Raw genomic sequence first — 72,089 nt, 5'->3', positions numbered from 1 at the left:
TATGTGTTTATTTAGAAAATTTATATATATATTTTTAGAAAAAAGTTTTAGTAGACATACAACTTTGAAAGGGGGATATATGGTTCAAGTAGGCTTTTAACAAAATGGAATGTTTACTTTAAATTTTATCATGTAACTTAATTGAGTTATTAAAACATGGTACTGAATGGTCCTTTTTGGTTTTTAAATTGTACTTAGACACATTGGTTTTATGTATGGTTTTATTTGATGAAGTCTATGATTATTTTGTGATGAAAACAGCAGTTAACCATTTTGTTGGCATTCATTTTCTTGGGATTAAAGCCTTCTTTGCCTAGCTGCATCTTTTTGGACTGGTGTATTTTTTTATTTATTGTTTTTTTGACACCTGGTCGTTTATTGTGGATTATCAGCCTTAGTTATGTTCTCACTGTTGTGGGACAGAGATCAAGATGAAATGTATAATATTTAAGTATGTGAGAAAGAATACTGCTTACTTGAAGAAATAAAGATAATAAAATCAAAGCCTGAGTTCAGTTATGTTTGATTCCTATGTAAAAAAACAAAAAGTGCTTTCAGTTGAATAACTTTTACATTAAGAAAATAGGAAGTCCAATGGGTTAAGTGGTCCTGGCTTCAGCGTACAACAACAGAGAATCAATGTGTTGTGTGCCTAGTGAAATGTCTATCTTGACAGTGTTGATGCAAGTTTGTTAAAATAGGTAAAAGCTAGTTTCTTTATTCGTTTATATGATTATTGCCCCATATCCTCACTTTATAAAACAATGATCTAGGACAAAGCCTTCCAACTCAAGGAAAAAAGGCCACTTATTTTCTCTGACTGTTTCAGTTATGTCATGTCCTCAGGTCATGAAGCACCATTATTTTATTGTGCAAAAATATACCAATATATGAACAATTTTATAGTGCTACTATTGTAAACAAAGCTACAAATATGTTTCCTGAATTCATAATTTTATGTTTTTTATTGGATGGGTGGATGGATGGATGGATGGATGGATGGATGGATGGATGGATGGATGGATGGATGGCTTTGCATACTGTTTTGAATTGAAGTAAAGATGTACTCAGTATGGCAAACACTAAAAACGTGTTCATTGTCTTAGCAATCATTCTGTCCCATTTTTCTTTTCCCTTGATGTTACCAGACATGCTTTAGTCGTTTGATAGGCATAAAGAAAATTCATTTACACATTAATGGATTTTAATAAAATGCAAGTCACCTCCTTTTATGTGATAAAAGCCTTGAAACAATGGTATCTGCCACTACCTTTCTTCATTTGTAAAATTCAGTATCTCATTAATAAAATTCTCTCAAGCAGAACGAATTGTTTAGTTAAATATGAGCAGATTAATGTATTATATTCAGTAACTGGTTAGATCAATTATATAAATACAAGGAAGGCATTTGGGAGTCAGTTTGAAAGTTATTGCATTTTGGATGAATAGAAAAATAGTTATTTACAATATCGGATACATTTACTCAAACACAGTAATTACAGATATATTCAGTGGGTTTTTTTTACTTATTTTGTACATTAGAGGATGCTAGTGCTGCCTTAAAACTCTTGATTTGTGCTGTGATAATTTTTGCATCTGAAACTGTTATATCTGGATATCCTTTGGCGAGAATAAAGGCTGCTGCTGTTGTTTTAGGACCTGAATTAATATTGGTTACCCAGCAGCATTAACTTTGATTGCCTTGTGTGCTGTTGCTGTCTGCATTAAACATTGTGTCTTCCAAGCTCTGTTGTGTTGAAGTGCCATGTCACAAATGTGCCTTGAATTCCTGCTACCAGACTGAACTAGAGAAACAGTCCCGTAACATCCGGGCAGTAGCATTTCTACTTAATTTATGTACCAGAGTGTGCTAGTGCTGATTTGGAGTCCTGCTTTGTAGTGTGATCATTTTTGCATCTGGAACTGGTCTATCTGGCTTCCCCCTGGTGAGAGCCAAGGCTACTACCATTATTTTCAGGCCTAAATTACTAATGTTTACAGTGTTAAATTTAAGTGGCCTTTGACTTTTGTTGTCTGCTTTAAACTAACTTGGTGTCTTCCAGGCTCCATTCTGTTAAGCTGTGGCATGACAAACTTGCTTTGAACTCTTGTTACTGGATTTTACTTGGGAAACAGACTTGCACCATCTGGGAAGCACTGTGCTTGGCATAGCAGGTTTGCAGAGTATATAATACAGTAATGTAGTACTCACCACCATAACAAACACTCTCCTTGCTAATTGTCCTAATCCTCTGACACCCCCCCCCAGTTGCTAGTCATCTTACTCCAATTATCTTATTCTGTGGGTCATACACCATAGAGCTCACCTGAACTTGACTGCCATGATAGCAGTTTGTGGCACTGTTTGCTAACAAATTTGGATTTAGCATACCTGCTGTTGTTATACTTGACTGTATTGGGGTTAGTACACCATAGTACTGTCTGCTCCTGGCTGCGCTTGGTTTTGTGCATGCAGTTTGCAGCACTATCTGTCCATTTGTGATACTGGATTTAGCAGGGCTGCTATTGTTGTACTCAGCCGTGTGTTTCCGAAATGAGATTTATTTGTTTTAGTCCTTTGTTATATTGTATCTTTGCTTTGATAGTACCAAGTGTGTCATTTCTTAATTATTTTGCCACTTTGTATCTGTACCTATTGTAGTTAAATGCTTCTTTGGCACAAACTTTGCTGTGTTACTTCTACTTTTATGAACTCTATCTAATACTGTAGTACTTGAGCCTGATGTAGATACCTTGGTTTATGTATTGTAGCATCTGTGTCTTTTGTATCAAACATTGCTTGTAACATTTTGCATATTGTATTAACCACCTCTTGGACTCTTGAAATCAGTTGTTATCTAGGGATCTTGGAGTATTCTGTATCCATGCCAGCTGTTCAGTCACTCACTAATAATTTGTTAATTCATAGAACAATGCCCAAGAATATTGTGTTCTGATACCTATGCCTACTGTAGAGGCACTCATACTGTACTGAACATCTTAAGGATTACTGCATTCTGGCAGCCATGTCAGCTGTTCGGTCCTTATAAAACAATAGTTGATTGAACAATTCTGAGTTCTGTTGTATTGTGTTGCATTATACTGTACTGTATTGTGCTGTATTAGACTGTGCTGCACTGTATTATACTGATTTCTACTGTTTTTGTCATCCCTTTATACAGTGCTATTTTTGCAAACAAAAAGGTGGTGGTATGCATTCGTTGCGTTTTGGATCAAATTTGAGGTGCTGTGAAGGACTGAAGGTATACAGAGGCTGAAAGTCCAAGCACTACATGTTTTGTTTATTTGGTGAAACATAAAACGTTATATCCTTTATTCATCATGAGGTTCCAAATATCTCAATATATCACATCCCCCCTCCCAGACAGAGGGCCAGATTCATGAAGGCTTGCACGGAGTCTAAGAGTAGAGTAAGACACCATGCAGCCAACATGTCCGCTGAGCGATCCAGGAACAGCTGGTAGGGGCGTGCAACAGAGCTCTCAAAACTAGTCCTACACGGACAGGGCTTGGATATGCAAATTACCTCAATTGCAGGCAAAAGCTATGCAAATGAGGTAAATTTGCGATCCAGGAAACCCAAACCTGTCCGAGTAGGAGTAGTGTTATTTGCAGAAATGTACTCAGTTGACAACTGAGTATGGTTCTGCAAATAGCAAAACGGAGCTGTGACAGCTCCAAAAAAAGGATGCATCTACTGGAGGAAGCATGCCACTGGCCAAAAATATGGCCATTGGCAATGTTAAGTGATGCAAAATAAAAATAAAATAACTTTTTTTTTTTTCATCCCGTTCTCCGGGGTTTAAGCATAGCGCAGCGCCATGCAAATGCCCTGTGCCCTAAAAAGTAGAAAATCAATAATTAAGATCCACAAATGTTGATTTTATTGCTAATATGAATTTACAATGCAAGTGAATGGCAGGCTGACGACAACATGGCCACCGAGTAGAGGTTGCTAAGGGGGGAAGCTCAGTCTAAGAGATGTAACCAAGCATTAGTAGGCAAGCCTATGCAAAGGAGGGTTAGGATAGTGAATCACAAGTTTACATAGCAAATGAGCACAGTCAGTGGAGTGTAGGAGTAGGATAAGGGGAGTAACAGAGTAGAAGATAGGTGACATCACGAGTGGGGTATGTATAAAAGAAGTGAAGCTCACTGGAGCAGAGTGGCATGTGTCAGCTGTCATTTACACATCATTGAAAAAGGTGTGTCAACAGGTAGGCTAAGTAAAGGCAAGAAATTGAAGGTGTATGCCGTGGATAACACTAAAGTTTCTTGCTGAGCGGGTATGCATACATGTGCACGCCTGTAAACCCGAGTAAGACAGTGTGCGCGTGTGTAAGCATGAGTGCATGCATTTAAGCGGAGTAAGCATGTATGAGGCTGTTTAAAGAGTTGTAAGCTCATTTGCCCTGGTGTGCGCATGTTTTAACAAGAATAAGCAAGTTTTAGTCCGTGTAAGCATGTGTGCGCACATGTGAGCTGCTGTGAGCGTGTTTGCGTTTGTGTGCGCGGTGCTTCCCCCCAAGGAAACAGAAAGGAAAAAGGAAGCACAGCAAATAGTAGGAAGCTACCAGGGAGTACTAGCAGAGCTAGCAAGTGAAAACAATCAGAATCAGGCAATTGCACAGGCAATACACTAGCCCATCCCAGCCCAGCACTTAAAACTCTGCAAACAGCAGTCCATTATGTTTCTCACAAGAGACACTGCAACACTGCAACACTGCAGTAAGCTAATAGAAGTGAAAACTGAAAAAGCTTTACTGAGACAAAGAAATGTTAGGGGCTGCCATTGCTGTTATAAGGCGACATATGCAGCATTCTGAGGGTGGTTACAATGCGAATGCTGCTGGACAACCCACAGTGTGGAGATGGAGAAGAGTGTACAGGCCCAGGGTAACCTACCAGGGGCTACATGAGCTGGAGATAGTGGAGCGCTATGGAGTGGACAGAGACCTCTTGCAGCAAATTGTTGAGCTGTGCAGGCCACACCTCACACACAGAACCAAAAGAGGGGAACCCATCCCACTGGAAACCAAGGTATGTGTTGGCCTAAGAATATTAGCAGCAGGTACCTTCCAGAGATCAACTGGTGATATGATGGGGATATCACAGACATCAGCATCCAGGGTAATGCACCAGTTCCTGGATGCCATGTCAACACATGTCAGTGATCATGTATATTTCCCCAATTCCCATGAGGTATTGGCCAGCAATATGCATCTCTTCCAGCAAATAGCGGAATACCCTGAGGTAGTGGGTGCAATAGACTGCATGCACATATGCATCAAAGCACCAGCCGCGAGCGGGGTAGGGTCTACTTCAACCACAAGGGCTTCCCCTCCATCAACTGCCAGGTCATGTGTGATGCCCAGAGCATAATACTGAATGTGTGTGCTGGCTGCCCTGGAAGCTACCATGATTTCCATATATGGCATCTGACACAGCTGTACCAGACATTTTCCAATGGGGACATCCCACATGGTCACCTAGTGGGGGATGCTGGCTATGCATTGGAGCCGAGGCTGATGACACCCATCAGAAACGCACACACACCTGAACAGGAATGCCATAATGAGGCACATGCACAAACACAAAATGTAATTGAGCGTGTATTTGGGCTGCTCAAGTCACAGTTCTGGTGCCTGGACACATCTGATGGAGCCTTGCAGTACTCATCAACTACATGTACCCAAATTGTCATGGTATGGGCTATGCTACATAATATGATCCTGCAAAAACAGCTGCAGCAGGACCAGCATAGGCCTGGGCCAAACAATCCCCCACCATTTCCAAGGCCATCATAGGCAGAGCGTGACTCGGAGGAGGAACAACCTGAGCCTGCCCCAGTAGGCAAAAGGAGGCGTGCCCAGTATGCTTTGGCCTTGGCAAAGAGGCAACACATAGCACATACACTGGCTCAGTAGGAACTCTGGAAATGATACCTTTCTCTGACTCGCACATATAGTAAAAGGGATGCCTAAGTTGACACTACCTGCTTTCAAACATGTATAGGGAGTGTAGTATGTGCATCTGACATAGGCAGCCCTGCAGCACCACCTGAGGCATGATTGCCATGTGTTAAGCAATATAAAGCAGTGCTAAACAGCATTTACCACCATGTAGTATATGCAAACAAAATCGCACACACCAACTAGCACAACTGTGGTCAATGTTGAGTAATATTGGGCAACGTCCACCAATGTTGGTGAATATTGAGCAATGTCGTACAAGCCTTGTCTAAGTAGGGCATAGCTGAACAAAAGCCAACATGCTCATATTTGCTCTACTGGCCCTTAAGTAGTCTGGTCTACTCAGAATGAAAATATAAAGCAGTGATGGGCCTCGAACCCAGGATACTGTGCATGATAGTTATAGTACTGAACCACTAAACCATGACAGTATTGCAGTGGTCAGCCTGTATGAAGAACTGTTGATAAGTCTATGCAAAGTATCTCATGGAAACCCTGCAGGCACAGCATAAGCCCTATCGAGTTATGACACAAAGGTGAGTCCTGCAGTAAGAATAAAACCTGACTTCCAACACACACAGTATAAATGTTAATATTGATCATGTTCACACATATCAACAAATGTAGTGGACCTCAGATAGCAACATACTGAAAGGTCACACTGGGCATGCTCACACACTTGAATAAATGAGACAAATATCAGGCAACAAAACACAGAAAGCCTGAACTGGGCATGCTCACACACTTAAGCCATGTCTGAGTACAGCAGTGGGCCACACATATCTGGCAGTTGCATGTGTTAACCCAGGAACCTCTCACTATCCAGCAATCTGCCCTGTGCACACAGTTATATGACAACAGACACATATATAATATAGTGGAACCCTGTCATAATCAAATATGTTCTGCAGATACCTAAGTTGTTCATAGAAACTGGGAAAGCAAAGACGATAAAAACCTGCAAACAGTATCAGCAATAAACATTGTGCATCCCGAACATTATCATAGGTTCAGAGGTCGATACTAGGCTATCTGCCCTAGGGCATGTACAAGCCTAGCCAGAGTGTGTTTGGCTTTCACAACCCTGTCAGATTACTACACTGTGCCTGTGAATAGTAGGTCACGCAAGATAGCCCATGTACGTTTAGGCTAGTGTGCCTCTGTCTAGCAGGGATCCAGAAGATATCCCAGGGGTAAACATATGATCACCCATCCAGTTGTCAAGATGTCTCCTGTAGGTGGTCAGTGGGTGGCTCTGCCTATGTGAAACCAGGATTACAATCCGGAGTGAGTGGAGCCTCTGAGATAACAATCTGTCCCTCCAGCATGTCCTATTAACATCTGTGCTGAGGTATATGTCCCTGGAGTGTGTAGCTCCAAGCGAGTTGGATATACTGAGGTGGAGCATGTCCAGTAATTCTGGGTTGGGTATTTCCGTAAACAACAGGCACACATCATATCCGAGTAGGCGGTAAGCGACTGAGTAGAGCTGGAGATACTGTATCCAAACTGTGCAGGGCATCCATGTGAGTCCCCAGATCTGCTTGCTGAGGAACTTTTGTGGCCATTACAGTTGCTGCAGGTGTCGGGTAAGGTACATCCCAAATGTGGCATTGTAACCAAGCATGGTTGTGATGAGTATAGGGGCACAATGACCTCACTCGATCTAGATGTGAAACCATATGAGATAAGGTGGGCTATATAGAAGGTCTGTCTAACCACTTTGGCAACGTGATTGTCAAAAGGCGACAGTACGAACAAGTCGTGTCCCCAAACCCCTAACAACTCCTACCGTATGTAATGGATTACTACTTATGTGGTAATGTGTGGGGATGACTATGCAACTAATGGCATTTAGCTGTAGGCCATGGCTCAGACATCAGTCATCCATCTCTGTGAGACCCTGTTTGAGTATGCAAGTGCCAGCTGGAGAGTTGATTATGGCACCCAGTTTGCAGTCATCTGCGAACATGGTCAGCCATATTCCCCCTGTGTTAGCCTGTACATCAGACAAATATATACTGAACAAGAGAGGTCCCAGGACTAAGCCTTGTGGGATACCACTTGTAACTGGTGTATAGTCAGACATGGCTCCTGCAATTCTGACCATGTGGGTGCTATCCCTGATCCAGGTAGCAATCCATCGTGTGAGATATGTGTCCATATCAACGCTGGTGAGCCTATGCATAATGGCCGAGTGGGGTATTGTGTTGAAGTGTTTTGCAAGGTTCAGGTAGGCTGTGTGGACAACCGTCCCTACGTCAATGGACCTGGTAACTGTTTAAAGAATACAAACAGGTTCAAGAGGCAAGATCTGCCCACAACAACGCTGAAATGTGTAGGACACAGTGTCTGTAGGTTCCCGATGTTTATGTGTATGAGTCCCATGACAATATGCTCCATAGCTTTGCAGAACAGGCTAGTTAGGCTTATAGGGCGATATTGTCTGTGGTCCATTGTGGCACCAACTCTGTGGAGTGGGACCACTGTCGCTGTACACCATTTCTTGGGTACATATCCTGTAGTAACTCCGATATTGAACAGTGACATAATGTGAGGGTTACGTCTGTCATGAAGCTCATGTAAGATGCAGGCCGGGACACCATCTGGTCCCATTGATGCTGTGTTGTCCCCTTTGGGGAGGGCAGCACTCACCTGTTAATTTGTGATGTCAGGGAGGTTACACTCTGTTGGGATGGATAGTTGCTCCTTAGGGGGATGGAGGGGGACATCTGCACTGAACCTGTTTGCCAGGATGTTGGCAATGTCAGTGGGTTCAGGGTATGTTTAATCTGTATGCAGTAACTCACAGCATATCAGTGAGTGTCCACCCAGGTTCCTGACATAACTGAAGAAGGCCTTGTGATTGTCCTACGTGTCTGGTGCAATTGTCCGTTAGAAGCAGCCCTTAGATAAATTCATGAGTGATTGTAGCTGTCTGCTAGTACAGATCACAGATGCCTTCCCTGTCTGGGATTGTGCTCTATAATGTAGTAGTTTCCTCCTGTTGTTGTATAGCTTATTAATGGCTGGGGTCTACCAGACAGGTCCCCTGCCATTGGAGGAATGAATCCTGTTGTTATTTGGGATAGCACAATCCATGCAGTCCACTAGGTGTCCATAGAATGTGTACGTAAATGATTCAGCTGTCTGAGCTGTATTTACCACTGTCCCAGGGTCTCTGAAGGATACCACCTTGCTTTGGTGAAGTGAGACATTGGCTTATGAGAAGTTCACCAAGATTACCCAGGATGGGTGTGGGGACAGGATATGCATGTCCAGTGAAATAAATGTATGTTCTGACCTTGCCAATGAGGGGTATATCACTGGTGTGGAACACAGAGTCCCCATGTTGAGGATGATCAGGTCCAATATGTTTTCCCCTCTTGTGGGTGTGGTGACCGGTTGTGCCATAGCATATGAGTTTACAAATAGTTGCAACTGTTGGGCGAGGGTGTTGGGGTGTCAACCGATGTCATACACACATGTGTACCCATGTTAGTACATATCTGTAGTAGAATGCATACTGGCCATCGAAAGATACTATGAGATGTTAACAATGTGTACAACAGGGTATGTCACACATCCCATGTGTCCACTATGCATGTGCATGCAGACAGTGCGCACACACCATGTTCACAGATGTACACCTGCTAATCTGCACTGCACACATTACACATGTACTGTCCACTCACTAACACATGCTGGCAACACTTTACACTTCAGCCAAGTGGCACATGGGTGGACAATACATACTCAGACCTAACACTGGTGTAAACAATGCTACATTGACAATCAGAGCTTTCATGCACAATGCCTGCTCAGATATATCTACAAGGATATCATTACACTTTCCTGTTCACAACTTGCTAATATTGCTACACTGCTATAATGTCACCCTGTGCATCAGCACCATGTTAGCCTGTTCCTGCATCAATGTTACAGATGACAGGAGGTGGCACAGGTGTCATCATATGCACAGGGTGTGTTGTTGGTTTGCCAGTGCCCAACATTGACCCATCCAATCAACATGTCTGTGTGTGTGTGTGTGTGTGTGTGTGTGTGTGTGTGTGTGTGTGTGTGTGTGTGTGTGTGTGTGTGTGCGTGTATGTGTGTCTGTGTGTGTGTGTGTGTGTGTGTGTGTGTGTGTGTGTGTGTGTGTGTGTGTGTGTGTATGTGTGTGTGTGTGTGAGAGGGACAACAGTACAGCATGGGCCAATGTTGATGTAATGTGTGTGTATATGTGTGAGCCCTAGTTGTTTGGTTAATGTGTGTGTGTCTGCATGCACACAGCTCCACCATGTGGCTGAAATATATGGGAGGTTGTGGGACAGCCACAGACTGTACCTGCTAGGCTGTACAGATCACTGTCTCCGGCCACGGACAGAGTACCTGTGCCTGGCAGGAGTGCTACGGACAGTATCGAGTACCAACCCTGACTGGGTACTATCATCAGAGGCAGAGGTATGATGACTGGACCCATGTTCCTGCTGGGACTGGCCAGAGCCACGTGCACGTGGTGTACTAGGACAGTCAATGGACAGGCCAGCCCCAGCATTGCTGGGGCTGGTACTGCCACTATGGGAGTGGCTGTGATCTGTGGGCTGTCCGCAATGACTGCCAGCTGTTGCTGTTGCTGGCATCATCCGCGTCGACGTCTCAACCGTCCCGCACAGTCCTGGCTCATGGAAAACACATTGTGGAGGGCATCTAATGTCTCCCCCCAACATCTATCAATGACCTCGGTGTAATTCCGGATGGCACCGGCAAGGTCATGGATGCTGTCATTGATAGCGGTGTAATGGGCCCTCTGCACCCTTAGTCCCTGTCTGGTGTACTGTTCCATACGTGCCTGTGCCTGCATTACAGCCCGAAACATACTGGAGGTTGTAAGACCTGTAAGGGCATGTCTGCCAGGGGCAATACGACCAGCCTATGTGGTACCATTCCAGGAATCTGGCTATGGCTGCTGTGAGGGGATGCAAGTGCCATGGGTACCACACTCTCCTGTTCAATGCCAACCGTATGCTGTCCCTCGGCTAAGGCCATTGGTGATGAGGGATGTATTGGCAGTATGAGTGTATGCATAGATGGGGTTAAACGCTGTGTACTGTCGATTGGCGGACCGACGACAGACCCTGTCAAACCTTCCTGTGCCAGAATACATGCCTCATCTTCTCCACTATTTGTGGCAGCGACTTCAGGGTCCCTGCTGCTTTCAGCCACCCCAAACTCAGCACCTGTGAGAGGAAGACAGGAAACACACTTTACAATCTGTACATGATGTTAGCACACATGCACACATGCACACATGAACACATGAACACATGAATACATGCACACATGAACACATGCACACATGCACACATAAACACATGAACACATGAACACATGCACACATGTGCACATGCACACATGAACACATGAACACATGCACACATGAACACATGCACACATGCACACAAATACACTCCTCACTACAGCACACACACACACACACACACACACACACACACACACACACACACACACACACACACACACACACACACACACACACACACAAACCAGCAATCCAACACATACTCAATAGTGGGTGAAGGTGGGTGACAGTATCACAAGGCAAACAGTCACCTCACACATGTCAACATGCAGAATATGTGTTGCTCAAGACCATGCAGTGCAAGTGTAGACAGCCCTATTTAATGACAGTATACATGGCTTTGATACATGTGTGTAGTTGTTCAGTGATTGGCTACACGCTGGAACACAATGTGTACATGGACACAACATTTCTGTGCAAGTATTATCAGCTCTGCAATGTCCGGTGCACCATCACTCACAGGTATACATACCATGGCTGCACGTGTTATCTGTGTGACACATAGATTTCCATGTCTGATTACAATGTCTGTGTCCATAGCAGATAATAATGGGCACAGGTGTAGCACATGCATGCTATGTACACACACAGGATGAGTGGTGCATGTAGATGTGAAGGAATCCCAATGCTCAACATGGCCATTGTATAGTGGTTATGGTGAGTGTGGGACATATTGCAGATATGTCGGTGCCAGCCATGACATGGCATGCTACACGACTGCAACATTAAACACCACACATCCCAATGTGTGTCATGTGACCTATAAACCCAATAGCATTCCAGGACATATATGTGACACTTTGTGCAGATGGCGACTGCTGTGCATATTGTGTATATTGGCATATGTAAGCACACACACAAATGCTATGCACATTGTGTATAGGTGCATATGTTTGCACACACACAACATTGAGGTGCAAACAATGACTGTTATGTGTAGTACTGTGGTCACTGTAACTGGATGGGGTGTAGTACCATGTGCCATCATCATCATGCATCTTGTGGTCACTCATGGCTACTAATGTGTGACAGACCACCGCCTAGCATGCTGTATCTGAACTGCAGTGCCGTGGCTACATTCACAATTACACAGCCACTTTGTACATGGGTGTGTGAGGTGCCCAATAGGGAGCATTGCCTAACATCACTGTGTTATGTGTTGAAGAGTGTTGCACAGCCCCATGACAGGCCTCTACCCCTGAGGTACATCATGTGTGTGTGGATGACATGTGGGATACTGAAGTGTGACCTTACAGCGGGTGTGTGGTAACGCCATATGTAGCATGTTTTTGTGTACTGCGTATGATAAACGTGTTATGTTGTGTACAGCTGTTGCAACTATGCCTATCCAATGTGCAGTACGGTGTTGCCACAACTGTGTCTGATGCTCTGCGTATTGCATGTCATTGAGGCAGCTACTGACATTACTGAGCTGTGCAACGTCTTACAGTAAACATGCACGGCATGCATTATGTGTAGGTGTGTTACGTGTACATGGCCTACACCTCACCTATAACATGCACATTTCATTACCAACATTGCAGTTATACCACACTCACCAGCATGGATCATCTGCCCTGCTGTCACACTAGAGGGACCTATGAGAATATGAGAGAGTTTGTCAGTGGCCACAGCTGTGGCATTGCTACTGTGGGTATACTAAACTACAGTAGAACAACAGTCAACAGTCACAGGTGTACAGATAATATTCCAAATATCAGTACTGCACAACACTAGGCAGCATAACTGCTAAATACACAGTACACATCTCACGTAGACATAATATAACAATACAGTTAACTGTAGTCTACAGATAGGGCATGTTACCTGCTCGCTCCATGTGAACATGCTGGGTGGCTCCGGCCTCCATGACAACACATGTCAGTGGGAGTTGCTGCTGTTGTCCAGGAGCCACCATGCTTAGGAGCAGCTCCTCCACTCTGGAGAGGGGGGGATGAATGACCACCCCACCACCTGTGGCAAGCTGTTGTCTTTGGATATCAAACGCATTCCGCCGGACATGCCTAATTAAATCACTGCAGTGATGGTGTACCTGCTCATATGTCTGGTTATGCATGCCTATGTCATTTACCCGACGAACAAGATCCTGCCACAGTGCAGTCCGCTCCTGCTGGTGCTGGCTGCTTCTGGAAAACAGCATTGTGTAGTGCTCCACCAGGCTTTGCTGAATATCTTCTTCCTCCGCTGCTGTGTAAGACGGGTTACGTTGGTGGGCCATCTGGCTGAAAGAGATATGAAAAATATGTGTGAGTGAGTCCTTTGGCACAATTTACACCTTTAACCACAGATATCACTTTACTGACATATATACCATCCATTTGTCTGTCAGAGGATACACACGTTCAATACCACTTATTGGTTCTCAGGCCACAACTGACTAACAGTGCCTGGCACACTCTATATATCAAACCACTATACAATAGTACCCGGCACACTGTTTGTGACACAATGCACAACCTCACCACAGGGGTAAATATCATGCCAATACACGAACAGAGATGTCATCCATTGCAATGTATGTAAAGTACAGTTACAGAAGTACCAGTCAACCACCCTAGTCATTGATGCCATAGCCCTGGCTAACATATGTGCACAGTTGTTACTATAGGTGGCATACTGCTGTAACAGAGTATATATGTTGCTAGATACACATGTATACCCTGTAACACATATATGATTGCTGCCATGGTACAGGCATAATTACACACACATCAGACAAACATACAACACACCACTGTATGCCAACACAGATGATCTTTACCTGTGTACCATACAGTACTGTGTGCCACTACTTACAAACCCTTATGCCTGAGTTATGTCCTCTGTTCAGACTACAGGAAACACATAAGACAGTGTTTCCAAGCAATGTGAACACACACCATACTGTGCTGTTTAGGCCTACTGCTTCAGGTAGTACTACAGTTCATATGGGAGTTGGATTCACCAGCAATACCACTCAGTAAGCATACATGTATTGCTTTAGCCTACAATGAGACACCACAGTCATCAACAAGGAACTACGTCACATCATATGCCATACTAATATGTGTATATATATATATATATATATATATATATATATATATATATATATATATATATATATGTATGTATATATACATATATATATATATATATATACATATATATATATATATACATATATATACACATACATGTACACATCCATTGCTGTACACATAAATGTACATATAGGCACATGTACAGTCCACCTTTCATGGTGGGGATATCACTTATGCGACAGTTGTGGGATGTACAGTTATGTGATTATATTGTACAGTGTTGTGCAGAATGCATTTTGGTGTCCTCAGCCCATGTAGTTTAGCAGGCCTCACTGGCTGTAACACAGCAGATCTGACAAATCATTCCCACAGTGTTTGACCACCACATGACATATGTCAGCACTGCATGCTGTTTTCTATGCCACACACTATGACCTACATAGATACATGCACATAACGACCTTCAACGACAGATATCTGTCCACCCTTCACTAACAGTTGAAGTATGTCCCTTGCCTTATGCACATGTGCAGATACAGATAGATATGTACTGCTGCCACACATGGATGATTTGCAGTGTGTAGAGTACTCTTCAGGAACATCTGCTACATGCAAGCACATACATATGAGTTACATACCTTACCTTTGTATTTCCCTGCTCCATCTGTTGTTACAGTTTTGTTGTTTTTTTTTTGTTTGTTTGTTTGTTTTTATTGTTTGTTTTGGGTTTTCTCCCTCTGTTTCTGTTTCTGTCTCCGTTGTCTCTGTCTCTCTCTCTCGCTCTCACTCTCTATCTCCCTGTACCTGCAATGATATTATTTCATGTGTGGACAGCAGGTACAGCCTGCTTTTCTAGATATCTGCACATGTGCATGTGACAGCCTCTGCACCAATTGCTGCCCACCATTCAGTAACTGCATGCAGCCTACTGTGTGGTGATTGCAGTGCTCACTGTGATTGCAGCCCACTGCTATAAAATGCTAGGTTAGGTAGGCATAGCCCTTTCAGCTTTCCAAGGTGGGGCCCATGTTTGTTTGTTCTGGACAATGTTGCATCAGTCAGAAGGTTGGTATATGTCTCTTATCTGAAGCTAGGGTTGTAGCCAGTGATATGCATGTTGTACTCAAACCTGAATGTTGCTGCTTCCAGTACACACCTCTCAGTGTAGACATGTACTCACCCCTCCAAATGCTAACACAGGATACATGGGAGTATGTACTTTCTTTCTGAATTAGACAATTAACTGCCATACAAATGTGGTTATTGCACTGTATTTCTGTGGCACATGCAGTGTTTGTGAACTGCTATACTGTAATTATTACGTTACTCACTTCTGAACAGTTTGTGGTTTGTTTGTGTTGACATTAGCACAGGCTGCTCAAGACAACTGGACATATTTCAGTACTGAGTATGCCTACCTACACCCTTGTTTTTGCCTGAATACACAGGTGTGTTGTACCTTTGGGTAGGGGTGCAAAACTGCAAAGAGCATTTTTTATTATCATGTGATGTTTATCTTGCTGAACATACAGGGTTGCTGTGTACCTGTTAGTCTGTCAAGGCAAGTAGTCTGTCTGCGTAGCTCCCACCTGTGGACATATCCAGATGGTAGCTAGAGGTTAGCCTATTATACTTTGTCTGTGCACTACACCAGTCTTTTCAGCACTGGCACATTGGCATTGTCACAGTTGGTTGCTAGCAGTACATGGCTACATCCTGTGATATTTCTGTGTTGTACTCCTACATAACGGCATGCTTGTGGAACTCCTTCCAAAGCTATTTGCAGAGTGTGTAACAGCAGTAATGCTGATATGCCTGTGAGTTTCTGCCTCTGCCAGGCCTGAGATACTCTCAGATATATATTTGAATGGCCTCAGTGAAAGGTACATATAAGTGAGATACACCTGCAATATATTACAGACATATTGCAGTTGAGACTTTCTTGGGAATCAGAGCATATGTATAACTACACCTTTTCTGACATGGAAGCAGTGTCTACTCTCACCTATTGACATTATTCATTATGTGTGATTCCACACTTCTCTGCCTAAAGTTAGTACTTTTCAGAGTGATTCAGTGGGGCACAGCTAACATTTGTTTACAAATCAGGGACATCCCTGTAAAGCAGTCACAGTTGGGGAGTCTGGCCTCTACCCTATTCAACTTTGCCAGTGTTTATCCTGGTCTGATACTGAGTGGTGTTTGTAAGGTGCTACTGTAACATTATTCCCTGCTGGGATGGCTGGTTCTCTTTTCACAGTCATGTAATGCAATTCCACAACAACTGCTGGTAAAGACCCACAGAACAGGATTTGTGTTATGCCATTCCTAATTTCCATTAACATTCCCTCATTGTAATGCATGATATATTTATTTCAGCACCAAGTTATTTGCATATCTGCTGTGGCTAAGTGGTAATTCATGCAGTCTGTTGTGTCAATGGTCTGGGGTTCGAGACTGGCAGAGGTTTTTTCTTTTGCTGCTGAGCAGAACAAGGGCCCTGACATAGAGTGACTAAGGCACTTTTAAGCAGTTGTAAGTAGGTTTGCGTGGGTTTGCGTGAAGCTTAGCGATGCTTATCTAAGTGCACACATGCGCACACTTGCTTAAACCTGCTTACTACCGCTTAAAATTGCTTACTCCCGCTAACCCCCGTGCTAATTTCTTTTAAAGAAAAGAAAATGGGGAGATAGGAAAGTGGTGAAAAAGGGGACACAAAGAGGGACAGACAGCAGGTAAACAAGCTCGGGATGTGCAGGACGGGTGTAGGGAAGGTCCATAGCTGCCCATTTCTTTACCAGCAAAAGCCGTGCATATGCAATAAACTTGGAGTGAAATTTAAAACCTTCCACCCCTGGGAGAGGGGTGAGGACAACAAAGTATGTTGTACTGCCAATTATAATTATCAGTTTACATGTGCAGTGGACATGTGTGCGAAATGGGCAGCTATGTATGGGGCGTAATTTTCTTGTGGGTACAGTGTGCCCTTTTCTTTTTTCAGGTTCGAGTGGAAAGTGAGGTAGAGGAAGTAGGTATGTTCGGGGAGGTAGGTTGGGGAGGTAAACAGACAAGACAGACACGACGCATACAGGGGTGGTGTATGACACATCGGGTAGGTGAACACAATTGATGGGGATGCATGTTTGGAAATTGCAAACCCATGAGCCCACAGATGGTAACAGTGGAACTGAGATCCCCACCCATGGGCAGTCACCAGTGCACCTTCACAGCCCCAAGGGTGGCTGTGCTGGGGGCTGCGTAGGATGGGCAGGCTCACCCGTGAGATGCGCCACTCTTACCTCAAGCTGCCATAGGGGATCAGCGACTGAACGCTGGATCTCCCTACGCACCACAGCCCGGACCCTTCGAACGGTGACAGGTGGCCCTTTTCCACCCATGCTTGCATGGGGGGATGAGCCCCATCCCCTGCAGCACTTCCACCCAAAGGTGGCGCAGGACCAACGGAGGAGAGGAGCCCAGGCTGGGCACGGGACCTGCTGGTGCCAGGTGCACTCGCCAGCTGAGGAGGGACAGGTGGGTCCGCTGGGACCAGCCTTCCCATACGTTCTGTGATTAGGTGTGTTTAATTACCACATAAACAGCAGCATTCCAGATTAGTGGTAACAGCATGCAGTAATATTCCCATTAACCCAACACACCAAGGTTCCAACAGTTGAACAGCAAGCATAACACATGCATATATTGAACGACAATGGATATTCCAACAGCATGCAGGGATGTTTGGTAGCAACAGGCCACCATGACTGTGGTGTTTGAACAGGGCACATGGATCAACGTGAATGCAAATATTTATAGAACAATAGGACATATGTCCCAACAAATATTTAAGATTACACATACCCACTGAGGTGTGGAATTGCATGGTTTATGCACATACAGTAGGGTGTAGAAAAAAACCTCAATTAACATCTTATAATTACTTTTAGTCTACACTACATTCCTAGTGACTGCAGGTGTATATCCCCTACATTTATTATTGCACTTGCCACCATGCATTAGGTTGTGTAATGGGTTTGGCTAGTTCAATATATACCTGACCTATATCTGACATACTAATTGTCCAAGATGCAGATGTTACTGCTACATATTTCTTGATTGCATTTATATTTCTTTATCTACATATCTGGATGTTTTCACATGACATTTTCACTTCAATTTGTACAGAACCCTGCATTTCTTGAAGCACACTCACATTTCTGGGAAACAAATTAACATGCTACTCGTGTGCCAGATTTACTTATGCATGCCAGCCAGTAACTAACTGTTGAGGACTGTATATATGCTTCACAGCTACTAGCACTTCCATCACCCACTTTAGATGGGACTGCACAACTCTGGGTTGCCAGCACTTTTTAAAACAGTACTATTTGTATAATGCAAGGGTACAACAACATTTCAAACTAAGTGACACAGACACACTCCAGGTTTTAGACCTTTGTTAATGAGATTACATACTTTTCCACAGGCTCACTCCTTTATTTGTTATAACAGTGCATATGGAAGACATATTCAAGACATATTATACCTTTATTAATAGGATGAAACACTCTTTTTCAGTCTCACTCACTTATTTTATATGACAGTACCTGCAGACATATTATTCCGGACATATTTTACCTTTCTTAATGGGTTACTACACTCTTTTTCTGGCTCTCTGACTTTTTTATCTGACAGTACATGCAGAGGACTTATTCAGGCCATTTTATGGCTGTATTATTGGACTATAACACTTTATTTCATGCTCTCTCCCCTATTTTATAGAACAATACATGCAGAATAATCACTAACCTGCCTGGTGGTGCAGCCTTAGCAGCCTATCTGCATAGGCTTGCTGATTCACAGCACAGTCACCTGCAGCTATAAAGTAAATGAAGGGATATTGAGACATACCTATCCGTTATACAGAATCAATTATAAATTCTTACATACTGCATTCTATGGCTACCTATTCAGTTGTGGGGCATCTTGCATTCCACGGGCCTCCTGTATCCATTGGTTCAGGTGGTCCTGCTTCCATCTCTTCAGGTTTGCATGGTGGTGATGGACCTGCTCACCAGTCCAAGGAATGCCTGCAACACTGGTGAGGTCATGAGCTAACCGGTTCCAAGCCTCTGCCTTGTACTCTGTCCCTTGGAACTGGCCCTGCAGGAGTCTTGGCTCATGATGGTGGACAAGGAGCCAAACCATGTATTTCGACTCCTCGATGCCCCAACGTTGTGCTTGGAAGTGTGTACCTTCTCCAGCACCAGCCATTCTAACTGCAGATGTGAGCTACAATCAGTTATGGTGAGTATTCCCACCTATGGGGCTTAAATATGCCGCATTTCCCGTACTTTTTTATGACTGGCCATTTTTGGAAATTCTCAGCTGACTGCAGACCTGCTTAGTAATGGTTAATCTACCATTTCTATGTATATGTATGTTAACAGTGGCTGTTTCTCCTAAGCTGTCATGGCTTAGTGGTTCTGTACTTTGATTATGATGCACAGAGTCCCGGGTTCGAACCTTGTCATTCATTTTATTTTAATACTGTCCAGACAGGCTAGGGGGTGTGGCTGCATTTAAGCAACTTTGCTCTACATTGCTCCATAGTGCCCTATGGTGCCCTGGTTGGCGCAGCGCGCACGTCCGAGCAAACACATTGTGCTGGTTAAAGCGCTATTTCGCTATGGGCACCTCTATTGCGCTAGGTAAAGTGCTCTTAAACCTTGGGCAACTCTATTGCACTGGGTAAAGTGCTATTAAACTATGGGCAACTCTATTGCATTGGGTAAAGCGCTGCTTAACTGCGGGCAATTATATATCAGGATCCTTTAAAAATATATATTTGTTCACTGATACATTGGCCATTTCACTGCTTTTTACTAATATTTTAATCATATATGTCAGGTATTATTTCATATACTGATTTAAAGAATAAATAAGAAGGGGAGTGGTGGGACTCGAACCGTGAATGCCTCCTCTTTGTGCGAACGCTCTACCATTGTGCTATTGCTATTTGGTGTGATTTGCATAAACATTCTTTCTTATGCTCTTCCATGTCAGAATTGCTAACTACAGCTAAGCAATGGCCACACCTGCGCACACACGCGCAAATACGGGCAGCTATTTCAGCAATTTAAAAAAAAATAAAATTAATGTTTTACTTTTTAGAACTATGATGGGGGTTTACAATGTCAGGGAGTGTGGTGTTGGGTGCAAGGACATTTGAGCGGACTCGCTCTTGTGTGTTTTCATTTTACTTTTCCAACCCTTGCAGGGGCGTGGACATTTAGACTGCTCAGCAGTTGGACATGCCCCCTGCTTTCCTACACGGTCCACGTAAGACTTACGGTTGAGTCTGTGTGGCCTCATGAATATTCATGGTACGCTGATGTCATACCGTTCAACTGCGGCCTCCGAGTAAGATTTATTAAGTCTTACACAGAGGATTAGTGAATCCGGGGGAGAGTCTCACCAATCTTTTCCTGGCACATCTCCAAAACATTACTCAGAAAGCCTTAACAGCCACTGAAACATGGCTTTGTAACTCACAACTCATGGTCATCCCCCTCCCCCCAAACAATGCTTCTTTTTTTTCCAAATCCTCTTTCATGAATAAATAAATAAATAAAATTCTCTCTTTTAATAATAGAACAATTGAAGTCACTTCTCACAGCAAATTATTAAGGATGATAGTGGACAATAATCTTAAATTTTACCTGTATTATCTCTGAATCAAAGCACAACACATTTTTTCCTTGTCTGACTATGCTCCACTTATCAATGTGACCGGCTCATCCACCCAGTAAACACATACCCCCCAGATTCAGCAAGCCCTGCACGGTGTGCAGGAACAGTGCAGGAGCTCCAGCAGGCAATATGTCTGCTGTGCGATCCAGGTATATGCTGCAGGATATGCACGAGCACTCCTGCACTATTCCTGCATGGACACAGGTGAAAACCATGCAAATTAGGTGAATTTGCATACCAGGGAGCTGGCAGGTGGCCGTGCAGGACTAGTGTAATCTGTAGAAATGTACTTGGTTAGTAACCGAGTACATTTCTGCAAACTACAAAACGGAGCCATGACAGCTCCAAATAAAGGGTGTATATAATGTGTAAAGCATGCCAAAGGCCAAATATATGGCCACTGGCATGGAACACAGTTAAAAAAAATAAATAAATAACTTTTATTTTTTTAGCTGATTTCGGCTGTTTAAGCATAGGGCACCGGCACGCAAATGCGATCGGGCGAAAAATAAAAAAAAATAACCTGAAATAAGCATTCTAACCAAAATCACTATTTTGCCATTATACTCAATGGCAGGCAGAAGACAACATGGCCAGTGAATAGTGGTTGCTAAGGGGGGAAGCTCAGTGTGGGACCTCTAACTATGCATCAGCAGGCAATCCTATGCAAATGAGGGGAATGATACTGAATCCCAGATTTCCCCTCAATGCTAGTCAGCACCCAACAGTGTAAGTGCAGGAATAGCTTGGTGCAAGCCTAAGAGTTAGCTGCCATCACAGGGGGGTGTCAGGCATACTGTAAGGAGATTGGAGCCCCGTGGCTCGGGTTTGCCCTCAGCTTAGCAAAGCTAAGCAAGGGGATGTGTCTGAGGTTGCCTAGCACTCTTTACATTGCCTAAGCGGGTGTTTTAAAGGAAAAAAAAATGTAAACCAGGAAATAATAGCTCTGTGCACATTTGAGCACTGTGTTTGCACAGCGCATCCCTGGGCTTAAAAAGGAAGCCAATGGGAAGGGAAAACAGTAGTAGGAAGGTAATCAAGGAGAACTAGCATAGCTGGCAGATGAAATGTATCACAATCAGCCAATTACACAGGCAGCAGACCAGCCCAGCCCAGAACACCTTTCCCTCTGTTTTTTCCCACATACTCTACACCACTGGTGTATACAAGCAGGGAAATTTTAACAAACAAAAACAACAAAATGATAGGGGCTGCAGTAGCTATCATACATCAACATGTGGAAGAGGCTGAGGGTGGTGAGGATGAGAACGCTGTTGACTAACCCACAGTGAGGAGACAGAGATGAGTGTACAGACCCAGAGTAACCTACCAGAGGCTACATGAGCTGGAAATAGTGGAGTGCTATAGGGTGAACAGGAACCTCCTATGGCAAATTGTTGAGCTATGCTGGCCACCCCGACACACAGAACTAACAGAGGGGGACCCATCTCAGTGGATACCAAGATATGTGTAGGCCTAAGAATACTAGCTACAGGTACCTTCCAAAGGTCAACTGGGGATATCATGGGGATCTCGCAGGCATCAGCATCCAGGGTACTCCACCAGTTCCTGGATGCCATTTCAGCACATGCCGATAAGCACTTATATTTCCCCAACACTCGTGAGATGTTGGCCAGCAATATGCATCTCTTCCACCAAATAGCAGAATACCCAGAGGTAGTGGGTGCTATAGACTGCACGCACATATGCATCAAAGCACCACCCAGTGAGCGGGGTAGGGTCAACATCAACCACAAGGGCTTCCCTTCCATCAGCTGCCAGGTTGTGTATGATGCCCCAGGTATTATAATGAATGTGTGCGCTGGCTGCCCTGGAAGCTATCATGATTCCCACATCTGGCATCTGATGCAGCTATACCAGAGATTTGCCATTGGGGACATCCCTTACGGTCACCTAGTGGGGGATGCTGGTTATGCACTGGAGCCATGGCTGATGACACCCATCAGAAATGCACACACACCCGAACAAGAACTCCATAATGAGGCACACGCACTGACCAGAATTATAATTGAGTGTGTGTTTGGGCTGCGCACGTCAAGGTTCCGGTGCCTGGACACATCCGGTGGAGCCTTGCAGTACTCACCAGCTACATGTACTCAGATTGATCATCGTATGTGCCATGCTACACAATATGATCCTGTGGAAATAGCTGCAGCAGGAACAGCATGAGGCAGGGCCACACAGCCCCCAACATTGCCAAGGCCTGCACAGGCACAGAGTGACTTGGAGGAGGAACAACCTGTGCCTGCCCCAGTAGGCAGAAGGAGGCATGCCCAGTATACCCTGGTCTTGGCAAAGAGGCAATGCATAGCACATGCACTGACACAGGAGGGACCCAGGGAATGACACCTCTCTCTGACTTGCACATACAGTAAAAGAGATGCCAAACATGACACTACCTGTGCTCAACCATGTATTGGGAGTGTACTATGGTCATCTGACACAGGCAGCCATCCAGCACCATCCTCAGTACTGGTGCACCCACAAGGTAAGTCACTCTTCTTACCAATTGCCGAATGGAGTAGTATGTGTTGTTACTTGTATCTATGGTATGGATGTGAGCATGCAAGGGAATTGGGTGCCTGATTGGGATGCCAGCAGATAGTAGACACCTATAGTGGCAGCATGAGATTTTTAACAAATACTGGTATCACTATAGTAGCCAGTACCACACATGGTGACAAAACCCACTGCAGAAAATGTGCTGGGCCACATGTGTGCCCATATGACACACACATGCCATTCAGGGAGGTTCACATAACCAACAACAGTCTCAGCCAGCAGGACTGGTGTTGACAAACACAAACAAAGGCTGTGCTAAGGCCTCTGAATGATGGCTATGGGTAACCTCCCCCCAGGCCTACACAGATAGACTACATCAGGTCAGGTAGTGGGATGTTAGTTCTGAAGGGTAAGAAGTCAGAAACTGATATGTAGGTCAATCAAACCTAAGACCTGTAGCACACTGATATACCTCTAATCAGCATGATAGGTTACAATACAGAATGCAATGGAGTATCTGACATACCAGTGCAGTCATAGCAAATGTGTACAAGAGCCAGGTGTGCCCCCCCAATCCTATGTAGAAATGTAGTAACAGTCAGATGTGCCCCTCCCCCAATTCTATGTGGAAATGTAGTAGCAGTGAGGTGTGCCCCCAATCCTATGTAGAAATGTAGAAACAGTCAGGTGTGCCTCCCCCCCAATCCTATGTAGAAATGTAGTAACAGTCAGGTGTGCCCCCCCAATCCTATGTAGAAATGTAGTAACAGTCAGGTGTGCCCCTCACAATCCTATGTAGACATGTATAAACAGTTAGGTGTGCCCCCCAATCCTATGTATAAATGTAGAAACAGTCAGGTGTGCCCCCCCAATCCTATGTAGAAATGTAGTAACAGTCTGCTGTGATCCCCCAATCTGATGTAGACACATTTGTAACTGTCAGTTGTGCCCCCCAATCCTATATAGAAATGTAGAAACAGTCAGGCATGTCTCCCCAATCCTATGTAGAAATGTAGAAACAGTCAGGTGTGCCTCCCCAATCCTATGTAGAACTATAGTAACAGTCAGGTGTGCCCCCCCCCTCCAATCCGATGTAGACATGTAGTAACATGTATGTGTAGGTACAATCAGTGGTGGCTGATGACTTCAAATCAAAGGGGAGCTGCAGGAGACAGCTGAATGGGTGGGGCCAACAAAAAGAGGTGTGGCTAACTAGAAAGGTGTGGAGCTATGCTAAAAAACGCAAAAACTGGGACTTTAATTAAATACGCTGCCCAGGGTGCCAAACCATCATTATGAGAGTCCAATCAAGACAAACTGAAGTGTAGAAGAAAAAATATATATTTCAATGCATTCACTGCATGACAGCTTACTTAATATCTAGATGGAAAGAAAAAGGTTGTGAGGCATGAAAAAATAAATTACTTTTTAAATACATTACTGGAATGCCAGGCAAAACCAAGTATAAAAAACAAGTAGCACTCAACTCAAACCACTTCTCCTTGCACTGCAGTTCTAATTATAATTTATATTCAGCTTTATAAAAGTACTAAGTAACATGCTGAAAGTGTGATACCTCAACTTATAAAAATGTTTCTTATCCAAAAAATACCTGCTGCCTAACAACAACTATCTACTTGTTTCATGGGGAAAACATGATCAAAGTACAAAATGAGCAGCAAATTAGAAACAAGCTCAAGATAAATTGCTTAAAGGATTACTGCACAGGTTATGGACCACACATGATAGATTGGCATTCTGTTTAGTTTACGGGTAAAGCCTGCAAATGTAATGAGGTTCTGAAAATACTGTAATCCTGTCCTTTATTACAAATACTGTCATATGCATTTCAATACCTAAGGCTTATACGCTATCTAGTTATGTACATATTCTCTGCATGGCAACAACAAAAAGGCGTTCAATGTTGGTAATTTATAACAGTGTGCTTATTAAAGCTTACTTGCATCTTACAATCTCAGACAAGCTTAAATGATGCTCATTAAAGCATTGCTACTTAAACACACACCAACAGGTATTGCAACAACATGCATTTTCTGAATAAGAAGAAGCATAAATCAACAGTATAAAAATATGACAGAAAACCAGAACACTCTGCAAAATCAAGGACAGATGAAAAGCCACTGTAGTACTTGTGCCTACCTTGGATAGGGGATGACTTACACTGCATAACTGCTCCTTGCCTTGCTTGGACACATCCATAGTCACTACATGGGGGAGTGGGGTACAACAAGTATGTTACAATTTGAAATGTCTCTAGCTGAAACCCAACCAACAAGGACCTCCGAAGTTGAAACGCAAACAAACACCAGTCACAACCAAAGTGACACATAGCTCGCAACACCAGTGTGCCACCCAACAACAGCCCCTAAGGCAAGACAATGTACCTAACACTTTAGTCATAGGTGACTCTATAGTCAGGCACACTGATGTCCCACTCACCAGGCTGAACAAGGAGAAAATTACAGTCAGCTGCCTGTTGGGTGCCAGGATATGGAATTGAGTGTACTTGCAAAAAGTTTTATGTGGGAGAGACGAAAAGAACATTGGCTTGTAGGATTAAGGAACATGTCAGGGATATTTTGAAAAATAAGGAAACTAGTCCTTTGGCAGCGCATTTCCAAAAGTATCATGGGGGTAAGGTGGAGAATTTGAAAGTTTCAGTGTTAGATAGTATTGAGAATATAAAGTATTTAAATGATAAATCCATAAAACAAATATTAAGGAAAAAGGAATTATATTTTATATTAAAATTTAATACGCTCAAACCTAATGGTTTGAATAATGACTGTTCATGGAAAAGTTTGTTGTAATTAGTGTTTGTTAAAAATACAGTATTTTATGCATTTTATTTGTTCTATCTTTTTAAAAAAATGTATCAAATGGTTGATTGAATAATTGGAAATAATTAATGTGTGATAGTAGATGTTTAAAAGGGAGGCTAATTGTTCAGTTCAGTGAACTATCTACTCTGTAAAGGCTATTTGCCGAGGCGCTAGAGAAGAGAACAGCAGTGTGTTTCTTGTGTTACTGGATGCATTACATCTTTTTGGATTAAAAGCTTTCTACTAAGTTGCAACGGAGTTTTCCTTTGTGTGGTATAATAACAAGTGTTCGTAGAATTTCGTGGTTTTTGGAATTATGGCCAGTGACTCCTTTGCAGCATTACCACGTATGTTTAGAGAAACGGTAATGGACAATACACAAAAATCAATTGAAAGTTTTTTTACTGTTTCAAATACTGCAAGTAATTCTATAAATACGGGTGCAGTACAAGGAAGAGAAGATGTACAAAATGGGGAGACAGTGTCTGGGCTGTATAATAAATGGCAGCAGGATCGGAAGCTGTGGCAACAGAACCCATTTGCACGTGTGGGTAAGAAAAAAGAAACTGTGTTGGCTCCGGAGGTCCGGGACTCTTATATACAAATTGAAAAATTGTTATTCAAAGAAACATCAGTGTTTCTAAATTTACAAAGCTTGCAGCAGTATGAAGAACTAGATATTACCCCAAGGGGTTTACGAAGTATAAAAAATCCGTCGACACCCTTTGATGTTACTAATCCAGAAGACAAGCAGTTCTGTGACAGATGGATAGTGGCAGCTCATAGATGCAGTACAGAATGGGTTAGAATTTTGATAGAAAGAGACACATTAAAGAAGCAGAAATTAAGAGAAGAAATTAGAACATTGTGTATCAATATTTCCAACAAAATTAAGCAAGATGAGCTACAGCAGTTTTTATTGAAAACTAATGAACAGCTAAATGAGTATGAAACAGAACTGATTGATCGCAAGAAAAGTAAATTACATAGAGATCTACGTGACTACGAGAACAAGAGAGCGTTTTTGATATCAGCCAATCAGAAGACCCGACGGCAACGTGTGCATTTTGAACAGAAGGAGCTGCAAAGGGAAGGAGAAGGATATGCTTCTGCGGAGAGCGGGCTGTCGCAAACGGAAGCAGAAACGGACAATGAAGAGTATCCAGCGCCCCAAACCTGAAATCAGAAGTGAATGAATACGTTTCAAGAGAATCGTTTCAATCGGAAACGGAGTTGGAATGGACAGGGTTATAATGGGGAAGGGTATGGGAAACAGCGTTCGAATTACAACAACCATAACAACAAAAAAAGGAGATGGGATGGACAATGGGACTAGAACTGTTTGTGAGTATGATAACTATGAATATGTAGTAAATTTATCTGGATGTGATCTGTCAGAGTGTGCATTAAATGTCTTGAATAAAGGCCTGAAATTTGTACCCACGGTTCTACCTAGGGTACATATGCTAAAAGCAGACATATTTCATTTTACTCGCAAACTACATTTAATGGAGATGTTCCATTGGTCAAACAATGATTTTCCCGTAGAAGTTAATCAAAAAACTAATACTATAACTGCATTAGTTAATAGTGAGGAAGAGTTTTTTTCATGTAATTCAGAAGTGGATACAGATGAATATAGGCAATTGGATACAAGCTTAATTCCTATAGCTAGTACCTTCATGCCACCTCAAAGTAATGAATGCATTAGATATTTTCAGAAATCACTGACACATAATGTAGAAATGGAATGTGATAGATTTAGATGCAAGGATAAAAAAACATGCAAGTACAATCTTACTAAGATGGAATGGGACTGTTTGAACGCTTTAAGCAGAGATGATAAGATAATATTCAAACCTTCTGATAAAGGAGGGAAATTGGTTATATTAAATGTAAATCAGTATTTAGAAATGTGTTATGAGCACTTGAGAGATGACAATATATATGAACAAATAGATATGACACAATATAATGAGGCACAAAAAAAGTATGAATATATTATTGACAAAGGCTATAGATTACATTATTTTTCCTATAAGGATGTAAAAGACAGGTTCAATATTAATACTCCGAGAATGCCATGTTTCTATTGTATTCCAAAAATACACAAAAATGTCTTTCCACCACCAGGACGTCCTATAGTGTCAGCGACAAATGGGTACTTGGAAAACATTTCAAAGTTTTTACATCTGTATTTGATGCCTGTTGTTTGTAAATTACCATCTTACATTAAGGATGTCTTTGATTTTATATCAAAGATAAAGGATATATGTTGGAAGGCAGAAATGTATTTTGTAGTAATAGATGTAGTGAGCCTGTATACTAACATTAGGCATGAGGATGGAAAGATGGTTATTAAGCATTTTATGGGTAATGAAAAGGCGGTGGATTATGTATTGGAATTGTTTGATATATGTTTAACCAACAATATGTTTGAATTCAATGGTTCCATGTATAAACAGAAGCAGGGCACTGCTATGGGGGCAGCCTTTGCCCCTAGCTATGCAAATGTATTTATGGGATTTTTTGAAAACAAACACATATATACTAATGCATTTTTCAAGAAATATGTACATACATATTATCGTTATATTGATGATTTAGTATTCATTTGTGAAGGGGGGGCAACAAGAACTTGATAATTTTTTAACTGAAATACAGGATAATGTAATGAATATCAAGTTTGATGGGCTACAAAAGGGCCAAAAAGTGCAATATTTGGACATTTCAATAATAGATAATGAAGGGCAAAAATTAGAATATCAAATACATAGGAAATTTCAAGGCAGTGGTTCCATATTACATGGCAGCAGCCATCATCCTTTGCATATTATGAAAGCTATGCCCTATACAGAGTTGAATAGGGTAAATAGATTGTGTAGTAATTTTAATACCAAAGAAAAGGAATTTATATTAAGTTGCAATAAATTTAAAGAAAGGGGCTATGATCAACATAATATAAAGCAAAGTTTGGATAAAGTTAAAAAAAGCGGAAAGTATTATGTTGAGGGATGTGGAATACATCACAAGATAGTAAAGAGAATGTATATTTTGTTTCCACATATTCCATAGCCTCAAATAGTGTTAAACAGCATGTTTTAAATAGTTGGAAGTTATTACAAAAAGAAATAGATTATTTAATAAATAAGAATATAGTTTTTTCTTACAAGAGGGAAGAAATATACAAGATTTCTTGGTACATAGCAGGTTTAAAATGGCGTGTCTGCCAATGTTGTCACAAGTTATGGAACAGGGAACAAAAACATGTGGGAAATGTACCATTTGCAAGTTTATTGTAAAACAATTTTACCAGATTAATGACATTACATTTGAAACTAAGGGAATATATAATTGTAACTCTATGGCGGTAATATATGGAATTGAGTGTACTTGCAAAAAGTTTTATGTGGGAGAGACGAAAAGAACATTGGCTTGTAGGATTAAGGAACATGTCAGGGATATTTTGAAAAATAAGGAAACTAGTCCTTTGGCAGCGCATTTCCAAAAGTATCATGGGGGTAAGGTGGAGAATTTGAAAGTTTCAGTGTTAGATAGTATTGAGAATACAAAATATTTAAATGATAAGTCCATAAAACAAATATTAAGGAAAAAGGAATTATATTTTATATTAAAATTTAATACGCTCAAACCTAATGGTTTGAATAATGACTGTTCATGGAAAAGTTTGTTGTAATTAGTGTTTGTTAAAAATACAGTATTTTATGCATTTTATTTTTTCTTCTTTTTTAAAAAAAATGAATCAAATGGTTGATTGAATAATTGGAAGTAATTAATGTATGATAGTAGATGTTTAAAAGGGAGGCTAATTGTTCAGTGAACTATCTACTCTGTAAAGGCTATTTGCCGAGGCGCTAGAGAAGAGAACAGCAGTGTGTTTCTTGTGTTACTGGATGCATTACATCTTTTTGGATTAAAAGCTTTCTACTAAGTTGCAACGGAGTTTTCCTTTGTGTGGTATAATAACAAGTGTTCGTAGAATTTCGTGGTTTTTGGAATTATGGCCAGTGACTCCTTTGCAACATTACCACGTATGTTTAGAGAAACGGTAATGGACAATACACAAAAATCAATTGAAAGTTTTTTTACTGTTTCAAATACTGCAAGTAATTCTATAAATACGGGTGCAGTACAAGGAAGAGAAGATGTACAAAATGGGGAGACAGTGTCTGGGCTGTATAATAAATGGCAGCAGGATCGGAAGCTGTGGCAACAGAACCCATTTGCACGTGTGGGTAAGAAAAAAGAAACTGTGTTGGCTCCGGAGGTCCGGGACTCTTATATACAAATTGAAAAATTGTTATTCAAAGAAACATCAGTGTTTCTAAATTTACAAAGCTTGCAGCGGTATGAAGAACTAGATATTACCCCAAGGGGTTTACGAAGTATAAAAAATCCGTCTACACCCTTTGATGTTACTAATCCAGAAGACAAGCAGTTCTGTGACAGATGGATAGCGGCAGCTCATAGATGCAGTACAGAATGGGTTAGAATTTTGATAGAAAGAGACACATTAAAGAAGCAGAAATTAAGAGAAGAAATTAGAACATTGTGTATCAATATTTCCAACAAAATTAAGCAAGATGAGCTACAGCAGTTTTTATTGAAAACTAATGAACAGCTAAATGAGTATGAAACAGAACTGATTGATCGCAAGAAAAGTAAATTACATAGAGATCTACGTGACTACGAGAACAAGAGAGCGTTTTTGATATCAGCCAATCAGAAGACCCGACGGCAACGTATGCATTTTGAACAGAAGGAGCTGCAAAGGGAAGGAGAAGGATATGCTTCTGCGGAGAGCGGCCTGTCGCAAACGGAAGCAGAAACGGACAATGAAGAGTATCCAGCGCTCCCCAAACCTGGAAATCAGAAGGGAATGAATACGTTTCAAGAGAATCGTTTCAATCGGAAACGGAGTTGGAATGGACAGGGTTATAATGGGGAAGGGTATGGGAAACAGCGTTCGAATTACAACAACCATAACAACAAAAAAAGGAGATGGGATGGACAATGGGACTAGAACTGTTTGTGAGTATGATAACTATGAATATGTAGTAAATTTATCTGGATGTGATCTGTCAGAGTGTGCATTAAATGTCTTGAATAAAGGCCTGAAATTTGTACCCACGGTTCTACCTAGGGTACATATGTTAAAAGCAGACATATTTCATTTTACTCGCAAACTACATTTAATGGAGATGTTCCATTGGTCAAACAATGATTTTCCCGTAGAAGTTAATCAAAAAACTAATAATATAACTGCATTAGTTAATAGTGAGGAAGAGTTTTTTTCATGTAATTCAGAAGTGGATACAGATGAATATAGGCAATTGGATACGAGCTTAATTCCTATAGCTAGTACCTTCATGCCACCTCAAAGTAATGAATGCATTAGATATTTTCAGAAATCACTGACACATAATGTAGAAATGGAATGTGATAGATTTAGATGCAAGGATAAAAAAACATGCAAGTACAATCTTACTAAGATGGAATGGGACTGTTTGAACGCTTTAAGCAGAGATGATAAGATAATATTCAAACCTTCTGATAAAGGAGGGAAATTGGTTATATTAAATGTAAATCAGTATTTAGAAATGTGTTATGAGCACTTGAGAGATGACAATATATATGAACAAATAGATATGACACAATATAATGAGGCACAAAAAAGTATGAATATATTATTGACAAAGGCTATAGATTACATTATTTTTCCTATAAGGATGTAAAAGACAGGTTCAATATTAATACTCCGAGAATGCCATGTTTCTATTGTATTCCAAAAATACACAAAAATGTCTTTCCACCACCAGGACGTCCTATAGTGTCAGCGACAAATGGGTACTTGGAAAACATTTCAAAGTTTTTACATCTGTATTTGATGCCTGTTGTTTGTAAATTACCATCTTACAATAAGGATGTCTTTGATTTTATATCAAAGATAAAGGATATATGTTGGAAGGCAGAAATGTATTTTGTAGTAATAGATGTAGTGAGCCTGTATACTAACATTAGGCATGAGGATGGAAAGATGGTTATTAAGCATTTTATGGGTAATGAAAAGCGGTGGATTATGTATTGGAATTGTTTGATATATGTTTAACCAACAATATGTTTGAATTCAATGGTTCCATGTATAAACAGAAGCAGGGCACTGCTATGGGGGCAGCCTTTGCCCCTAGCTATGCAAATGTATTTATGGGATTTTTTGAAAACAAACACATATATACTAATGCATTTTTCAAGAAATATGTACATACATATTATCGTTATATTGATGATTTAGTATTCATTTGTGAAGGGGGGGCAACAAGAACTTGATAATTTTTTAACTGAAATACAGGATAATGTAATGAATATCAAGTTTGATGGGCTACAAAAGGGCCAAAAAGTGCAATATTTGGACATTTCAATAATAGATAATGAAGGGCAAAAATTAGAATATCAAATACATAGGAAATTTCAAGGCAGTGGTTCCATATTACATGGCAGCAGCCATCATCCTTTGCATATTATGAAAGCTATGCCCTATACAGAGTTGAATAGGGTAAATAGATTGTGTAGTAATTTTAATACCAAAGAAAAGGAATTTATATTAAGTTGCAATAAATTTAAAGAAAGGGGCTATGATCAACATAATATAAAGCAAAGTTTGGATAAAGTTAAAAAAAGCGGAAAGTATTATGTTGAGGGGATGTGGAATACATCACAAGATAGTAAAGAGAATGTATATTTTGTTTCCACATATTCCATAGCCTCAAATAGTGTTAAACAGCATGTTTTAAATAGTTGGAAGTTATTACAAAAAGAAATAGATTATTTAATAAATAAGAATATAGTTTTTTCTTACAAGAGGGGAAGAAATATACAAGATTTCTTGGTACATAGCAGGTTTAAAATGGCGTGTCTGCCAATGTTGTCACAAGTTATGGAACAGGGAACAAAAACATGTGGGAAATGTACCATTTGCAAGTTTATTGTAAAACAATTTTACCAGATTAATGACATTACATTTGAAACTAAGGGAATATATAATTGTAACTCTATGGCGGTAATATATGGAATTGAGTGTACTTGCAAAAAGTTTTATGTGGGAGAGACGAAAAGAACATTGGCTTGTAGGATTAAGGAACATGTCAGGGATATTTTGAAAAATAAGGAAACTAGTCCTTTGGCAGCGCATTTCCAAAAGTATCATGGGGGTAAGGTGGAGAATTTGAAGGTTTCAGTGTTGGATGGTATTGAGAATATAAAGTATTTAAATGATAAATCCATAAAACAAATATTAAGGAAAAAGGAATTATATTTTATATTAAAATTTAATACGCTCAAACCTAATGGCTTGAACAATGATTGTTCATGGAAACGTTTGTTGTAATTAGTGTTTGTTAAAAATACAGTATTTTATGCATTTTATTTTTTCTTCTTTTTTAAAAAAAATGAATCAAATGGTTGATTGAATAATTGGAAGTAATTAATGTATGATAGTAGATGTTTAAAAGGGAGGCTAATTGTTCAGTTCAGTGAACTATCTACTCTGTAAAGGCTATTTGCCGAGGCGCTAGAGAAGAGAACAGCAGTGTGTTTCTTGTGTTACTGGATGCATTACATCTTTTTGGATTAAAAGCTTTCTACTAAGTTGCAACGGAGTTTTCCTTTGTGTGCTATAATAACAACTATCTACTTGTTTCATGGGGAAAACATGATCAAAGTACAAAATGAGCAGCAAATTAGAAACAAGCTCAAGATAAATTGCTTAAAGGATTACTGCACAGGTTATGGACCACACATGATAGATTGGCATTCTGTTTAGTTTACGGGTAAAGCCTGCAAATGTAATGAGGTTCTGAAAATACTGTAATCCTGTCCTTTATTACAAATACTGTCATATGCATTTCAATACCTAAGGCTTATACGCTATCTAGTTATGTACATATTCTCTGCATGGCAACAACAAAAAGGCGTTCAATGTTGGTAATTCTTTAACAGTGTGCTTATTAAAGCTTACTTGCATCTTACAATCTCAGACAAGCAAAAATGATGCTCATTAAAGCATTACTACTTAAACACACACCAACAGGTATTGCAACAACATGCATTTTCTGAATAAGAAGAAGCATAAATCAACAGTATAAAAATATGACAGAAAACCAGAACACTCTGCAAAATCAAGGACAGATGAAAAGCCACTGTAGTACTTGTGCCTACCTTGGATAGGGGATGACTTACACTGCATAACTGCTCCTTGCCTTGCTTGGACACATCCATAGTCACTACATGGGGGAGTGGGGTACAACAAGTATGTTACAATTTGAAATGTCTCTAGCTGAAACCCAACCAACAAGGACCTCCGAAGTTGAAACGCAAACAAACACCAGTCACAACCAAAGTGACACATAGCTCGCAACACCAGTGTGCCACCCAACAGCAGCCCCTAAGGCAAGACAATGTACCTAACACTTTAGTCATAGGTGACTCTATAGTCAGGCACACTGATGTCCCACTCACCAGGCTGAACAAGGAGAAAATTACAGTCAGCTGCCTGTTGGGTGCCAGGATCTGCCACATAACGCATGGACTCAAGTCACTCCACAACAAGTACAAATATGACTCTGTCACTGTCCATGCTGGAGTGAATGACTTGAGATGTACCTCCCTGGACTACATGAAAAGAGACATGGAAGAGCTCTCGGATCATGTGGCCCAGGCAGGTATGACCCTAGCCCTGAGTAACATCCTGCCTTCCCCCAGAATGATACCACAGTATAAGGACAAAATGACTTCAACAATTGGCTAAGCTTCTGGTGTCATTCAAAGGGGATCCAGTGTCTGTCTGCCTGGGAAGACATGATTGACAAACCACGATGCTTTGCCAGAGATGGTCTGCACCTGTCACCCCTGGGATTCAGGTTACTGGCTAAAGCTCTTGCCACCCCTATAGTGCCTTTTTTAGGCAAGGTTCATAGGACAAAACCAACACTATAACAAATACAAGCATGCAAAATCTGAAGGTAATGCTACTCAGTGCTAGAAGTCTTAACCTCAAAATGCACACTCTCGAGGCACTCCTAAAAATAGAGAACATCGATATCTGTGCAGTAACTGAGACCTGGTTCAAGGCTCCAGAGAGAACCCCTGCAATACTAGGCTACAACTCTTACCACACATTTCGGCCACAAAACCAAGACTGAAACACTAAAGATGGAGGAGTGTCCATATTCACCAAGGATATTCACACCTGCAGGCTAGTTGCCCAACACAATGCATCTGAAATTCTCCAGGTGCAACTAACACTAGGTAAGACTGCAATCCAAATTGCAGCTTGCTACAAATCCCCCACCATGCTCCAAGACTTTCACTACAACTTTCTAAACATACTGTAAAATATTATGATACAATCAAACATCCTAACACTGGGTGATTTCAACTACCCTGCCATTAACTGGGAAAACTACTCGGGTACCAACTCCTTTTCCCAACGGTTCTTGGAATTCATAAATTCCAATGCCCTGGATCAACTAATCCATTGTCCCACCAGGGGCTCCAATATCCTAGACCTAATCATTACCAACGTGGGAGATAGATGCTCACCACCAGTGGTCACCCCCTCATTGGTCAGGTCTGATCATAAGCAAATCACCCTTGACATCTACATCCCACCCCCACCCCCCAGTAAAGAAACCTCCTTAAAAAACTTCTACGAAGCCAACTTCATGCTACTGAAGTCAGAAGTGACAAACTTTATGACACCCATGCAGACGGGATCTAAAAGTTCAACTGCAGAATCTTACAATAAGGCACTGTACGAGCACATCCACTCGTGCATGAATCGTGCCATCCCAAATAGAACCAAGATGCTCTCATCCAAAAAAAAGGAAGCCAATCTGGTGGTCCCCTGCTATAAACAAACTATACAACAGAAGGAAGAAACTGTTGCAGAAAAGAGGAAAATCCCAGGATGCAAAAAACTCCCTCACCAACCTCAGTAATAAGCTGAGATCCCTCATAAAATCCTTAAAAGCTAGTTACGAAAATACAATTGCCAAAGATTCCAAAGACAACCACAAGGCATTCTATAGTTATGTCAAGAATCTAAATGGCAATGCTCAGATCTGCTCTGAGCTTCAACAGAATGGCATCAAATATACTGATCCCACTGATATTGCCAATATCCTGGCAGATTGATTTAGTGCCAACTTCACCCCCCCTCTCACCCCCTAAAGGACCCATCTCAATACCAAAAGATTGCCAAATTCCGGTAATCATGACCACACAGGTAGACACCGCACTCTCCAAAGCTAAGAATACAGCATCCATGGGACCAGATGACATCCCAGGCTGTGTACTACATGAACTACAAAATGAACTGGCACCTCACCTAAGTGTTATGTTTAATCATAGCCTCACCTCAGGCTTCATGCCCACTGAGTGGCACACAGCTACAGTTATCCCACTCCACAAGGGGGGATCCACCTTGGATCCCAGGAACTACTGTCCCATCAGTCTGACAAGCCTGATCTGCAAGGGCATGGAACGCACTATCATGGAACTTATAATCAAAGACACTGGCAACCTTCAAACACTGGATCCAACCCAGTTTGGGTTTGTGAAGGGCCGATCTTGTCTCCTGAACCTGACTGACTTCTTTGAATCAGACTCCAGAGCTGTGGACAAGGGTAAGGGGGTCCACACAGCCTATATGGACCTTGCCAAGGCCTTTGACACCATCCCCCACTCTGGAATCATAGATAAACTTACTAAGCTAATCCCTACATCACTCGATGGTTTGCCAACTGGCGTACTGACAGAACTCAGACTGTAAAAGTAGCCGACTCCAAATCCAGCTCCAGACAACTGACAAGTAGAGTACCTCAGGGTTCAGACGTGGGACCACTCTTGTTTGACATCTACTTCTCTGAAGTACAGGCCAACACTAAGGGACTCTGTCTAACAAAGTCTGCGGATGACTGCAAACTGGGAGCCATTATTGAATCCCCAAATGATGTGGATATTCTACAAAAGGGCCTTGCAGAAGCAGATGTCTGGTTCCAGAGCCATGGGTTCAAGCTTAATACCAAGAAATGTATAGTTATCCCGTTTGGAAAAAAAACATTTACCCATGAATTACCACATAGGTGGCAGTACACTAAACATCGAAAATATGATGAAAGACTTAGGGAGACAGGTGGACAGTGGTCTCACTTTCCATAACCACATCACCACAACAGTCAGAAAATCCTTCTATGTGGCACACCTCATCAGTAAGGGCTTTTCATCCAGAAAAAAGGAGGTCATTGTCCCACTGTACTCATCCCTCATTAGACGATTTATAGAGTATAATGCCCCGTTTGGTATGTACCTCACAAAACATCTGCAACAGCTGGAAAGGCCACAGAAACACCTCACTAAAAGAATCACAGGCCTAAAGCAGATGCCATATGCTGAACATCTAAAAAAACTCCAGCTATACTCTGTGGCGTATCGTCTACTCAGAGGCAATCTCTGCTTAACATACAAGCCATGTCAAACCCTGAGCTGTTGGACATGCTCCACTTAAAGAAATCCCAATCCTTCAGAGTCACACACTCCGGGGATCTAAACCTTGTCATCACAATGAACAAAACATGCTGGAGGGATAGGTTCCTGACCCAGAGACTCCCCATACTCTGGAATAGACTGCCCATACCTGTCAAGCAGAGTGCCTCATTGGCCCTCTTCAAAATGAACCTTGATGATTGGATGGGAGATAGGAAATTCACCCCGGGGATCACATCAGTTGCCCTGCTACACAGGGGTCCAAAGAAGTTAATATTGTTGGAAGAAATATCCAGGGAATTGTTATGGCTAGGCTTGTATAGGCCCTAGGGCCGATAGCCTAGTACCAACCTATGAACCTATGAACCTATGATGCTGATATCCCTGACACATGTAGCATACTTCTCAACCTCAGAGCAAGAAATCTGTACAAAGTCATAAATAGAAGTGGGACAAATGCCCAAAAATAAGGACAATTTTAAATATTGCTCTTATAAACTTAGAAAGATAATAGAATAGTAGGTCTTGCATTAGTATGAATTTTCTGAAGGGTATGAAATCTGAAACTCAAATGTCTGTCATTATTTTCTAGCTTCACTCTTTAATGATTTGCCACTAATTTGCTAGAAAACCACAATTTTATGAAAAACTGACCAAAAATGTAATTCAAAAATATAAAATACCACACAACACAGCTGGGAACCTGTCAAAGAAGGGACACTTTTTAATATTAGTACAGTTAACTTGAGCAGCTGACAAAATAAGAATCTACATGCATTTCTGAAATTAAAAGTAATCTATAACTCTGATCATTAAAATGACTTATTAATTGTAAACCCTCCACGATTTCTTCCAAATTTGCCATTTTGTGGAGGGATTATTAGGGGGAGAGCAACACTTTAAGACAAAATCGGGGACAGTTGAGAGGTTTGGATGTACCCAATTCTATAAAGCGATTTATTTGCAGATACCTCTCGACCTCTTAATGCAGAAAATCTGGACAAGGCCAAATATATTGGGGGAACATACAAACAGTACTAAAAATTGCTCTTGTATAAACTTAGACAGTTGATATAATAACAGGTCTTACTTTAGCAATCATTTGTCTGAAGGGTATGAAGTCTGAAACTCAATGTCTGTCATTATTTAGTGACTTCATTCCTAAATGATTTTCCAAAAAACCACAAATTTTATGAGGAACAAACCAAAAATAAGCAAAAAAAAATCTATTCATTCTGTGAAAATCTGGAATGTTGAGAGGTATAGTTCAGCCAGGGCTGTCTCTGAGTTTGTCGCCCTTCCCCCTCACAAAATCATGGTCGAATGGGTCCTCCCCCCTGCAGCCATTCCTATGTCTCATTACTTGGCTATTTCACCCCATTTACCATATACACTGTAATGTGCATATTGCTTTACTTCTACAATGATTTGGATTTCATTTAAAAGTTTTATTTTATATTTTATAGCACAAACACCATCTGCTAAACAAAGCAATGCAGTCTCACAATGAAAATAGAGTTAGCATTAAAACCTCTCTGCCCTTGAAACTCAAATTCATTGAAACAGCATTGAAACCCACATTCATAGAAAATACATCTGGCCAGTGACAGATACAGATTAACTTTGGGCGGTTTTCAAATCATAGGCCCCTTGCATACAAAACATACATCTTGTTGATTGTATTAAATTATATTGTATAATACAGTACAGTTGTTAGAGGGCATTTTAAATGTATTGTTTTGAACATTTTTCCAGTAAACAATGAAACAAAATGCATGCACCAATAATGACAAAACTGCCCAATTCAGAACATTTCCATCAAAATGTCTACTCAGACTTCTGTAATCCATCAGTCATCTAAATAATTCCACATTAAAGAGATCTGCAACTAACGAAGAGGTTGTTGCTAGCAAACAACTTTATATTTCATTGTTTCATCTACAAGTAAAGTGCCTGTTGCCCTTGATGAATACATCGCCTATGTTATACTAAAAAAATGATAAGCTAGTAATATTGCAATAGGGACTGGAAGGCAAACTGATAACAGGTTCATATTTACTAGGTATCTTCACCAAAGAGGACATTCTCAGGACTGCAGCATACACCCCCTTTAAAAGTATAACATGGAAAAGTATCAGCAATGCATCTACATACTGTGGGAGTAGAACCCAAAGCCTTCTGCATCAAAAGCAAGTACACTACCTGTTGCACTATTAACAAAGCAAGCAGACTCAGCATAAGCAGCACTAAACGTGTCTTCCCCTGAAGCTCTCAGCTCCTTGTAGAAACAATTCGATACTCAGCTGTATCTCTCAGTTTTGCAGCACAGGTAATCTGGAAAAGCCAACATTTATTGTTGGGGAACAAAAGCCCAAAAAACAAGGACACATTTTAAACATTGCTTGTATAATCTTGGAAAGTTGCTAGAATAAAATGCTGTGTTACCGCCATGTATTTCAATGCCAAGTCTTAAACCCAGGACACTGTGCACTACAGTCAGACCAACATATCACAATGCAAATTTGCTGTTTCTGCAAAGATAGGAAGACTGAAACTTAAATGGCTATCATTTAGTGAATTCAGCTCTCAACCTCTTAGCACAAAACACCTGGATAAAGTGAATAATGGGTAAATACAGCCCCTAAACATATTCAGTGAATTCAGTTCTCACTATAGCTCTCAATCTCAGTACAAAAAACCTGGACAAAACAATTAATGGGGGAATACAGCCCCAAAAATAGGGACAAATTTCAAATATTAATCTTATAAACTTAGAAAATTGCTAGAACAAAAGGTTTTGTGTTACATGAACCTTCTGAAGAATATGAAGTCTTAATTTCACGTCTATCTTTCCAGAAAACAACAGATTTTATGAGGAACAGAACAGAACAAAAATATGAGGCAAAAATATGAAACTTTTTCACAAGTGGTGGTAGGTAGGGAATTCAGGCTCTTGCTATCTTCATGCAAGGTACAGGGCTTGAGCCTGCTTCTAGCCACCAGGTATATTTACATGGGGCATTTTACACACAGACACACACACACACACACACACACACACACACACACACACACACCAAAAGCAGCTTCATATGGACTTAGTAACACACACACACACACACACACACACACACACACACACACACACACACACACACACACACACACACACACACACACACACACACACACACACACACACACACACACACCAAAAGCAGCTCCATATGGACTTAGTAACACACACGCACACACACACACACACACACACACACACACGCACACACCAAAAGCAGCTCCATATGGACTTACTAACCTGAACTTCAAAATAAAAGCAAACAACTTGGTCCCGGTATGGTCCTGGGTAAACTCTGCTGCTTCTGCTTGCCTCATAAACAACGTGGTTCCCAGTAAACTCTGCACACACTTGAAAATACCGGAATGCTGTTCATCCGTCACATAAACAACTTGGGTCCCCTGTAAACTCTCCTTTCTGCTTCAGACAGCTTGCTTTGGTCCCCTGAGAGCATCGGTCCTGGGTAAACTCTGCTTCAGCTTGCCTCTATGGTCCCACGAGGGCAGCAGGCTTACAGTTATCCAGCCTGCAGATGTTGCAGTCCTATCCCCTTACAGTCTATGCAGTTGTAACCACATAGAATTCTGGGGCATCTGCAGTCTGATGCCTTGTTTCCCATTCTGGACTGCTGTTTAACTAGTCCAAGCTTGGGAAATGGACACTCCCTCTAAACTTTAAATGGACACTCCCTCTATTTTTTTTTCTTTTTACAGCAGTGAGCAGTCTGAGTTAAATGGTCTGGACACTTTAAATTAGTGGTCCGGTCATTTTCACAGCAGTCTGAGTATTTTCTTTCTTTTTACAGCTGGGAGGGCTGCAATCCTGCAGTCCAGTATCATGAGCCATCACTGGGTATAATACCAGTGAAGCACAGATGACCTGAGGTGGCCAAGGTAGCAGAATAGATTGTAGCATTTGTACAATATGCAGGTATGTGTGTGTTAGGTTGGTGTGTGCTTCATATTTTGTGAGAGTGGTCAGTATGTATGTATGGTGAGGTTTGACCAGGTGGCCATTGCCCATTACTGCCAATGACAGGGTTAAGTCCTCACAACTGCAGTGCCAAACACAGTGCTCCCCAATATAACACATTCTAGCAGTAAGCCATTGTAAATGTATGGAGGTAATATGTGTCACCATCTGAAAGATGGACATGGCATGACTGTTGGGTCAGATATACAAGCAGTACACAGGGAAAAGTACCCCAGACAGACAGTGTATAATGTGTAACCATGAAATGGACACACCCTTGGATTTGTATATACAGGTGTGCATCACATTATTTGGTCTTGTAGTAGGGAATACCGATGTCATCTGGCCAAATACTCGCAGATCACAAAGGTCATAGGAATGATGTATTGGGAAGCAGCTGATGTCCCTGCACAAGCCAGCATAAGTGGAATGTCCCATGCATATCTGCGAGTCAAATGCAAGTAGTGTCCATAGCACATATGCACCCAGCTCACCCAACCACCACCCACAGGTACTTTTCCGGTATTATCCCTGCTGTCAGGAATGGGTACAATATGACCCCCCACCTGTGTATGGCAATAGCGAAATAATGCAGCATGCAGTGCAGGTGTTCCATGCAGGTGTGTCCCTAGCTGCACCCTGCCAGCATCCACACCACCTGATCAATACTGATAGAAAGCATTGGCATGAACACCTAGCACACCTACCCTGTCACCCCAGGGGAATATACTGTATGGCAGTGTGGTACTGTAGGACTGACAGACTGCAACGGCCTGCTACAGCTGGCCTACATCACTACCAAATGGCCTCCAGTCCTCTGCCAATAGCCTGCGTCTCACCCGTACTGCCAATTTATGTTATGTCATGGACACCCAAATAACAACATAACACAGTCTACAGAACCCATATGCAAGGCCATGTGGACAAACCACAGTAACATCTCCACCATGTCCCACTGCATGAACTGTGGACCAACACCAATACACTGCTGTGATGAGGTGATAACTATAGGGAAAGTATCAGAGAATGTTTTCATAATGTATGGAAGAGGATAGAATAATAGAGGAGGAGTGGGAGCATGGGCAGCATGGAATGTGTGAAGTCAGAAACACAGCCATGTGCACATACTATCCCTGGCTCCAAACACAAAAATGGGTGGCTACAAACCTGCCCATACACCACTATAGGGGTAATGTCCTAACTTATGACCCTTGCCTCTGGGTAACCTGTGTGAATCTGTACAGCTGTGAGGTATTGCCACAGCAAGATACGGCCATACTGTCACGTCGATGAATGTACAAGTATGGATCCTCTGCCACCATTGTACCAAGGTGCTGAACCAGTTACACAGTCCCAGCAGCAAGTGTCTGCAGCTCCCCCTCCAGAATGGCATTAGTTTGCAGGAATATGTAGGCATTTGACCACAATACTGGACACAGCTGCATTCACCCTGTGTTCCCTAGGTCATCACTGTGAGCAAAAATGTCTACCTGACAGTACTTGAGGACATAAAACATCACAGTATATAACACCACACATGTCTGCATATCTCTGCTAACACCAGTACCATGTAGCAGAAGCAGCACATACACAATTACCTACAGTACCCACTATCTCTTGCCCAGTTTGACCCCATATTGCCAACTGATCTACAGATATCCTGCAGAAACAGTTTGCTAGCTATAGGTGCAGAACACAAAAGTCTGCGCTGGAATACAATTTACTTGGAATGGATCCACACATGCAATACAGAAGGGCATACTGGGCATGCTCCCACACTTAAACAAATGAAGCCCATGTCTGGCAACAACAGTGGACCATACATATCAGTTAGTTGCAGATGTTAGTGCATAGACTCCTCAGTATGCACCAGTCATGCTTTGCACACACATTGGAGAGGAATACACACATATATCCAAGGACAACACACTATAATATGGCAAATGTACACATACATAGAAGTGTGGAAGAGAGTGACAGTGACAAAGAACCTTCCATCATGAGCCCTGTCCCACCCAGCACACAGCCAAATGGCTACAACCACATGATGTGTAAATGTCACTCATCGTAGAAATTAGCCACTGGTATCCCTCAATATTATAGACTCTGTGGTGCTAGTGCTAACTGTGCAACATGACTGTACAAGGCAGTAGTCATCTAGCAGTTGTATACACATACCTGAGGAATATACACCTGTGTGTGCCTGAGTGTGGTGTGTCTACCTCTAGATGAATGGGTTATGGCCCATGCACACACACTGCCCTCCCATAGCCCTAGTATGGCAAGCCTGTTGATGTTAGTCAGTGTGAATTACACTCAGTAATAGCCCAGTAATCTCTGGGGCACGACTTATAACTGTGTAATGCTGTAGTGTGATATACTAGTTAGGTAGGAGTTCTAATCCTAGATGTGGCAACTGTGTATCTGTGTATTTGTGTAGGGCGCAATGCTTTTTAGGCTAGTCACACTCACTACAATTCAAATGTCCTACTTAGGTAAGCCTGTTGATGTCATTCACTTTGAAATATACCTTTGGGGAACGAGTAGCCCAGTAATCTCTGTGGTGCATCCTATAACCATGTAATGCTGTAGTGTGATAAACTACTTAGGTAGGAGTTCTAATCCCAGACATAGTAACTGTGTGTGTGTGTGTGTTTGTCTGTGTAGGGAGCAAAGCTTTGTAGGCTAGTCACACCCACTACAATGCAAATGCCCTACCTTGGAAAGCCTGCTGATGTCATTCACTTTGAAATACACTTTTGGGGAAAAATAGCCCAGAAATCTCTGTGGCGCATCTTATAACTTTGAAATGCTGTAGTGTGATAAACTAGTTAGGTAGGAGTTCTAATCCCCGACATGGCAATTGTGTGTGTGTCTGTGTAGAGAGCAATGCTTTTTAGGCTAGTCACACTCACTACAATTCAAATGCCCTACTTTGGCAAGCCTGCTGATGTCATTCACTTTGAAATAAACCTTTGGGGAAAGAATAGCCCAGTAAACTCTGTGGCATGTCCTATAACTGCGTAATTCTGTAGTGTGATAAACTAGTTAGGTAGGAGTTCTAGTCCCAGACATAGCAACTGTGTGTGTGTGTGTGCGTGTGTGTGCGTGTGTGTGCGTGTCTGTGTGTGTGTGTGCATGTGTGTGTGTGTGTGTGTGTGTGTGTGTGTGTGTGTGTGCATGTGTGTGTGTGTCTGTGTTTGTCATTCATATTCTGTCTGGAGGTGGCTGTAAGTGTGTAACAACTGGACTCATTCTGGAGCGAGTTTTGCAAATTTCTTATATGGTGGTCCTATTAGATGTCACAATATCCACCTTACAAGGATAACAGATTTCAAATAGCCGAGAGGCTGGGGTGCCAATCCATACCCCTACATGTGACATCAAGGCCTGGCAAACAAAGTAAACAACCCTTGTACTACCCAGAGAACACTCTCGACCCATATCTCATACACAAAAACACTTGCCTAGGCAGCAACCACTATGTTGGTAGTAGCCTGCATATTACCCACAGATAGTAACCATGGTGCAATTGCAGTGGACTACAGAGGGCATGGCACCCTGTCCCATCACTACAATAGGCACATAATTGCAGACAGTGAGCCTTCACTATGTTCCCCACTGGACGCCTGCAACAACTGTGGTGCCATCAACTGTGACCCACAAAGGACATGCCATGCCTTAAACACATGCCCTGTATGGACAGATGCCACTGACACCAAAGAATACCTGTATCATGCTATCAATGTAGGTGCAGGGTCAAACTGGTTTCCATTACCAGTTCCCACCACATGAGGCCAGGACTGGCACATCTGATGATAACAATCTGTGTACACAACATGGGCCAGACACCCCAGGTACAGTTCCACATGCCACTGAACATGCATGTGGGAAATGTGCACATCTGAGACACCGTCCATGTCATGGAGTATAGAACACATACATGGCAAGCATTGCACAGCACTGGCCTCACACAATAGTAACACAGGTGACTGGATGGTGAATACATTACCCACCTGTGTGGGCCAATCCAGACACTACACCCCTGAGCCACACTGCAGACCATTGTCATGTGGCCTGATGCCAAGGTCTACCCTTCACCTAGCCTTGTATAGCCTTTTGGTACAGTCAACCACTACACACCCGTGAAGCAATGCACCCATTCATGTCAGTACTGGCACCCTGTGTCTGTGTGTAGAGTATGATGCTTTTGACCACATTCACACTCACTAGAACTCCCATTGGCCTACTGAAGCATGCTGTCTGATATCAGACACTTTCACATACCCTTTGCCCATATAACATCCTGATACCCCTGTGGTGCATGTGATACCTGTGCATTACTGTATTGTGGCAAACTAGCTAGTTAGGAAGTCTATTCCTGACCCTGCCAAGTGTGTCAATGTGTGTGAGTCCCTGAGAGAGTGTGGCTGCGTTTACGTTGACACCTGTTCATGTGGACAGGCATGTGTACTACACCTACCTTATCACTACTATATCACTGTTGCAGATGTCACTCACCATCAGATATACCTTTGGAGAGTTCACCAACATGTAAGTGATGTGGCGCATGCAATAACTGCATAGACATGTGATAGCAATACATAGTCAGGGGTTTGATATCCTGTAATGGAAGGTGTGTGACACAAACATGCTTAGGTTTTACTCTCCCACCCTGTCCCTGACTTACTTTGTCTCTGTTTGTCTCTCTCACACCCTATCTGGTGGATGTGGAGAGGTACACCTGCCTTGCTTGGGCTGCAGCTTGTGTTGTGTAAGTGATGCTCATGATCAGCTGATGGCCTCTGCACAAATTGCAGTCCCCCTCTAGCTGATTGCATGTGGAACAGCTGTGGTAACATTCCCATAGCCAATTGCATGGAAAGACACTCTAATATCTAGGAACATCATGTTGGTGTTGGGCCTTTTCATTCACTATGAGCAGGACTACATTTGGTGTTTGGCAAACAGCATCACAGATGGTATTAGGATTTACCTCTAACAACATACACTGTGGAAACTGGACAACAGACAGAAGAGGAGTGTGTCAGACATGACTACAGAATGTAAGTGTTCCTCTTCTGCATTTGGAGTAATGTTGGTTTAACAGAGTGTGTGTAGATATGGCTGATCTACATGATTTAATACCTGTCATGACAATGTTATGTGTTTGAGGAAACTCCCATCTGTAGGGTTATCTGCAGACTGGGCAGTGTGTGGATGCTTTTGTTTCTTTTGTTACTCACAGAACACCTATCTGAGAACTGTAGAAGCATAGTATGAGGATTGCAGTCAGTACATGATGACAGCTATGAGAGTTACTGACTTCGTATCCCTCATAGGACATATGTCACAACAAACCCTGGTACGACAGTAAATGTAAGAGGTTATCACAGCAACATGCCAATATTGGGCCAGTGTTTGTAGCTCCAGCCACAAGTCTGTCGACCTTTGTACATATGTCATGCAGTAGGAGGTGCATATGTTCTGTACACCATTATTTATTGACATCATACCTGATGACAAGCCAGTCAGATATCAGACTGCTAGACATGTTATGTATAGTAAGGGTTGTTTCTGAGGACATAACTTGAGCATTCTGTGGTTGTGTGTACAGTACTGAGGTCTGTGTACTTATGGTGATTGTCGACAGTATGTGTATTGTGCATACATACCTTGGGCTGTGCACAGACTGTGGTAGATACCATTGTTCTTGGCCCTGTTCTATCTGATGTTACATGCTGCTCCAGTGTATGGCACCCTATTGTCTCACATGTCTGTAGGGCCAGACACACACACACGTGTCCCATACCACAGGCAGCCATTGGACCACACAGTGCCATGACCCAGTGTATGTAGGGTCAGTGTGTAAGTGTCACATATGAGGATGGTGTTTAACAGACAGTCCATATAGTGTCATATTAAGCTTGTGTACCATATGTGGTTGTGCTCACATTGGTTGTGAGTATGCACTTTCTCACAGGTGTCTTTAAATCTGTGCTGTGACATGCATGTAGAGCCTGCTATAATTGCAGGTACACGTGTATTCACACATACAAAATGTAGTCCAGTGTTCTGGCAGTCTGGCTGTAGTTTGCACAGTGCTGTGTGACATGCCTAGCAGCCTAGTATAATTACCCAGTGCGCTATGTCCAGTTATTTGCAAGACATACTGCTGCCATAACTGCTGTGTATTTCTGACAAATCAGTGGGATTCTGTAAAGATGTATGTCAATAACTACTGGGTAGTATGTAGCCATGTGACCTCTGCACCACCAGGTAATATGTGTCAGGACATATTGGCATGTGTGAATGTATAAACTGTGTGGGCATATGTAGTCCAGTGTTTACATGATATACCCATGTACATGGTTATAAACATCCACGTTGTGAGGCGTAGTCCACATGTCTCTTATGAAAGGGATTTGTGTACATCTCTGGACTGACCACAGGGTGCCAGACTATCCATATATATTGGTCATATCTCTGCTGTAGTCCACAGGATCATTATTGTGCTAGCAGTGGTACTGTACTATGATGTCTTTAGGATGTCTGTCAGTAGCCAATGGTGCACATGTCAGAAGCAGATGTGACCAACCACACATAACATGTCTCTTAGGACATATCCTGTTACAGTAGCAACAGTCTACATATATACCTGCAATACATGCATGACATCCCCTTGCACTAAGAGGTTGGGACTATTGGTGCTGAAGTAGGACTACACTCCATGTTTTGGATATATGGTAAACATATATGTATATACACATATACATATCTACATACATATATGGATATATATATACATATATATATATATATATATATATATATATATATATATACATATAAACACTCAAATATATACATATACACAGCAATATATGTCTACACATATACAGATATATAGATACATATGCACATATAGTTATGGATAGCTACATATATATCGACATAAATAAGTATATCTGAATACATATGTATGCACATATAGTTATAGATATCTACATATATATCAACATACATAGATATATCTGTACTCATAGGATGTGCATACATATATATGTATATACAAATAGATCTACAAATGGCCATAGATATGATGCACTATACAGATGTGTAGACATACATATGTATGAATATACATGTGTATGTACACGTAGACATATATCAACATATGTATATGTATATATCCATATTCCTGTCATGTGTAAACATCACAGTTGTGTATACCTTCCCAGATGTATCTCACCGTATGTATCTGATATGTGTACATTTAGATATAACAAAATATGTGATGCAACAGTAATATCAATAACAAGTACTACACAATTGTGGAAGTCAAAGCAATTGTTCAATACTATTCAATATGTGTAGTGACAGATATATTGGAAAAACAACTCTCTTCATAGTTGTCATGGTGTAGTGGTTAACTGTTGTGACTATAGTGTACAGGGTCCTGGGTTCAATACTTGCAAGGGCTGGTTATTTTGTTGCTGGGCAGAACAAGGGCTGCTGGATACAGAGTGGTTAATGCAAGTTTGAGCAGCTTTAAGCATGTTTGTGTGGGTTTGCATGAAGCTAAGTGGTGCTAAGCTATGAATAAACGTACAGGCGCTTACACCATGTAGGCTTCACTTACCAGTGTGCAATCTGCTTAGCTGTTACATTGCAGCAATGCTGACACCTGCTAAGCATGGCTCAGCCCTGGTAACCAGTGCTCACATAAGTGTATATAATGCCATGTACAATACATGCGTCTATGTGCTGTCAGTACAGTAGCAGGGGGTGTGAGTGTCATGTCTGGGACACACAAGTATATAAGACCTGTACATCACTGTTATCCATGTGAATGTGTTACATACAAGGGTAGTAACCCAGGTTACGTGCTGTCACACTGGCATGAAGTGTATCATGGCGGTACTACTGTTGACAGTGCTTTCCCAGGCAATAGTAGAGTACTAAATGTAGTAATGACAACAAGCACACCTGCAGGCATCACTGTCGTTCGTGTTCCTGGTGTGTGAGCTGTGTCACAGTATATATCCCCTACTGTATAATTATCTGACATGTGAAATGTAACTGTAGACTACCATCTGTACAGCACATGTCAGTGAGAGCTTCCAACATGTAGTTATGGCATATGTATTGTTGTCAAATGTCTGTCTGTTGACACATTCATCCTACTGCATAGCTACTTGCCAAGCTGATGTCTGTCAGTCCCTGTACAGATGTATAGATGGCAGGTATCCAATTTGGATACATGTAGGCAACCTATGCCTGACTGACACTGACATGTCTGCCCATCTGTGTTATAACTGGTATATATATGAGACAACACCCTCTATGCACCACATGCCATGGGTGCCTCCACTAAACTACTATAGTCAACAGAATATGCTTGGGTACAGGTCTCCATCACAGACAATAATCATGTGTTGTAATACATGTTGCATACATGTCAACTGGATCACCTCAGTGGCCATTTGCAGGAGGCACCACAGGATTGGCTGATGCATGTCACTCTCACCCCGAGGGTCACCACAGTGGTGTCTGTTGATAGATTGCCTGCTGGCACATAGCAGGTGGCATGATACCACTGTACACACATCCCCTACACAACCTATCTCTCCATGGACAATAGCCAGGTACACACCTATGACCACCTGTAGTGATGCACCACAGTACTGACACTTGTATGTGTGCATTACTGAGGATAGCAGTGCCTGTGTGTTAGCACACCTGTAGTTGGGAATACCATGAGGGCCTTGACAACCACCACAACACCCATTGCCATAGTCAGATGTGGCTGCTGCTGTATGGGACATTACATGTACCCTGTTATTCTCCTCTCCTTAATGGCTACATGAGCCTTGCAGTACCAGCACAGCAGTGTTGTACAAATGGGTCGTCAGGCATAGGATACCCACTGAGTTCTGGCAAGTGTGTGTATGTGTACATGTCTTTATATCTGTAGGGTACAGCATTCCAAGGCCACATACTCTTATTACAATATGCATTGCCACACAGTAGTATGGATAGTGTTGTTGCTGCCCATAGGTGAGGCATGATAATGCAACACCCTACTCTGCCTGTGGCATGTGCATTAGATGTATATCCCTGTAGTACCACTGTTGGGATATACAATGGGTTGTATCGCAGTCATGGGCAATGTGTGATGGTGGGTATGTCAGAGTGTCATCATGGGTTCCAGTGAGTACAATATCCACTGTGGGATGTGGGTGCTGTGTACACTGTCATTACACCATGGTACACCCGGTATATGTCCCATGTACCACTTTATGGTGACCATTGTCACCATCAACCATACAGGTAACTGATACCCCAATCCAGCCCAATTATGCATGTGCTGTGGGCAGCCTACCTGTAACACATTGGACACATGGACAAGTTAGTTAGCACCAATAGGCCCAGGTCTCTTGGATGTATGTTTGCCTGTTATGTGTCTGTTAATGTGTATATGATGGTATGTCACACTATGTATTGTCCATATACAACCATTACTTCCCCATTACCATACTGTACATGTCTGGGGATGTTCTTAATGTAACATGTAACCTGGAACACACTGCATCCTAAACGCTGTGTGGTGTGTGCAATGAAAGCCACACAGTTCAGTAGCACTACATACCTAGGTAGAGGTCTAGTTCCAGTGTTGCCAAGTAAGAGTGTGTGTGTATGTGGATGGTGCTATACAAACCTGTGACGTGTTCAACTGTACCGCAGATAAGTCACAGCCATGGTGTCACCACTGTGCCATATCCCTTGTGTAATAAGACTGCAGGTCATCCTCCTGCTGACACATGTGAACCTATGACATAAATGGATAACATTATGGAGACCACAATCACCCAGTGTTACTAACAGCCATAATGCATCATTGCTGGACAGCTACACTACCTGACATGTATGCATTAAACATTACTCCTGACAACATGTTACACTGCAGTACATTGGTACACTGTAGTACAGTCACCGTGTGCATCAGAACCATATTAGCCTGTCCCTGCATTGATGTTATGGATGACAGGGATGTGGCACAGGTATCATCATATGCACAGGGTGTGTTCTTGGTTTGCCAGAGACCAAGGGTGAACCATACATTTGACACCATGTGTGTGGGTGTGGGGTGTCATTAGTTAAACTGGGAGTGTTGATGTGGTGTGTGTAGGTATGGGGTTGCCCTAGGTGTGTTCGTATAGTGTGTGGATATGCATGTACACAGTTCTGCCATGTAGCTGCCCTATACATGTGTTTTTGGACAGCTGCAGACCATACATGGCAGGGTGTGCAGTTCACCACCTCCGGCCACAGACATGCAGACTGTGTCTGCCAGGGGTTCCATAGGCACATCCAGGTACAGGCCTTGATGTGTTACGCTCCCCTGATGATGACAGATGTCTGCTGGAACCAGGACCATCCTGGGACTGGCCAGGGCCATGTGCACGTGGCCTGCTGTGGTGTGGCATGGACAGCACCCCCTGCATTGCTGGGGCTGGCACTGCCACTATGGGAGCACCATGATGCCCTAGCATGTCCACGTTGACTGCCAGCTGTTAGTGTTGCTGGCCTACATCCACATGGCCATCACCGCACTCCCACCACATGTTCAAGCACAGACAAACCATGGTTGATGAGGCCCAACATCTCACCAAACCATCAATTCATGACCTCGGTATGAGCATGGAGGGCACCAGGCAGTTCATGGAGTTTGTCACTTGCAGATGTGAGAGCAGCCCTCTGCAGCCTCAGGCCCTGTCTGGTGTACAGTTCCATACATGCCTGCACCCCCATGACAGTATGAAGCATGCACCTGGTGGTAACAGTTGTGGCACTTATGCCAGGGGCATGATGACCGGCCGCCCTGCCACAAGCACCCTGGCACATCTGCCTATGTGGTGCCCTGCCAGACATCCGGCTATGCCTGCTGTGACCAGACACAGTAGGCATGGATACCACACTCTCCTGTACACTGCCACCAACCGCCAACTGTCCCTCTCCTATGGCCACTGGTGATGGGGTATGTATAGGCACTAAAACTGTGTGAGGGTTTGGAGTGGCTAAGAGGGGGATGTCAAATGATGGTGCAGTTTCAGCCCCTGACAACCCCACCTGTTCCTCAACAGTACTGTCATCATCTTTGGTGTCTTTATGGACACCAACATCAGATCGCATGCAGGCGGGACCCTGACCCACCTCGCCACTTGTGGGAAAAAACAAGAAACACACTTTAAGACCTGTACAGCATTGCATAACAGTACACACACACACACGCACACACACGCACACACACACACACACACACACACACACACACACACACACACATGCACATTCCACCTTAATACCTACCTGTCCCTGATTTTACAGACAGTCCCACATTTATTCACATAAGTTCCACCATCCTGCATCACACTTGGTAACATACACTCATTAATACAACACATCAATGTATCATTCCTCTAAATGCCTAGATGAGTGATCACAACACAACGCCTGTTACTCCATTACCTCCTTGACCTGAGTGGAGTAGGTTTTACATGGCATCACTGCTGTCATTCAGTGTTCACCCTCATATGTCCAGACATCGAGACCATGGCCCCTATTTGTTAGGGGCTACTAACTTCACGCCATAATGTCACGCACTGGAGTGTCATGTGTAAGTATTGCTCCGTACATGCCAGATCTGCTGCTCAATCAACCTATCATGTGACAACTGTAATATATGGATACACTCCCTGCTGTTGTCTAGTAAGTCCCTAATGCATCTGTAGTGCTGCATACATGGGTTGTCATTCACCTCTCTGCTGATTGCAATATTAAGGGTATACCTGGTGTCTACCTTCCCTCCCAATGCATGCTCCATGCTACAGACCTTATTATACTATCAGTTGTCCTGTGATTACATATCAGACAAGCATGCCTGGTGCCTCATGTATCAGTCCATGTCCATGTACTGCACGATCCCAAAGGGAAGTACTGCCATATGAACAACCCCACAATCACATGTGTGCATACATGGACACTCACACAAACACACACACGCATCCTACATGCATCAACCCCCCTCCAGTCCATCTGATTGCACTTACAGACAAAATAACCCCACCCCCCCCACACACACAGACACACACACACAGATATACAGGTGAGGTTGCACAAATAATAGTACACACAGTCCTCCCATTACCCATCTGTCAACATGTATAACATATGGTACTCAGCATGCAGTGCAGCTATAGTCAATCCATGCTAGCAACAGTATACATGTGTGTGATGCATGGGCTGTGTTAGTAGGTGATGCCCCTTCCCCTGGAAAACACTGCACCCATGTACACAATATTGCTGCGCACTTGTTCTGCACCCTGCCATGTACTGTGCACCAAATCTCGCAGGTGTATAACCCATTTCTGAATGCATACTATTGTGTCAGATATGTCTGCTCTAATGCTCACAGCCCCTATGTTTTTCAGCAACACATACCTGGGATGATATGTGGACAGATGTCATCTGTGAATATCTGATGTCTGGTTTACAGATCTCAACATCAGCGGTATATGTATGACCAGTCCAATACTATTACACTGACAACCGTTAGTTCATACCATGGCTATGGGGAGTGTACACACCCTTATTAATATAACGCACTCTTCCTTGATCTGCCATGGGAACACATCACTGCATATATTAACAGTACATGATATGTGATATATATCCTGTACATTCACATGCAGTGTCTAAGAAATGTGTTAGGTATGCAGATGCTGACAGCGATGCATACACTCCATGGGTGTATATGTGTGCATGCCCTTATCATGATGGTTTGTTGCACCTATTGTTATGTGTACTATAGCAGTCACTATTCCTGGCAGGGGTATACTAGCATGGGCCATCTGCATTTGCCAGTGTATGGTCAGTCTGCCCTACACATGTCCCACAACTCTGCATGATTGCAAGGTCTACTCATGTGCACATCCCTTGGTGTTCACACACTGCCATCACTATTGCTGTGGGGGAAGGGTTATGTCTGCCACAGTTCCTGAACCTGATTGTGTGCAGATACAGCCATTCTTAGCATCCTTAGGATCCCTGCTGCAGTGCACTGGTGTGTCATGCTGACACACCCTCCCCACCTTCAGCCTTTTTGCAGATGCTTGACAAGTATGGCCTACACATGTGTGTTAGTTTGCAGTGCCCCATACACTGAGCACCACATGTTACTGCCTAGTCCCAACTAATAATGTGGACCACAGTAATATGTCATGCCATAGTGTAGATCTGTATTAGTTGCCATTGTAATACTGGTATATATACTGTTGTTGCACTGTATAAAGGTGATGTTTCACACATGTCCCTACTGTAGACCATGTGTCTCACCATTATGTTCATCCCTGTGGACACATTTCGCAATGACAGGATGTTAGTTATCTTGCAGGTGTTTGACATACCCTTCTGATACCCCATCATGGTCACCACTGTGATGCAGTGCATTTAACAGCAACAATACATGAACATGTATGGCATGCATTATGGGTAGGTGTGTTAGATGTGTGCATGGAATATACCATAGCCATTACATGCCCGGTGTATTGGCAAGCATCAACATAAACCATACTCACCAGGTACAGGCTGCTGCCTTGGTGGTATATTAGAAGGACCTACATAAGAGTGTGAGAGATGCAATGTCAGTGGCTACAGCTGTGGCATTTTTACAGGGTGGGTGCAGCATTACAGTACATCAACAGTACATTCCACAATACTACCACTTATGCACATCTGTTTATTACTACTATGTAGCAACAAACTATATATATGACATGTCAGATATGCATAATCTACCTGTACAGATGCGAATGTATATGCAACAGTGGTCTACTGATGTGCCCTTTGGCCTTACCTGCATGCTCCTCAGCCAGTGTGTGGGTAGCACCCATCTCCACAATGGTCTCTGCCAGTTGTTGGGTGTACGGGTGGGCAGGTGCCACGAGGCTGGTGAGCAGTTCCTTAACACGTGTCGGGGGGTGGATGACATGACCTCCCCCTGTTATGAGGTGATCCCCTGGACTACAGCAGCATACCGACGGGCATTGCAAAGTAGGTCAGAACAATGATGCCGGACTTGCTCATAACTGCGGTTATGCAGGTCGACATCATTGACCCTGTGGACTAGCTCATTCCACGGGGCAGTCCACTCCTGCTGCTCATGGGCAGCCCTGCTGAACAGAACAGGATAGTGCTGGATTAGGTGATTCAAAACAACCTCATTTTCTGCCGGTGAATATGCGGGTAGGAGGCCATGGGACATCTTGCCTGAAAGACATAAAGATGGAAACAGATCTGAACTCATACAGCAAGGTTACCATAGTTCTTAATACACATCTCTGTCACCCCCCCACCATATCAGTGACAACAAACTGTTTACACAACTCAGTAGGTATGGCTACAGTTTACCTACCAGTGGGACATATATTGTATTGTACCACACTTTGTGCTATGTGTTTGTAGACATGTTCCCTGTGTGGACAATATAATTGCTGGCCTGTTACAGACTATTTCACCTGCATGCCATTGTCAGGGCCACTATGGTTCCATATATGCATGTGGTATGCTTGCTATGTGATTGCTGCAGATCTGTCATTCTGTGTTATTGCGGATATCTATGCATGATGTTGGACATGTTCTGGGATTGTGTAGACTATTACTACCCGCATATGTTCTATAACAGTGACACAATAGCATGTTTAGGGAATAGTTGCCGGCAGAACTACCTCTCTAACCTCATCTGGCCATGTTACCAGGCCACAGCACATATGGGACCCACCCTGGGGCCTCCTCATCTACTGGTCCAGCACTACCTTCAGGTGGAACCACCTCAGGGGATGTTATCCCCACCCCTGGGGGCTCCACAGACACTTGTGGGATGTGCTACACCACCTTGAGGCACCCAGTACACATTCATAGGGTCCACATGCTCCTCCTGCTCAGCCTCCAGGCCAGGCACCTTCAGGGCTGAGGACTGCTGTTGTGAGTAGCAATGGGTGGGTGCCTTGTTCCCATTGTTTCCATATGGGGGCCAATGGGGCTTCCACATCACAGACCACACACACCATCCAGGGTGTTTACCCACCACATGTGTCATATACCACCCCTGTAGGCTGTCCTGTATATCTACCACCCTGAACCACCTCCACAAATACACCTGCCATCCTTCCCCATATTCCCATTCCCCACTTTACAGACAAGGGCAATGTGGTCCCAACAAGGGGTTCACATGTGACATGCCCGTCCATGTTGCACACACTTACAGCTGTATATATCTGTGTGTATTGCTATGTGTGCAGTTCCCTCACACATAGCATGCAGCACTGTGGTGGTAATACATGGGAAATGTATTTACATACATATATGTGTGCATGTGTTTGTATATACGTAGACATACACACACACACACACACACACACACACACACACATATATGTGTGTGTGTGTGTAGATATATATTATGTTGTATATATGTGTTTATATATATATATGTTTACATATGGGTATCTGTATATCTGTAGACATAAATGTATATATATATATATATATATATATATATATATATATATATATATATATATATATATATATATACATATACATACCTATATATGGGGTACATCAGGTCCACAATCTCTAACTCTCCTTCCTGCACAGCTAAACTTTTTTGCCTTGCTTCAACACAGACAGGTGCCACATATGGACACAGCCTAACATTAGGGGGGTATATATAGGGCCAGATTGCAGGTAAGCCTATTACATACCTATGGCATTTCAGCAAGCTACAATACATGTTAGCCTGACTGTCCTGCAAGTGGTGGGCTCTGGTACCCACATGTCCATCATTATGGCATTACTTCCACCACCAGCCATTAACCACATGAATATACATCTTTTCCATTACACAACACACACTATATTGGCTTACATCTTGTCAGTCGGTGCTGCTCTGCACAGTTGATGGGTATGGGCCACTACCCACAGGGACAGACTCTAATGTTCATAGCAGTTGTTCAGCTGAAGATCATTACAACAGCAACACCTGATGGCACATATATATCATTCCACATCATCTACCCCAGTATTATGGACCAAGTACTACAGTCAATTACATGCATATATACGTCACATACCCATTGTGGGGATGAGGTCTGTTGTGGATAGTGTCCTTGTAGGAGAGTTTTTTTTCTCTCCTTAGCTATGGCCTCAGCCTGCTTCCTTTGTTTTTGGTTTGGTTGTGATTTTGGTTTTGATTCGGGATCTGTTTTTCTTTTCTCTCTCTCTCTCTCTCTCTCTCTCTCTCTCTCTCAAAACTTGTGCACTTAGGCCAGCTACATATTTGTATGATGTTCCAGAACTACAGAGTGTAGTGTTGTTGTATGCATTATATAGCACCAGTGTTACAGGGTTTGTGTGTACATACTAGTTTAACATGGACTGCAGTCTATCTGCATAGCTCTCAACTTTGTGCCTATCAAGTTGATACCCTGAGGTGTGCGTGTTATGTTTTGCCTGTCATACAGGCCTTGTGTCAGATATATCACTGGTTGTGTGTGTGTGTGTGTGTGTGTGTGTGTGTGTGTGTGTGTGTGTGTGTGTGTGTGTGTGTGTGTGTGTGTGTGTTGAGTTCTATCAGTACATGGCTACATCCATTTGTGTTTCTGACTTCATATTCCTGACTAAGGGCATATTGCAGACTATCCTGTAACACCAGCAACTTGCTTAGTGTATGACAACACTATTTCACATATGGGCCTGTGTTCCAGCCTCTGTCCTCCACCTACATACCAGGCTTTGTCCATATGACATGCTGTCAGGGGTTGCTATGTAGTGGCCTGTGAGTATGTCATGCTGCCATTCCACTACTGTTGTGGCCCCCACACATATTGTGGGGTTGGGTTTATATATGTGTGGGCTTCATCTGCACAATACATGTGTGCCCTTATGCAGTCCAGAGGTCAGTGTTTATGACAGTGGTATATGCCCCTGAATGTCAGTCTATGGGGGGTGCACCATAACTAGCCTAGGCTGTTACAACATGTGAGGGGTATCGGGTAAGCAGCCTTAAGGTATCTGGATGTACATTACCATACAATTCATCTTGGGTATATACAGGCCTACTGCTTCCCGCCATACAGACTGTTCTGTTTGTGAGTGTGATTGTTATGGTTTCAGTAATGCCTTGTTATGTAAAATATACATCCCATTGTGTCAACTGATGTCTTTACCCCCTAGGCATTGTGCACAGAGTGTAAACAGAGGCTGCTGGACTATACATCTGCATTACTGTTGATTGATTGTTATCCTGCGGCCCAGCCTGTCTTTACTGTTATACTACCTGAAGGCCTTGGCCTGGACAGCAACATATGTAATGCTTAATTAATCTGTTTGAGAGTTGCATTAGTCTGTTTATATGTATTTCAGAGTCTAAACAGCTATATGACATGGCATATACAACTGTACTAGTACACAAATAAAGCTTTCTCATATATGCAAATCTGTGTGTGGTGTTATATCCTTTGACCTCTCTGTGGGTATATGTTTCGGGCAACAATTGTCTTTTGTATGAGTGACTCACACAATGTCCATTTGGTAAGGTGGCAACTGTAGGCATACTGGCTGTGTGTGTGTGTAGTTACACACACACACACACACACATATATATATATATATATATATATATATATATATGTGTGTGTGTGTGTGTGTGTGTGTGTGTGTATGTATGTATCTTAGGAATGTTTATTGCTTCCACATTGTACATTCCCTATGGTAGCCAGACTGTACTGCATGATATGTTATTGATACCAGCCTGACATCATACAGGTGGGATAGATTACTGTTAACAGCTTGTGCCCATGTTGTGTCATGTCCTGGTTATGGGACTTGCAGCAGTTGGTATTGTATTGCAGGGCAGACCTGTTTGGCTGTAGGGGGGGTAATATCAATTCATACAAGATGTATGTAGCTTGGGCCCCCTCTCCCCCATTAACGGTGCCTGTGGTCATATATGTATTTATGTTCTCTTTTATATCTACAGATATATATCTATATATACATATATATATATATATATATATATATATATATATATATATATATATATATATATATATATATATATATATATATATATATATATATATATATATATATATATATATATATATATATATATATATATATATATATATATATATATATATATATATATATATATATATATATATATATATACACACACACACACACACACACACACACACACACACACACACACACACACACACACACATATACATCTACATGTTTAAATGCATTTCCTGTACTGTTGAATGCCTGTGCTGGATATGTTTGTAAAAACATCAGGGCTATACATATCTGACATGGCTTTGTGGTAAATCACTTTGGCTATGGTGTGCAGGGTCCTGGGCTCGAGCCTTGTAGAAGCTGTTTATTTTGTTGCTGGGCAGAACAAGCGCCATTGGATACAGAGTGATTAAGGCACTTTTAAGCAGTTGTAAGTGGATTTGCATGGGTTTGCAAGGAGGTAAGCAATGCTAAGTTACGGTTAAAATTTCTTACACTCATTTAGCTTCTAAATTCCTTAACCTGTGTAGGCATTGCTTACCCCCACACAAACAAGCTTAAACATGCTTACTGCTGCTTACTCCCGCTTACCCCCGTGCTAATTTCTTTAAAAGAAATGAAAAAGGGTTGATAGATAAGTGGTGAAAAAGGGGCACAAAGAGGGAAAGACAGTAGGGAAAATGGTTAGGGATGTGCAGGAAGGGTGTAGGGAAGGTCCATAGCTGCCCATTTCTTCTACAGCAACAGCTGTGCATATACACTGAATTTGGAGATAGATTTGGACACTCATACCCCTGGGAGAAGGGTGAGGACAACAATAATATGTTTTTAAGCCAATTAGGCCAGATTACATGTGTCCAGTGGACAAGTGTGCGAAATAGACAACTATGTATGGGGCGAGATTTTTTTTTTTTTTTTGGAACAGATTTCCCTTTTTCTCAGGTGCGAGTGGGATGTTGGGGAGGGATAGTAGGTATAGTTGGGGAGGTAGGTTGGGTAGGTTAGCAGACAATAAAAACAAGATGAATACAGGGGTGGTATGTGACACATGTGGGGGGGTAAACATCTTGATGGGGAGGGGTGTTGGGAATTGGAAGCTCATGAGCCCCCTAGTGGAAACAGTGGGACTGAGGTCCCCACCCATGGGCAGTCACCATTGTACCTTCACAGCCCTGAAGGTGGCTGTGCTGGGGGCTTAGTAGGAGAGCCAGGCTTACCCTCTAGTCATGACACACGGCCCTTAAGCTGGCGTAATAGCTCTCCAACCTCCCTGCGGAGCTCGCTACACACCAGGACCAGGACCTTGCGATGGGTGACAGGTTCCTTTCCACTCCTGCTCCCAGGGGGAGTGAGCCCCATCCCTGAGGTGGTTCCACCAGAAGGTGGTGCAGGACCAACAGATGAGGAGGTCCTGGGTTGGGCCCCAGATGTGCTGGTGCCCGGTGCCACGGCCAGCTGAGGTGGGACAGCTGGGTCCACTCGGACCCACATTCCCACATTCCTATGCATGCTATGGTGTTTAAGTTTTATCAACATATATGGGTTAGTAATAGTCAACACATTCCAGGATTAGGCATAACTGCATGCATGGATATTCCCATTAACCCAAACACCAGATATGGAACAGCTGAATAGCAAACAGAACACATGCATATATGGGACCACTGTGGTAATTACAACAGCATGCAGGTACATTAATGGCACCATGCCACCAATGTGGGAGTAATCCAACATAGCATATGCATAGAAACAGATTTAATTAATTATCGAACAATAAGACATATGTCCCAACATTAGAGTTAAGTCAGCACATACCAATTGAGTTGTGTATTTAGTTTATTGTTGCAGATATGGTGGGGGAGAAAGATGTCAATTAACTAGTATATTCCTGTAGTTTGCATTACTTTCCTAGTCAGTGCAGTTATCTGTACCTTACAAGTATTAGTACACTACCCTATTGCCTTAGTTTGGACAGTGGTATGGCTGTCGACATCTATATACATGAACTGGTTTTACCTGCAGTATACACCTCTTACCTGGTATACCTGTGGAGGAATTGTTTGTTAACACTAACTTACTGTTTCTACACATACTCCCAGATTCCAGGTTGATGTTATGCACATACCTGTCCATCTCTTTTTGCACACACTCTGGGCATGTCTTGACCACATGCAGGTGAACCAGGGCATATTTTGACTATTGCCTTCTTAAACCTTTAGTGAACTGTACAATGACAGGTTTGTTTTCATTGACATTTTCCAGATATGTACAGGTCTGACAGTCAGTTATATGATATGAAATGCTGCCTACATGTCAGAGATTATCACACTGAATATGCCAGGGGGACAGGATGACAGCCGGCAGATATGGGCTGATTAACTGAACATTCTGGACATTTCTGTACACTTGTGGGGTATGATTCTGCATACAGCTTACTACCACTCCCAGGATTCGAACCATGGCTGTGTCTGCTAAAAGTAAAACACTGTCCATCACAGTTGTGTGTACTATATAAATATTGCTATGTATCGCTTATCTGATTTCTGTCTAAAATTCTCCTGTGGTTTTACATTCTGGCCTTGTATTACAACACTCATACAAGATTTCCTAGACAGTTATATTATGTAGCACATTATGGGTGACAGTGATGAGTAATACCTTATTATTCAGAGCAACAGTGCCATACAATACAAGAGTAAACCGTACCAGAACAGGGTATCAATCTTTTATTTCTAGGCACAGTGTTTGTATCTGACAGACTTGTGGGAACAATGCTTGTTAGCACTACCCGAATGTTGCCACACAAATTACCAGATTCCACATTAGTATTATGCACATACATCTCACTCTGTTACTGTACACACTTTGGTCACAGCTTGACAACATAGGGGTGTAGATGGGACATACGTGGCTTATTACTCTCATAACATTTTGGGGAGTTGCTAGAGTGACAGGTTTGTTCTTATAGATGTTTGACAATCAGTTGTATTTCTTGTTTGCTGCCTAAATGTCTGGGATCATCCCACTGATTTCCCAGGGGGACAGGGTGACAGGCAGCAGATATGGGCCAATTTACTGACTATTCTGGACATATCTCTACAGTTGTGGGGTATGTTTCTGTATGCAGCCTACTACTACTCCCAGGATTCAAACTATGGCTGTGTGTGCTAAACATACAACAGTTCACATCTCAGTTGAGTGTGCTATTTAGATTTTGTTGTCTGTCATTTCACTGTTTTCTGTCCAAGTCTCTCTCAGTTGTACTATATGATCTCTTGGGATTACACCAGTCATATACAGACATTCCTACACATTTTATTTATGTAGCACAGTGTGGATAACAGTACTTAATACAACAGTACTATTAAGTGATTGCAAATCTACATTACCCTAAGATGCCAGAGTAAACACATGCAGTCCAGCAGTTAGACCTTTATTGTCAGGCTATTATGCTTTTATTTACATACAACTATATGAGACTCCTCCTGCTATATTCTCTGGTGTATGCAGTACATGCCTTAAACAATACAGGTTTTATACAGGCAATTAACTTACTACTACTTTTAGATTTATTTCCTATGACAGTACATGCAAGTGTATTACTAACCTGCTTCCCATCGCAGTTACTCCAATCTACATCTATGGGCCTCCTGGTTCATAGCCCACTCACTTGCCGCTGTGAAAGACATGAGGAATATTTAGTCATACCTATCCATAATATAAGTGAGCTGGCAATTATCAAACAGGTAGTGGACGGATAAACACGGCTGGGACTTCCCCGGTCCTCCTAGCCTCTTGGATCCACTGATCCAAGAGATCCCCCTTTCACCACTTCAGGTCGGCATAGTGATGCCTGAACTGCTCACCAGTTCTGGGTATGCCAGTTGCACTGGTGAGGTCATGGGCGAGACGGTCCCAAGCTTCCGTTTTGTATTGAGAACCCTGGTACTGACCCTGCAGCAGTCTCATGTCATGGTCTTTCACAAGGAGTCCTGCCATGACTCTGGACTCCTGGATTACCAGTGCTGCGCCCAAATGCACACACCCTCTCCCATTCCAGACATAGTGCCTACAAGGGGAAGCTACAACCAGTTATGAGATGTATTCCCACCTGTTGGATTTAAATAGGGCCGGTTTCCTGCACTTTGCCATGATTGGATGGTTTTGAAAAGGCTAAGCTATGGGCAAACCTGCTTACTTAAGGTTGGCATTGCTTAAAGAGGTTTACCAATAGGCAGATTGAGTTAGCTGGCCTACATATTGCTTACACCTACTAAGCTGGGCTGTGCAATGCTTAGCGTTCCTTAATATTTGAGTTGCATTATATTTGCATTGTGGCATTGATTTATTATTCATCACATGTTATATATGTGTTTGGTGCCCATGATTCATGTGTATGTACACTGTATGGGGTCCTTGTGTTTATTAGTGGATTTCAACACTTTATTACATTGATACCTCACATCTGGGCTTAATGCAGTACTCCAGTTCACATATTTATATCCTGTAGCTGGTTATACAATATAAAACTCTATATAGATTCCTTTCACATGTTCAGTTTGTATTTCCTATGGTGAGGATCTGTTTGGTGATACCTCAATCTTATGTACAGTTGTGACAGTTTAATGGTTAGCTATTTTGATGACAGTGTACAGGGTCCGCGGTTCAAGATCTGCAAAGGCTGTTTATTTTGTTTGTGGCCAGAACAGAGGCTGATGCATATCAGAGTGCTTAAGGCACTTTTAAGCAATTGTAAGCAGGTTTCCACAGGTTTGCATGAAGGTAAGCAATACTATCCTCTGGGTAAATATGCTTACAGAGAGTTAGCTACAATAATGCTTAACATGTGCGCACATTGCTTACCCCCACACAAATGGGCCTAAACCCGCTTACTACTGCTTAAATATGCTTACTCCCACTTACTACTGCTTAAATATGCTTACTTTTGCTTACTAGTGATTATACCCGCTTACCACCGCACTAATTTAGACAGTAATGTCTAATGGTTCTTGAGAAGGTAGTGGATTTAGAAACTGTATGGATTTATCATTCATTACACATTTTACCTTCCATTTGTATCCCTGATTCCTGTGTACATATACTGTATGAGGCACTTGTGATTATCTGTGGACTTTGCAACATTATGACAATGACACCTCACATCTGCATTTAATGCAGTACTCGAGTTCACAAATATATGTTATGTCATAGGTTATGCAACAAAATAAAGTGATCATAAAGGGATTTGACATGGAAATTGGATTGTACTGGAGTGGGACTCGAACTGGGAATGACTGCTTGTAAGATGAATGCTCTGCCCACTACACTATTGCTGTACTGCTTCATTTGCATATATCTTGCTTTTTATCCTCTTGTGCCATTTAAGCTGCATTAACCATAGCTAAGCAATGGGCAAACCCATGCAACTACGATTAAATTTAATCTGTTTTATTAAAAAAAAACATTCTTTATCTTTACTGTTTTAAATATTGCACTTGTAAACTTGGGGGCATGTTGCTGGGGGTATTTGAACACCTATGAGCGATCTTGCTCATTCTTATTCATACTCTGCTGTTTTTCATTGCAGGGGTGTGCATATTCTGAGAGCTCTGCTCTCAGACACACCCCTGCACTCATATACACTCCGTGTCCATTTAGGAGCTCAGGCAGCGCACTTTCATTAATATGCATGGTGCTCTGCCGTCCTGCTCCTAAACGGCCACTTCCATGCAGGACTAAGCTAGTCCTGCATGGAAGGCTAGTGAATCTGGGGGATAGTAAGTAAGTAGGTAAATAAATACATAAATAAATAAAAGTGTGGCAGTTTTGCTACCTGACTCATAGATTCCCAGCTGTTTGTTCTAGTCCCATTTAGGGCAAGTTAAACAAATTTTCATTTTAAGTCCACCTATGCAATATTCCAGCTTCTTATGTAAATTAGGCATTCCATCTTCTTTAACAGCATCTCTTAGTGGTGAGTGTTTCAATGCATATTTAGATTTGGTGTTGTGAAGTAATCTAAATGCAAAAATATATTATGCTAATGTGTAATACTGGGTCGAAATCAAACTGAAGATGGCTTTGGATCATCTTGAAAATAAACTGTAATAAAAAGAGACTGTAGAATATATTGCTTTACTTCAAATACTTTACAATACAAAGAGGCCATGATCTGCAGGTTTCATCCAAACATGCCTCTCAGGTGTACTTTATTTCCTCATTTTGCGTCTTAAAAATTCCATCTTTTCATGCTGTTCCACATTAAAAGGATTGTTTTAACAAATAACCACTGTAGAAATTATTCTGTCATGTTAATTGGCCAAAAGGACTATACGTATGAAAAAATAGTTAATAATCATGCTGTGAGCTACCTAGTAGAGGTTGTTAGTGTTTAGTAGGTGTTCCACATTTTGCCCCTTTGTTCCAGATTGTGAGAGGATCTGTTCCAGCTTTTGGAAATGGAAGGTTGAGAGCTGTGCATCTAAAGCTGCGTCTGCAAGATGGTGTAACATAATATTTATAAAGGCAAACTTACATAAATCTGCAATGACGTACCCAATCACTGCAGCTAGAAAAACAAAAACAAAAAAAAACAAAAGAACTTCCAGATATTTCAAAACAAATTTAGTTGGTAATTAAATGTTATGAAACTCTTTTAAACTGGGGGCTTCCATTTCTCAAATTTTAGGTCACCCTGTTGTTGCAAGATATTAAGTAAAGTGATTTATACTTTAAAAGTATCCCACTTAAAATAGTACAAAGCAGAGAAGGGCTCCAAACACACAAAGAGCCAAAAGACAGAGACTATGAGAAAGGGACTTTTAAAAATAATTGTGCTAAATTAAATAACATACTAAAGGTATTTAAAGAAGACAGAAGTGCAATTAAACTTGTAATAACCCATACTGCCACTTTTCTGCACTCTATTTATCCAGTTAGTTGTGCAATTGTATACTCTTTATCTGACCACCCCACAATATAATGTTAGGACAGAAAGGATTCTAATTGGAAATAACCAATAATTTCTGGTGGGGGGGCAGTAATGTAAAATGCAGCAGTACTGAAACAGTCCGCCACTTAATGGCATCCAGAATTATTTTTATTTATTTGTTTTATATATATATATATATATATATATATATATATATATATATATATATAAGAATGGGTCTTCTTCTGCAAACCAAATTGCAGATTACCGAGACAAAAACACCGACATTGCAATAAACTGAACAACCACATCACCAAAGGTTTTTTACAGAAAAGAAGACACTTGGCCTACATTTAACAAAATAACATACTGAAGTATGTCAAACCCACCCAGATGGGAGTGCTACACCCCCCACAAACCCTCTAACTAAACATGCCAACTCCGGGATTGTACTACAGCGGGGAACAAGGGCAAATTTCCCCATGTTGGCCAAGTGTCTCCATTCCCTGTAAAAAAACTGGTAATCTTCAGGTTCAGTCTATTGAATGTTGTCTCAGGAATCTGCAATTCAGGTTAGTGTAAATTTGGTCTACTGAAGTAGACCTATATATATATATATATATATATATATATATATATATATATATATATATATATATATATATATATATATATATATATATATATATATATATATACACACACACACACACACACACACACACACACACACACACACACATACATACATACATACATACATATTTTTTGCACAGTTTTTTTTCTGAAGCACAAATGTTACAATTACTCATCTTCATAAATCATTAAAATAACATAGTCTAGGCCCTCATAAATTTGCTGCTGTGCTATATTCAGAACTGCAAATATGTCAAGGTCAATGCACTTTCATTGAATTAAAGGTGTAAAACCAAGCAGTTTGTCATTCCCGTTATTTTGTTCCGGGTTCTTATGTAAATTTATTCACTGTGTTTTAAAATACGGAGTTTGAAATGAAAAGAGGCGTGTAGTTAATTCCTATTAAAAAATGTGGATCTGCATTTTTAGTGAGTACAGCAATCTCGTAGGTGATTGTATTAAATAGCAGAGAACGTAAGTGACACAACTCCACATAAAATGCAGTTTTTGGACAAATGCATTTTTCTAATTGAAGGTTTCAGTAAACTGGAATCTGTTTATTTTTTGAACTAGTCTTTTTTTGCAATATTTTTTAAAAATAAGGTGTTTCATTTAAAGGCAAAGACCACAACAGAGATATGAAATCTTTCACAATAGGTAAATTTATAGCATAGAAAATGAAATAATTTAATATGTAGTTGATGCCATGACCAGTTGTTACAGCCGAGGTGCTGGTACACCATACTGACATGTACCATCATAAAAAAAGCCCTGTCTTTAAATATTATACAGTCCCCCTACCTTCTAGATAGACTAAGGGTCAATAAATATCATAACATTGCCATTTGTATACCACCAAGTATTCTCCTACAGTACCCTTCCCCTTCTAGGTAGATCAAGGATCACCAAAATTCCACAACATTGTAAACTGTTTACCACCAGACATTTCTAAACCAACCTTTGTCCTCATTCTGCCTTTGCCATGCCTGCTACCAGGCTGCTAGTCTAAACAACATGAAATGAGTCAACATGTGAAGAGGTGCAAACCCATAAAATACAGCTAACATCTAAGCATATACATTTACCTCCATATTCTTCCTTTTAACCTCCAAATTTCCCAGAAGAAAAATTATTTCTACAACCCACTGGAAATTATCTCAGAACATACACTAAACATGATCTCCAAGACCAAAAGCACCAGATCTGTTGTGCCAGACAACACAGTAGGCTGTTTCATGGTCACTATGAAACAAGCCCTATTGGACTTCCTCTTTAAACTATGCAATCACAGGCTTACCACTGGATATGTACCAGAAGCCTAGAGAACAGATGTAGTGGTTTCCCTCCACAAGAGAGGTCAAACCATGGGCTATGGCAACTATAGGCCTATAAACCTCATCTGCATCATTTGAATGTGACAGAACATATCAATATAAAACTTATCAGCAAGGACATAGGGAACCTACAGTGTCTTAACCCAAACCATTATGGCTTTGTAAAAGGTAGGCCATACCAACTTAGTTGACATCTTTGAAAGAGTCACAAAAGCACTAGATTAAGGTAAGTCTGTGCACAGAGCTTAGATAAGGATTCTGGCCCTCTGCTTCACTCTAGTATCATTGGCAACCTGCGCAAAATCAGGAAAAGTCTTTGTATAGCCAAATGGATTTTCAAATGGCTTACTGATAAGAGCCTCACTATTAGAGTCGGTGACACACTACCATCCAATAGACTGTTAGCATTGGTGCACCCAGTGTCTCTGTTCTGGAAATGCTTCTATTTGGCATTTACTTTTCAGATGTTAAATATGACATTAAATGCCTTTGGCTGGCCAGATTCATAAATAATTGCAAGCTTGTAGCTGTCATCAAGTCCTTGAGGTCCCTTGTATTCTCTATGAATGTTTAACTTAGACAACATTGTGCTGACTGTATTATGCTCTATAACTGAACAATAGAATGTAGCATTGTAGAATCTTGGAGCAGGAACTCTTGCATCCCTACCACATAAATCACACCCGCTTGAAACCATGTTCATTAAAGGCCTAGGTACATGCAAGGACAACAAACTCTTCTTTGACCACCATGTTTTCATTGTCATTAGGAAAGCTGGTACCTCACCCAACTGATTACAAAGAACTTCTCATATTACCCTGGAGAGATCATCATTCACTTGTACTCATCCCTCAGCATGGCCATACTAGAAAACAATATGCCCTTCAGTATGTGCCCATCGGAACATCTAATCCAACATGGGAAACTGCAGTAGCTCAACAACAAAAAGTGTCTAAATGTTCTGTCTCCCTTCTTTGTGTCCTACAAACCTCCTACATAGTGATCTATGCCTAGCCAACAAAGCAGTAAATAACCCAGTCCTGCTTGATCTACTGCGTATTTGCAAGGCTAGTAGCAGAAATACCAGGTCATGGAACCTAAATGTATAAAGCAACATAAATAAGGCTTGTTGCATGACAGAAATATCTCCCAAAACACCCTCCATCTTTGGAATAAATTATTATTTATTGCAAAGTAACACATTACTCTCAATATCTTTAGATCTTACTTAAAATTATGGATGGGAAATCACAAATTTATCTCCAGGTCTAGTCCTCTCCATGCCTTATATACATGGGAAGTAAGTAGCTGAGTATAGTAATGGGACTGCACTGGGGTAGGCTTTTAATGGCTTGATTTATCTATTGCCTAGTAGCAAACTATGAACATATGAAGCTATCCATGAATTATGCCACTCAGTTAAAAAAAAATGAGTTGCTGAAATAGTAGGAACATTTTCAATTTTGCTTTCATAAGTTTGTTACTAATGATTACACCAAAGAATTTGGGTATTCGAGTAACACAGAAACATGACTTAAGATAGCAGGTAATGCCTGTTTGCTACAGTCAGTCTGCCGATGTCCCCTTCCTTTTGGTTAAGCTTCAGCTGTTACTTAACAGGTAATTTTGTTTACTTACATTCAGCATATCAAATGATATATTTTGTCCCCTTTGTCCTTTAAATTTTTTAACTGTTCTGATGTTACCATCTTGTGAAGAAATGAACTCCAACTGTGCACAACACTTTTTTTAATACTTTAACGTGTCTCCCTTGAAATTTCCACATTTCTATTTTTTTTTCAAATGGGAGTACCCATTTATACGAGAGGAACTGATCAGATCCCCTTCTTCCTTTCTTCAAGAATACATTTTCATTGTACATGGTCTTCTGTCTTTCTTTACATGATTTCTGGCTAAGACCATGCAGCATTTTTCACCATCCCCTGTACTACCTCTATCCTATTTCCTGGCAAAAATGAGGTTTTCACAGCTATATACAATAATTCAGATAGAATCTTAGAAGAAATCTATACAGACGGACAACTTCTTGTTTTCTACTAGTGATGCCTCTGCCTACTATTTTTCCACTTTTCACACTGTTTGCTCACATTTAGCCTATATTTTCTTCTCCCTCTCACCATAGTTAGCCCTTATTTGACTGTTTTAACACAGTTCCTCCCATTGTCACTGCAGACTAGATCATGGAAGCTATCACCAAAACTAAAACAGCTCCATGGGCCAAGACACTATACCAGGCTACCCTGCTGTTAGCACACAGTGTATTATTGCTCTACTTGATCATTCAGCCTCTTAACATGGTATGTGCCTGACCTCTGATGCCTGTATATAAGCATGGTGCTGTAACTCACCTTGGAATTTATTTCTCCATTAATCTCACTATCATTGTCTGTAAAATCATGGAGTGCATCTTAGTCTCATTAGCAATGAAACTGATCCAAGCCAGTGTGATTTTTATGAAATGAATATCTTGCTCCTTAATCCAGTTGACTTTTTTGAAAGCAGTTGAAGCCATTGATAGGGGACATCTTGAGCATGCTAAGGCATTTGATATGATTCACCATGCAGGCATTAAAGATAAACTTACCAGCTTAAATATTAACCCCTGCATTATTTAATGGATTGCTAATTGTCTCTCTGATCACACAGAGTTAGAGTTAGTAGCACCTTCTCATCTACTAGATTAGTTACTAGTAGAGTCCCTCAGAGCTCAGTGCTGGATCCCTTTCTTCTTGGCAACTGCTTCTGTTATGTGACCGCACATGTTCAAAGTTTGTAGTTGGACAGCTTTGCAGATAACTACAAAATGGGTACTTCTATTAATTTGTGCAAAGACTGTATTATTCTCCAGGAAGGGCCAGATAAAAT

The sequence above is a fragment of the Protopterus annectens genome, chromosome 5.part1 (assembly GCF_019279795.1).
Source record: "Protopterus annectens isolate FY-2018-M chromosome 5.part1, PAN1.0, whole genome shotgun sequence".
Taxonomy (NCBI): domain Eukaryota; kingdom Metazoa; phylum Chordata; order Ceratodontiformes; family Protopteridae; genus Protopterus; species Protopterus annectens.
The sequence above is the reverse complement of the archived record's forward strand: the minus strand, read 5'-3'. Positions refer to the sequence as shown.